We start from the raw sequence: 72,089 nt of genomic DNA on the forward strand, positions 1-72,089 counted from the left end.
CCCTGATTTGAGTTCATGCGTGTAACTTTTGATGTGGTGAGGAATTTAAAATAATTGCTGTGAACAAGATCAATGTAGTCTTTAACGAAGTTCAATTTTTTCTTTTTTAAATCCAGATTAATATCACCTATTGCAATAACATTTGGATATTCAGTAAGAGTATGATTAAGTTTAGGAATGAAATTATGTAATTTGTTTTTAGGTGCTCTATAAATATTCAGAATATGAGTTTTGTAATCCTCTATATAGATCTGACAGTATTCACACTTATCCAGGAGTTCAAATTCCTTATTAACAACGACTTCAAATTTTAAATACTTTTTAACATATAGGATCACACCACCACCTCTGGTTCTAGAGTTTCTACATTTATGTACAGCCACATAGTTATCAATGCTGTAGTATTTTATCTCAGATTGACGGAGCCAGGACTCAGTAATAGCAATTATATCTGGGTAATTGTAATTTCCAATATAACATTTCAAATTTTCAAATTTTTGACTCTTCCTTATAGATCTTATATTGAGATACAAGATGTTCAAAAAATTGTTTAGTTTTTTTGTGTATTTATTTTTTCAAAATCCTGTTCATTGAGAATTTTAATAGATTTACTTGTATCAGTTTCCCGTACAAAGACATGTCCATCCTTGAACCATGCAAATTTTATTGAATTCTGCTTCTTCATTTCACGAGCTCTCTTGAATAGAAGCTGATTCAACGTTGTCATATCTTCATTAATAAAGACCATTTTACTTTCCTGGAATCCAAGGTCCTTAGTGTTCAATGATATACCCTTCTTTGCCTGCATCAACTTCTTCTTCTTTTCAATGTCGATTAACTTCACCTTGATTTGTTTTGTTTGTTCTCTGCCTATCACAGAACAACTGAATTCATCCTTCGACACATCAAGTTCCAATTTCTTGGCAACATTGAGAACTACCATATCTAAATCCTTTTTTTCAGTTCTCGAAGTTAGTGGTATTCCTGTGATGACTATATTTGATTTTATTGCCTCTTGTTTGTTGTGTTCATTTTCCATTTTCAGTAGACTGATCTCTTTTTTCATATCATTTTTTTCTTTCTTAAGCAGTTTTAGTTCGGTTTTTAATTCAGCATTTTCTTTTTCCATTTTGTTTAGTTTCTTCAAAATCAAAGCGTTCTGGTGAAGAATTTGATCTAACTTAGTATCACAATTGTCAGTTAACGAGTTTTTGCTAGATTTTTTTGTTGTTTTTGGAGGTAACTCATCTTCCCCACTATCTGTAGAATCTCCAAGCTCAGAGGAAGTCCCATCACCTCCATCTTCGAGTTCCTCACAGTTATCACAAAGCCACGGTAATTTCTTGTCTATCACCGCTTTTAGATCCTAGTCATTCAATGAACAGCAAGTAGCAGTTCCATGGTACCACACTTTGCAGTTACCAGAGCATTGGATCCGCGCCACTGACTTCCTCAATGTTTGTTTACATCCATTACACTTCATAATATTTTTGTTTCTCGCCATCGTTTCTTTCTCAAGGAACACGAAGATTTTATTTAGCTGCAGCCAGATGTTCACTATCTGCAGATGACAAATATATTATCGGCCGGCGGCGACACGAAATCGAGAACCGAAAATCGATTTATTCGACCGTATCGGCACTTATTTCGGAAAATTTCCTTAACTGAATCACTACTAGGAACTTTAATTCAAATTAAGTTGGATAAAGATTCAAATATCTGAACTTCTACTATTTTTCCGTTTGTTTTGACAGAAGTAGGTTATGTTATGAAAAAGGGGCCTCTTAATCGACATTGAATCGAATTTTTTATAAGAGCAGAAGAGACTAAATGAGATCCTCAAGAATAATCTAATAACCAAAGGTAAAAGTGTATATCTTCAATTAATGGGTCACATGAAAGGAAGAGTCGAATGAAAATAGAAATTTTCATCCTAGTGTTTAATTCCGAGTACCTATTTCAATCCCATATTGTTGATTATGAACTATGTAACTTGTTTTCAATAGGAAATAATAAAGGTTCAATTCGAGACTCACAAAAGTAGAAACATCTAGATTGGACATTGGCTTATAGGTTAATGGCAGTAAAGCAGTACACAAATAATTCTACGTTATCTCTACATATCCTCCAGATGATATTCCAATTTTTTCTTAGTAACTATAGTGGCCACTTAAATGTCCATGTCTATTTTAAAATCATGAAAGCATCACTGTGAACAGGTATTTTTCAATACAGTTTAATCCACCTCCACAAACAAAAATTCCTGTGGATATGCATCCATATAAACGCACATTATTCACAAAAACAGCATAAAATCAACCCAAAATGCATAACCTATCGACAACAAACTTTGACATTTACCGATCATCTGTGTTGCTTACGCTAATAACGTAAATTCGTATCTTCCATACGACTAAAAATTATCTGAGCCAGATAGCGCAAGACGTTATTCCATTACCGCATAGCGTTCGCGTTATACGCTTCTTCCATATCTCTCTAATAGAGAGATAAGAAGCGTTAACATATTTATACTAACCTAACAAGTTGGAAGTTAGTTCTATGCATGCTACGCTTGCTCGTTAGAATGATGTCAGCTTCAGAGGTTAGAAACGAAATGAAGCTACGACAAACTTCCATGGATCTTGCTGACCAATTTTAAATTGATTAAAAAACTATACCATTTTATTACGAAATTTTGTTTTCAACTTGTTAAGAAAGGATCATAGAACACATTTCAACAGAAATAAATCTTAAGAAATTCGCTAAAATATCCAAAAACAGGCGAGAAGTACGCGGCATTTTTAGTCCCATAAGAAATGCATAGGGAATTCAGGGACCAGATCCACGGATGGATCTCGAATCGCGATTCAAATTTCCCGCCTAACCTCACTAATATGGTCTATGTATACCAGAGATATAGAATTCTATATCTCTGATGTATACATGGAACTCAGACCCTGCGTATCTGATTTTTTGTTTACTACGTTATTTTTTTCTTTGTTAATGTGTATCATTTCTAGAATAATTTTTTTATGGTAAACCCGCTGTTTAAACAAGTGGGCTTCGGGGTGGTCCGTAACTCGCCGGTACGTTGCCATATCGTACGATTATTCAGATAATTGAAGAAAGAGTAGAACTTCGATTTATGCCGCACCTCAGGTTTTAATGATTATTTTTTAAAGATAGAATTCTTTATATGGAATCGAATGGTATTAGACTCAATCTGTGGAAACTCATAGTTCGGCATGATTTTTTTGAACTCTGTTTGAAGTCTGTTATCTCAAACTCGACATTGTGCCATTATCCGATTTTTTTGCCGATTTTTTCCTGTATGCAGAACAAGATACAAAATTTATTTGTACAACTATCAATCTCAACAAACTTTTAATTTGAGAGGAACGATTTTTCGAAAATTTCATCACAATACGTGTATTATCCATTATATTAGAGAGATATGGAAGAAGCGTATAACGCGAACGTACGTTAATAACGTCATGCGGTAATGGAATAACGTCTTGCGCTATCTGGCTCAGATTTTAGTCGTATGGAAGATTGGCGAATCCAAAAATCTAGACGCTCTCTGCCGACGGAATTACGAAACTACTTTGTCAGTACTGCAAAGTCAAAACAAGTTTTGTTTCTTATGTTTTCCCGTATCTCACGTTGTCTAACAATTATAATTATTATTTGGAGAAGTTATATTGGGATTATTGTCTGGATTTCTGAATAGAAATATTGATTCCGAAAAAATATTGGAAAAGGTATTTATACCAGTGCTTTCAACTGGCAGGAGTTATGTTAAACGATTTTTTTTTGCGAAAGTTTTCTGCTAAATTCAATTGACGATTTAGAAATACAAATTTATAATTTTCATACTTCCAAATGAATGCTTTTTCTGATATGTAGAACTTGTTCCATGAGCCGAATCATATTTATGTCTCTTGAGATTTCAGTATGAGGAATACCTCTATATCATAACATGGAATTGAAATACTTTAAATAGAAACTTCACAAACTCAGTATAAGCTACCTCAACATTATTAGCTAGGTTTAATTCAAGAAGGAATCTGTGAAATAATAGGATTTTGTGTATAGGAACAGTGGATCACCAATATCATCGCTCGATTTTATTCCACAATTCATTCCTTTCAAATGAAGTAGGTATTTCCAAAGAATGTTGATCTTTCTTTACGAAACTAAATCAATCAATTCACTTCCGATATTTCCGATAAATATCTTGATTTACTAGAAAAACTCTGTTAGGCCGTACAAATCTCGAAAAGAGTACTGACAAACGTCAAAGTTTGTTTTCATTTCGCAGCGCCCTCAACGGTAATTGGATTCGCGAATACGAATTTACGTTATTAGCGTAAGCAACAGATGATCGGTAAATGTCAAAGTTTGTTGTTGATAGGTTATGCATTTTGGGTTGATTTTATGCTGTTTTTGTGAATAATGTGCGTTTATATGGATGCATATCTACAGGAATTTTTGTTTGTGGAGGTGGATTAAACTGTATTGAAAAATACCTGTTCACAGTGATGCTTTCATGATTTTGAAATAGTCATGGACCTTTAAGTGGCCACTATAGTTACTAAGAAAAAATTGGAATATCATCTGGAGGATATGTAGAGATAACGTAGAATTATTTGTGTACTGCTTTACTGCCATTAACCTATAAGCCAATGTCCAATCTAGATGTTCCTACTTTTATGAGTCTTAATAAAAAAATCTCGAATTGAACCCTATTATTTCCTATTGAAAACAAGTTACATAGTTCATAATCAACAATATGGGATTGAAATAGGTACTCAGAATTAAACACAAGAATGAAAATTTCTATTTTCATTCGACTCTTCCTTTCATGTGACCCATTAATTGAAGATATACACTTTTACCTTTGGTTATTAGATTATTCTTGAGGAACTCATTTAGTCTCTTCTGCTCTTATAAAAAATTCGATTCAATGTCGATTAAGAGGCCCCTTTTTCATAACATAACCTACTTCTGTCAAAACAAACGGAAAAATAGTAATGCGCAAGGCAAGAAAACAACGTAAATTACGATAACGTTCAACGTTATCCACCCGATATACGGCATGCGGTAACGTTAATACCGCCCGCTATTCTGAAAATGGAAATACGCATGCGTCGTAACGTTATTAGCGCTTGACGTTATTACCGCATGACGTTAAGGGTGCTTCCATATCTCTCTAATAGAGAGATATGTTTTTTCACTGTCCTAACCCAACCTAACAACCTAATCTAACCTCCAAATGATTCAATTGAATTTTTGGCCGAAATTGATCAATTATGCACATTTTCCCAATAAATTATCTCAAAACCCCAATTTGTTGAAAAAAACATTCGAATTAATTAAGAATTACAGTGAACAAACATTCAGCTGTCATAATTGAGTGCATTTAACGAACATTTCAAAAAATTATAGCTACTGAATTATAAGTTTCCGCAGATTTATTAGATTCCTCATGAACAAATTCTATCTATAAAAAAATAATCATCAAAATCTGATTCGAATATAAGGTCTCTGCACAATCTGGCAACAAAAAGCTCGAATGACGCTGTTACCGCACGCAGAATTTGACTACCGAATCTCACTTGTCTAAACAGCGAGTTTATACTTTGCTTCAAAGATTATAGATTCTCTATAATCTTTGCTTTGCTTGTCTATCTGTTACTTCTGCATCTTCAAAACGAAATCTATAATTCTCCTGCAATGCATGGATCGTTTCAATGACAACAACTTTAGATAAATCACCCAAATCTCTACATTCAGCAAGTCATGTTTGTGATTCTGATAAGATTTTACTGTGCTGATTGTAATGTTTTGTATCCTTGTAGAAGCCCTGAAGATGGATTAAAATAAATCCGAAAGCTCGGCAAAGAAAACAAGAGTATTATTGGTGAACCTAGGCCGATTCCCTTACAAACTAATCTCTAAAACTGCGACCATTATAGACCTGAATTTTATATATATATATATACAATTACTGAAGTCATTAGAGCCTTATAATAATATTAATTCAACGATAAGGGTCTATCGACTCTGGTTTGGGGAGTGAAGAAGCATTAAAATAATCCGAAAGCTTGGCGTAGAATAAAGAGTACCTCATTCACTCCCCAAACCAGAGTCGATAGACCCTTATCGTTGAATTTATATTTATATATATATATATATAGGAACATAAATTTGATATTTTCATTTGATCATTTATACTGTAAAAGTTTTCACAAGAAAGTACCTAATTCAGGCTGCATTCACATCACTTACACTTATCCTAATAAATAATAAAGATATAATATTAACTGAAATTTGTATATTTCATCATATGTTACATGTTTGTAGTGACCCAAGCAATTGTTTGAAATGACCTTCTGGTTTATCAGTGAATTGGGAAAATAATGGAAATAAGTTTCTTTCAATATCATATCTCAACTGAAGAATGCCTCCTTTCTCCAATTTTTTGTTCCAAATCAATTCTTCAAATAAGTAATTATCCAATTGTTGGGCCAATGATTTCCATATAATAGAGAAAATCTTATCTGCCAAAGACTTTTGCAACTGATGCAATCTTTTTGCTATAACTTCAAACATTGAACAGGCAGATGGCGTTAGTGATAAATTTTTAAAATCTTTATCGACTTTCATCTTGGACCAATCTTCTCTGATGTAATTTTGGCTTTTGCTTTCAATCTCCTCCATAACAAATTCAGACATTGTAGAAATTAAAAATCTTCTCATATCCCCATATAGCAATAATGTTTCAGTGAAAACACTTTGTGCCTCATTTTCTAAAGTAGAATCGTCAATATCTGGTAATAACACAGTTGGACTAATATTTTCTGATTTAGACTTGTAATAGTATAAATTCAGATGATGGAGAGTGTTTCCCCAATCCAGCAAGACATTTTCCATATAAAATAAAGTATTGGCAATCATGGGTACCTTAGATTCTATTACATTACCTTCTTCTGCTTTTGCAATTTGAATCAATCGAACTCTGAAATCATCTAATAACTCCAATTGTAGCTCTAAAAATTGAAGTCGATGACCAGGTTGTGGCAAGCTTTCATACCTATCTGTTATCCGTTTCAAAAGTGTCATAAATGCATCAGCACAAACCGTCACCTTCAAGTTATCTATATCAGAGTCTAGAGGTTCAAATGCTAGTTCAGAAGATGAAAGAATATTGTCCATTTTTTCCAAGGCAAATTTTCTTTCCATTGAAATCCACTTAATGAATACTTGTGCTTGAGTAAGTACACCTAATACTCCTGCTTGTATAACTGGATAATCATAAGAAATTCTTAACTCTTTATCAAAGCTCAAAGCTTCATCAACTGTGTGTGAGAATGTGAAATCATCATACTGTGCCTTCCCAATGTCTGCATGTAGTTTTTCAACAGCTAATTGAACCAACCCCACCATAAATTCAAGCTCAATGTCTAAATGGCAGTACCCCAATTTATCAACAACGGGCTGAATCCATTTATGCAAAAACTCCTTATGGTCTCTTATCCATGTTAAAATTTGTGTAAAATACCACTCTGGCTTATCCAAACGGTTAGTTTGACGTGGACCATAAAAATGATAAATAAAACGTTTTCTAAGTGGCTGTATCATCAGAAATGTTGGTGCACTCAAACAAGATGTACTCATAGATAATGCTATCGAATCGAAAGGATCATTAGATAATTCAATTTGAAGAAGATACTCAGTAAGAAGTTTCAGTCCATCTATTGCATTTTGAGGGGGTGTTTGAAGACTAAAATTTGCATTTACAAAAGGCCACTTGATTGATTTCAAAGTCTCCTCAAAACTTTCAGATAAACTACTCTTCAGAATGTCATGCCAGTACTTTTGGACGCCACAAATAATATTATTCAAATAGAAATTATCTAAATATTTCAAGTTCCAGTTAATTTCACATAAATTAGCAAATATAGTTACACACTTTTCATAGTCTTTACTTTTGTATTCTCTTTCTAATTCAACATTGAAATATTCCAGTTTTTGTATCACTCTTATATACTGTTTGGTAATTTGTAGAACATTCACTTTATGTAATAGATCCTCGTATTTTCTTCTAGTTCCATATATTCCATCCAAATCATTCTCAATTAGTTCAGTGACTTCTTTAAAATAATGGAACAATTGATTACATTTATCAAACATTTTCTCAGAAGAATATATTGTTTTACCAATAGGGCAGTCAATATTTCTGACATTCAATTTTGATAGTAAAGATTGCTTCTTCTGAATTAAAGAATGATAGATTAATTTACATTTTTTTGAATCCAGTAAGTCATTTCCGAAATTAAGTTGTAAATTTTCAAACGATTTTATTTTTATATTATTCATCATCTCTAGCTCTAGAATTGTTATATTATTTCATTGAACTCTATGGGAACCATAGAGTTCAATGTATTATTTTGGCATATAATCATAGACTCTATGCATATAATCCAAAGAGGAAAGTTAATCCACAGAACATACCCATCACCATTGAAATTATAACTTCTTCTTCTTCTTTGTTTCCCAAGCTGTCACGTTGGGAAACCTTGGGCTACAATTATGGAGAGTAGAGAGAAGGAAAACGATCGCTGCTTTGAGACCACAGATTTTTTGTCCCCTAAAATATGTACCAATAGAGTAGTTCATGCTTTTGCCAACAGGCGCGCTGGCCATCACGAGAGTGCGAAATTTTGATTCAAACAAATTGTAGTTAGCTGAGTGAACTGTTTCCCTGGTGACGGATGATAGGAATATTATTATTTTCGATTTTTGATAAGAGAACAACATAAATATGATCATGGTGAAATGTTGAAGCGTGCGCTAGTGTTAGAGTGTTTTGGCATTAGAAAGAAAAGGAGAAGAGATAAAATTTCCGAGAGCATTTTTGAGAGAAAATTGGAAAAAAAACCTTTTCTCAAGGATCGACTCCGAATCAATTTGTGTGTCAAGAGCACTTTTGCGATGAAGATATCAAAAAGATGATGGATTTATTATAAACGAAATCGAAATTGTCATCCCTCGTGAGAAGTTGACTCTTCTGAATAAGAATATCTAACTAATAAAACTACATGGTACAGAAGTAAATATTCTTGAAGAATTTTGTTGGCATAACATAATATATGGTTTCAATCGGTTCTCAGCTGAGTATTGGAAACAGAATCTACTCTAATATTTAAGTGATAAATTTGAGATTGCTACCTTTTGCTGTCTTGATGTGTACTACTCCTCACTACAGATTTATATAATTTTGAAGATAACGGTAAACCAACTAACAAAGCTGCTTTCAATAAACAATGATAAACAAAAGTAGGTACAATTTTTTTGATTAGTGATTTCTTTTGAAATTCATTGATTTCGACTTGTATTTTATTGCATATTATTCAGAGAACTCATATTTAATATAGATTCGAAGAAAGGTATTTGAAAAATCATCAGAAAAACCACGATGACACATAACCTAAAATAAAATGAAGGCTGTTCAAATTGACGCTTGCATCCCCACCCCTTATCGATACCCGCTGCAATCGCAGCGACACCTATCCTACGTTTCCCGTTTTCGGGGACACATTTTTAATACGTCGATCGTTCTCCTTCTCTCTACTCTCCATACTTACAATGGAAGCGGTAAAGGAAAGAGAAACGTGTTGCAGAGCAAAGATTATAGAGATAGATAGAGAGAGAGATTATAGAGAGATTCTCTATAATCTTTGGCCAAAGAGTATCAAGTTGTTACTCTTTGCTTTGGTCTAGAGAAAGTTAGAGCTAGAAGTGGCAAAAAGCTCGATAAAAGTGTTTAGTTTGCTGTTGTCCAACATCTCTATGTTTTTTTTTTGTTGACATTTACTGTGCACATTGAAATCTATGGGAAGCCATAGAGTTCAATGACTGTGCATCAGAGATATATCTCTGCTGTGCATCTACTCCATGTTTGTTTACGTTTACCCCAATATTTGAATGTTTATTATTATCGTATTTGTGTTCGATGTAATAGTGTTTCGTGCGTTTTAAGACTTGAGTATCAAGAATTTCGGTGTTGATATGCCAGGAAATTGTGTAATTTGTGGAAACTATGCCGAAAACGATAGATTCGGATTGGGGTAAACGTAAACAAAAACAAGTTGATGTTGGACACAGAGAGCCAAGGGCGGATTTAGGGGGGGGGGGCACGGGGGCACGTGCCCCCCCCAGACGGACGGATCTTTCTATACATAGTTGAACTCTTAAAAATAAACTTGAAGTTCATTTCTCACATTTACTGTTGATTTTTTGCTTGTCTGCCCGTTGTGCCCCCCCCAGAAAAAAATCCTGGATCCGCCCTTGCAGAGAGCTATCCTTCGTAGCTGCGCAATGCGGTATCTTCTCTTTCCTCTATCTACATTGAACTTTAGTTCAATGTCTATCTACGAGCGGGCGCCCTCAACGGTAATTGGATTCGCGAATATCGCAGCGCCGTTGAGGGCGCTGCGAAATGAAAACAAACTTTGACGTTTGTCAGTACTCTTTTCGAGATTTGTACGGCCTAACAGAGTTTTTCTAGAAAAGCAAGATATTTATCGGAGTTATCGGAAGTGAATTGATTGATTTAGTTTCATGAAGAAAGATCGACATTCTTTGGAAATATTTAATTTGAAAAGGATGAATTGTGGAATAGAATCGAGCGATGATATTGGTGATCCACTGTACCTAGACACAAAATCCTATTATTTCACAGATTCTTTCTTGAATTAAACCTAGCTAATAATGTTGAGGCAGCATATACTGATGAGTTTGTAAAGTTTCTATTTACAGTATTTCAATTCCATGTTATGATATAGGTATTCCTGATACTGAAATCTCAAGAGACATAAATACGATTAAGCTCATGGAACAAGTTTTACAGATGAGAAAAAGCATTCATTTGGAAGTATGAAAATTATGAAATTGTATTTCTAAATGGTCAATTGAATTTAGCAGAAATCTCTCGCAAAGAAAAATCGTTTAACCTAACTCCTGCCAGTTGAAAGCACTGGTATAAATACCTTTTCCAATATTTTTTCGGAATCAATATTTCTATTCAGAAACCCAGACAATAATCCCAATATAACTTCTCCAAATAATAATTATAATTGTTAGACAACGTGAGATACGGGAAAACATAAGAAACAAAACTTGTTTTGACTTTGCAGTACTGACAAAGTAGTTTCGTAATTCAGTCGGCAGAGGGCGTCTAGATTTTTGGATTCGCCGATATCTCCTTGCTACTACCAAAGATTATAGAGTTAGGTTAACCTAACCTAACCTAACCTAACCTAACCTAACCTAACTCTATAATCTTTGGCTACTACCAGAGACCAGAGTTGTCTCTGCTACTACTGTTATCTCTCTTTTCTACCACCCCCCACTCTCTCGTGGGTATTCCTCGATGCGGTGAACAGGAAAACCACGTGAAGGCCTGTCCATGTCAAAGAGTTATCTAACTCTTTGGTCCATGTATTATTAGGTCTATGATCATTATCAAATCAAAGTCGAGGCAAGCCGAAATAGGTGTTTTACGTATACCTAGTTTTATATGAAACTGTAAAATAAAAATGTTCCATTTCGTTCGAAAATCTGCTATCAGTAGCTCTGGCATTTTAAAAAGTAAAAATGAGTTGAATTTTGTCACTTACGAATATTTGATAATACTTTCATTTCAGGTAGTCTGACAGTAAGATGTATAACAGAACGAGAATGTTTTCAATCCCCTATAATTTCAATGAATATTATAAATTCCAATTTGTCCTTCACAAGCAATCATTACAGCTCATCAGATAGTACAGTTTCACCTGTGCTTTATTCTAAAAAAATTGTATTTAGGAATATATCATTTTCACCTATAGATTTAAGTAAAGAACCTTTGAAGCCATCTTCCAAAGTGGAAGTAACAGTAGAGAATTTAAAAAAGAAAAAGGACGATGAACAAAAAGCTTCTACTGCAATAATTCATGAGCCTGTAAAGGAAATAATGAAAAAAAAATCTTTGAAAGAAAAAATTGTTGCTGAACTAGTTCATTATTATCATGGTTTCCGATTACTTTTCATTGATATGAAGATATCATGTGGCTTATTATGGAGAGTGTTGAACGGATATAGCTTAAGTAGACGTGAATATCGTCTCTTAATCAGAACTACTGGAGACATGTTCCGTCTTCTGCCATTTTCAGTTTTTATAATTGTACCTTTTATGGAGTTTCTATTACCTGTTTTCATCAAATTTTTTCCTGGAATGCTACCTTCAACTTTTCAGACAGCATCAGATACAGATGATAAAAATAAAAAAAATTTAAAGGTGAAATTGGAAATGGCAAAATTTTTACAAGAAACATTAGATAATATGTCCTTACAACACAAGGATCATTATTCAGAAGAGGCAAAACAGTTTGCTGAATGGTTCCATCGTGTGAGAACATCAGGTGAAAGAGTATCTAATGAGGAAATAATGAAATATTCTAAACTATTTGAAGATGAAATTACTTTGGACTCTCTATCCCGGAGCCAATTGGTAGCTTTATGCAGAGTGCTAGAAGTACAAACACTTGGAACTAATAATTTATTACGTTTTCAATTAAGAATGAAACTTCGTTCTTTAGCAGCAGATGATAAAATGATACAGAAAGAAGGAATTGATGCTTTAACTTTAGCTGAAGTTCAACAGGCTTGTAGGTCTAGAGGTATGCGGGCATATGGTTTATCTGAAGAACGTTTAAGATCCCAATTATCTCAGTGGTTAGATTTAAGTTTAAATGAGAAAGTTCCACCTTCCCTACTTCTTCTATCAAGGGCACTAATGCTTCCTGAGACAATTCCAACAAGTGATCAATTGAAGGCAACTATTTCTACACTACCTGATGCTATTATAACACAAACCAAAGCTGCCATTGGAGAAAAGGAAGGTAAAATTGACAATAAAGTAGCATTTGAACTATTAAAAGAAGAGGAAAGAAGGATTAAAGAAGAGAGAAAGGAGAAGAAGGAGCAAGAAGACAAATTAAAAGAAAAAGTGGATAAAGAGACCTTAGTAGACACTGCTCCTATAATTTCTGTAGATTCAGAAAAATTAACACTAGAAAAATTGAATGAAAAGCCTAAAGATAGGGAACTAGAAACAAAAGATATAGAGATAATTGAAAATGCATTAGATAGTATTTCAAAAGAGAAAAAGTTTATTGTTGAAAAAGAGGAACTACAGGATCTCAAGGAAGAATTAGCTGATTATAAGGAAGATGTTGAGAATCTTGAGAAAGCTGTTTCTTCACAAGAGAAACCAGAGATAAAAGAAAGTAAAGCTGCTAAGAGATTATTCAATAGAGTTAATAAAATGATACATAAACTGGATACGAAGCTTGTGGAGCTCAATGAAAAGGAAGCACAACTCAAAAAAGATTTGGAAATAGAAGAGACAGAAAAAAAAAAGCAAGAAGTACTTAAAATTGAGGATATCATAACTGCAATCAAGCAGATAAGGGATGTCCCAGATCAGTCAAGATTGGATAAAATCACCAAGGTATTGAGGAAGATTGATGATGATCTTGATGGATCTGTTAAAGTGGAAGATGTTTTGAAGGTGAGATTATATTCCCACTTACTAGTGAAATTTATTACATAACTTTAAATTGCGTCAGATGCATAGACCTCGCAGAACATGATTAAAATCAATTAGTCTAAGTATAATCTAACTATGTAGTTTGAAGAACTTTATTGAAGATCTTGGAATTAAGTCTAATAGTTCACTCTTTACCAGTTAGCTGGTAAATCTACTCTATTTGTAGTAATTTCTATGTTGGGAATACATCTGTTTGGTAAATGCAACACATTGAATTGAGAAAAGACGAAAATTTAGTATAGCCAATACATGCAATTTTTATGTTTGGTTCCCTTTATAAAAATTCGATAAAATATCTTAGAAACAAAAAAAGCCTGGATTGATGCAGCCATGACACATCATTGGTCATTTTCAATCGTGAATGCCTAGTCGAAAGTTATTTTTTTTTTTTTTTTATTTTATGAAAATAGGAATACAAACGGGTGTTCCAACCCAAAAAAAGTATTCACAAATTACATGGGAAAAAAATCATACAATCAAAAATAGAAAATTTCAACCTGAAATAGTTTCAAAACAACACTGTACAAAATGATAAATTATTCTTTCGATAATTTATAAGAAAAGCACTCACGAAACAACATTCTATGATAGTTTTTTTTTTAGTAGTTTTTTGAATTGAAAAATGGACGTATTAAAGGGATCGGTATCGCTAAATTCCGTGTTAAACGTCGTCAAAAATCTACAAATTGGCGAATTTTGCGTTACGTTCAAACGACGGAAAGGGACAGCAAAAGTTTCCCTCGATCTTAATCTTTTCTCGGGAACTCTAAAGGACAACAGCTGTAGAATAGAGGGAACCAAAAAGATGCCGTTCAGAACTTTATATAAAAAACTCATATCATAAATTTTTCTGCGGTTTTCTAAACTAAGCATATTGAACCTAGCCTGAGCTTCAGTGTAATCATGATCTTTTATGAGCAGATTATTACGGTATGACAGATATTTGAGAAATTTATGTTGCACTCTTTCTAATCTTTTAATATGACATTCATAATGAGGGTTCCAAATCGAAGAGGCAAAGTTCAGTTTATTCAGAACGAAGGTGTTGTACAGCGTGAGTAAACTCTTATTAGTCCTGAACAATTTAGCTTGTCGGAGAGTGAATCCAAGCATTTTATTCGAAGATGAAATTATGTGATCGATATGTTGAATGAAAGTTAACTTGGTATCTAAGAACACTCCCAAATCACGAACACCTTCAACCCGTCGCAACTGAACTTGGTCTATTTTATACCCGAACTTCAAGACATTTGTATTCCTGGTAAATGAAATAATGGAACATTTACTCAAATTAAGGAAGAGAAAGTTCTCTCTGCAGTACTGAGAGAACCTATCCAAATCCTCTTGAAGTAGAACGAAGTCCTCAATGCTCTTTATCTTTAGAAATATTTTGAGGTCATCCGCATAAAACAAAAAATCAGCAGTACGGAAACAGGAGGAGATATTATTAATATAAATGATAAACAGTAAGGGTCCCAGGTGCGAACCCTGAGGCACTCCCGATGTGCTAGAAAAATATCTCGATTTCTGCCCTCCCACACATACAAACTGGGATCTCCGCAACACATATGATATTACCCACCTCAATAGACTGCCACATATTCCCACTTCTGCAAGTCTGCGAAAAAGTACACTATGATTAACCTTATCGAAAGCTTTTTTAAAATCCGTGTATATTACGTCTGTCTGATTTTGCGATTCGAATCCATCATGTAGGGCTTCAAGGAAACCCACCAAATTGGTCTCTAGATTCCTACCTTTAACAAATCCGTGCTGGTTTTCAATTATCAGGTGCCTTATATGGTGACCTAATGAGCGCTGAACGAGGGATTCAAATAATTTTGGAATAGCGGAGAGAATAGCAATAGGTCTATAGTTCTGAACGAGATCCTTCCGGCCCTCCTTATGAACTGGAACGATTTTAGAAAGTTTCCAGCGACGTGGGAAATCTCCACTCCGGAGCGATCGGTTGAAGAGAATAGTAAGTGGTAATGATAAAGATTTAGAACAATTTTTCAAAAATATAGGCGGAATCTCATCGGGACCAGGTCCCTTATTAGGATCTAATGCTTTTAAAGCTTCTTCCACGATCGCTCCAGATAGGGAAACATCGCTTAAGTAATTACTGCTGTAGATGCTCTCCACACAATGCAAGTCATCAATCGGGGATGAAGGTGGTTCGAAAACAGAACTAAAATAATCAGCAAAACGCTCAGAAATTTCTTTCGAGGATGTTGCTTCAGTAGCTCCATCACTCATAACTGATGGAAATTTACCATGACCTTTCTTACGAGATATATACTTGTAGAAACTATTAGGATTCTTTGGTAACTCCTGCTCTATATGGTCAAGATAGCTGTAGAAATCCCTAGAAATAAGTTTTTTTGAAAGTTTTCTGAGCTTTTTGAATCTATAATGATGATATATGTCATTGTAAATTTTATATTTCTTATGAATGCTACACTTCTGCCGAATGATACGTATTGTTTCCTCGGAATAAAAGTAAGGGAATTTTTTATTTATTTTGGTTTTGGGTATATATTCGGTGATCAATTTATCGAGCATCTCGTAGAGAACATCCACGCCATCGTTTACATCTAAATCTCCCAAGAGGGAGTTCCAATCTACCATCAAGAGTTCAGAATTGATCGCATCGTAGTCGCCCCTTTTGAAATTAAATTTGAATGAGCAGTTCGTTCTTAGGTAGCTACGAACCCTTATATTGAAAAAGAACTCTATTGCTGGATGATGGTCATCCTCACTAACCATAGGAGCGTCACTACGACAAACGCGATCAATCCAATTTTTATTACACAAAATTAGGTCGAGCATTCTACCATTCCTATTAAAAATATTATTGAACTGTTTCAAATGCGAAAAATTCAAAGTATCCACAAAATGGGCATATTTATTTTCTACTTGTGAAGCAACTAATACATCACACGATGTTTGTCTCTCCCACTTTAAGGAAGAGCAGTTAAAGTCACCACAGAGCAGTATTATGTCCTGGTCACGGAAATTCAAAATATTGTCTTCCAATTTACTTGCAAATGAGTTGTAAGCCGTCTCGTTACCAGGTGCTATGTACACACAACAAATGTAGATTCTTATTCTATTGAGATCTATTACCACCCAAAGGTCCTCTTGGTCACTACTAAACTCCGGGACAAATCTAGCATTCAAATAGTCACGCACTAGCAAAAGCACCCCACCTCCGTCTTTTTTCATGGTTTGAGTTAAGTCTCTATCTCGCCTGAAGACGTTAAAATTGTCATCAACTAACTCGTCATCGCATATATTTTTATTCAACCATGATTCAGTCACAGCGATTACGTCGAACGAACTAGATATTACACTCAGTTTGAAGTCATGTAATTTAGTACGCAATCCGCGCACATTTTGGTATAGAACGTGTAGAGCCATTTTATCGTTTTCTTTTATTTTTAATTTAATTTTATATACACGTTATATACATATACATATATGTATATTAAGACAACCTGCTTAAATCAGATTCATTTTGTATCTGTATAATTTTAGATGTTTCATTTTTTCTTATAAGAATGCTACCATTCTGAATCCACACAAACCTGTAACCCTTTTCTCTGGCAAATTTGCGAGCTGATTTGAAAATAATCTTATTTTTGGTAGTTAGATGTTCATTTACGTAGAATTTTTCCGCTAGGCCATCGATTTTGAAGCCGCTCCTTCCACCCAAATCGCCACGTTTCGCTTTAACAGCAGACATGAATTTATCCCTCATTGATTTGGAAACAAACTTCACCACGATATTCTTCGGCTTGTTTTCGATTTTTGTGGGCACACGAGTAATGGATGATAATTCTTGAGGCTCAACGACTATGCCGACACATTCTCCAATCTTTTTAACAACGTCATTTAAATTTTCGTTTTTCTTTTCAGGAATATCCATAATTTCGATGTTATTTAATCTAGCATTCTGTTCAATCATATCCAATCTGATCTGTAGATTGGAAACTTCTTTTTTGAGGAAATCATTCTCCATTTTGATTTGATTGACTAATTTCAAGGCCTCATTAATCTTGCCTAATTTGTTCTCGAAATCGCTTATTTTATTCGAGCAGAAGGTAACGGAGCTCCGAAGTTCTCTCACCTCGCCCCTCATAGCAGAAACCTCAGTTTTTACAGATGTCATCAATTTAATCGCGCTTACATCCGACGGCATCACAATCTCGTCCTCAGCGTCGCCAGCATCCCAACGTTCGGAAGACGCCGATAATCCATGCGGAGACTCGGACGAAACATGAATCACCGGCGAAGATGCGTCACCAGGTTCACGCTCGCCGCGACATCCAACACACTCCCATCTGCCCCCCGGCATATTGTTTATCAGCGATAATTGGTTTTTTGACAGATCTGAGCATCTGCCATTTGCATGTAAAAAACACCCGGCATTTATTGCACTGCATACCTGGAGATTTTCTGTTGAGAGATCTGGTACAATTTCCACAAGCGGGCATGATGATAAGTTCAGTCAGACAAAGCAATAGTATTCACCAAAATTCAAGCTACAAGATGGTATAAGTTTCTTTTCAAAAGCACAGTTATTCGTATGATAATTCAACAGAAACAACGAGAGCACAAATCAGCGACCGGCATCAACGAAGTTCCACGACGATTGTCTGCACTTTTATAGAGCTAGCTTTACGTCTTCTGAGAAGAATATCTGGTTATCAGTGTTTTTGTACAACAGTCATTTATCTACTGAATAAGTCATCGGAAGTGCCTGGAATCCCTTCTCGAGTTAGTTGAGTTATTGGATGTGTGGATAAATGATTCAAATTCATTGTGTATTTTATGACAGTGTGACATAACGTGCGGTGTGGGAACACCCGCGTACCCCTGAGAATTTCCGAACTCCTATTGCGCCTCCTTCCTATATCTTCTTACCTCTTATAACGTGAAGTTAGCCGAACCCCATATGGTTTCTTCGGATTACTAATGAAATTTTGAATATTACCGATTCCGTAATTGAACTCATATTCGAAATCCGTTGTTACATTCTACAGGCACTTTTCTATGAGGAATTTGAATATGATATTATTGAATTTTTTGATCCAGTCATTTTCGAGATAAGACAGGGATTTCTGATTTTTCAAATCCAAACTGTAATTGAAAGTTCTTTCGTCTTGCTGCATTTTTTTTGCTGATTTCAAAAATGTATCATAAACTTTCTGATTCTCTGTTGAATTATAAATAGGCTGGCTTACCATAGCAATCGTTGAATATGCTTTATCTTTTATGAACCTGAGCCTCTATGATTGGAATCACGGATTGCTGAATAAATATTTCGATGATTGTCATCGTTTGTTCTAATAATAAGAATGAATTCAGATGCATACCACCCGACGATATGAATATCGACAAGTGTAACGATCTGAATTGAACTAGCCAATTTGCCATCGTCAAGGCCCCAAATGGAGTACACCACTCCACCGAAGAAAAGCAGATGCTGACCATGGATTCGGCCTCATCAGAGCAACATAGCATTTTTCTACGGTGGAGAACCTTTGGAATTGATGGAACTTTATTCAATGTTGGTATGGTCTTCTGGGTATTATTTACCCAGAGCGCCACCCAACATGAAACGGTGTCCGATTCAATCCCCTCCAGATAGAAACCAAGACGAGGACAATAGCATATGTCCCATGTTTTCCCTAATTCAGTAGTTCAGTACGCCGTTCGCTTTGCGAACGTCAGACGCATGATGAATTGAGAAGTCTGGGAACGCGCCACAGATTACAGAGTAGAACGCGCTCAGATCACGGCAGAAATGATGCCAGCGGTACAGTAATGAAGAATCGAATGATAAGTATTTACCCTGTGTGATTTATGAAAGAATAACAGTATTTGATATTCAGGGTTTAATATTAAGATATAATAGTGATTGGCGACGTTTCGGGCAGTGCCCTTTTTCTAGCCTGTAAAAAACAATGTACACAATGTAAAAACAACAAGAACAAACAAACAATTTATGAGTATTATAAAATTTTAAAACTTAGTTAGATAGAGATCTAATTCTTTTATTACTTTTGAAATAATTTATTTATTTAATTTAGTTATTTCCCAACTTGTTTGTTGGATGTCATTGGGGTTATGATTTTAAATGATCCTGGAGTTGTCACGTCAATAATGATTTCTTCTTCTTGTTTGTTTTCGTTGGTCGGCTTATTTGAGACTGTTCAAAATAGTGGAGTAGATGTTGTGAAGGTATCTAATGTCTGATCTGTCATTAATGGATTTTTCATTTTGTATTATGTGAATCATTTCGAGAATTTCTCTAGATTTCTTATTTCTTTCTCGGTCCAATACTATAGTCTCGTCATAATTGAATGTATGTCCATTCTCGGTTTTGTGCTTGTAAAGTGCTGTTTGTGTTTTGAAGTACTTGTGTCCTTTCAGTCTGTCTTTCAGTTTTTGTTCTGTCTGTCCTATGTATACACCCTCACAATTATTGCAATTGATCTTATATACCACATGAGATGTTTTCTCTATCGGAAAAAATAGGAAACATCTTGAAACCCTACAGCAACGTAAAAATTGCGCACAAACCACACATTCAAATTAAACAACTATATAGCAAATTAAAATCACCAACACCATTAACAGAAACATCTCATGTGGTATATAAGTTCAATTGCAAAAATTGTGAGGGTGTATACATAGGACAGACGGAACAAAAACTGAAAGACAGACTGAAAGGACACAAGTACTCCAAAACACAAACAGCACTTCACAAGCACAAAACCAAGAATGGACATACATTCAATTATGACGAAACTATAGTATTGGACCGAGAAAGAAATAAGGAATCTAGAGAAATTCTCGAAATGATTCACATAAAACAAAATGAAAAATCCATTAATGACAGATCAAACATTAGATACCTTCACAACATCTACTCCACTATTTTGAACAGTCTCAAATAAGCCGACCAACGAAAACAAACAAGAAGGAGAAATCATTATTGATGTGACAACTCCGGGATTATTTAAAATCAGTGTTTAAAATCATAACCCCAATGACATCCAACAAACAAGTTGGGAAATAACTAAAAATAAATTATTTCAAAGATAATAAAAGAATTAGATCTCTATCTGAAAAAGTTTTAAAATTTTATAATACTCATAAATTGTTTGTTTGTTCTTGTAGTTTTCACATTGTGTACATTGTTTTTTACAGGCTCGAAAAAGAGCACTGCCCGAAACGTCGCCAATCACTATTATATTTTAATATTAAACCCTGAATATCAAATACTGTTATCCTTTCATAATGAAGAATGATCACGCCTAAACGGTGAGGCAATGAATACAATAATAAGAATAAATTCAGATGCATACCACCCGACGATATGAATATCGACAAGTGTTGCGATCTGAATTGAACTAGCCAATTTGCATCTGAATTTATTCTTATTATTGTATTCATTGCCTCACCGTTTAGGCAGTGTTCCAGAAAAAATATCACCCTGTAGATCTTCTATCAGATCGATTACATCCTAATAAAACACAGATATCGAAACGCAATAAAAACAGTAAAAGCTTACCCTGGTGCGGACGTATCATCTGATCATAATCCTCTTATTGCTAGGTTTCAGTTACAACTAAAAAAGATGCAAAACAAGCATAAAGTTGATAAACTAGACATAGAGAAACTAAAATCAGAGAAAAACTTAAACAACAAATCAACGCAAACTTAGAAAAAGCCACCACCAAATCTCAGCAAAATGAGGAAAGCGCAGAACAACAATGGCAGTTCCTTAAAACAGCACTTATAGAACCAAGTAAAAAAGAACTTATAACAAGCAAACATAAGAAAGAAGATTGGATGACAGACAGAATCTTGGAGTTAATGGATGAAAGAAGAAGATGCAAGTCAAATAACAACATTCGATACAAGCAGCTGCAAATCCAAATAAGGCGAAAAATAAGAGAAGCAAAAGAAACATACTTCTCTGATAAATGTAAGGAGATAGAAGATTTACAAAACAAGTATGACAACGTTAATCTAAACAAGAAGGTCAAAGAGCTCGCGGGAATGAATAAAAGAAATACTTCAAATATACTCCTCGACAAAGAAGGAAATATCATAATGGAAACTGAACAAAAACTAAAGCGATGGAAGGAATACATAGAGGAATTATTTTATGACCAGAGAATGGAAGAACATCAAGATGGAGATGTAGGACCTGAAATAACTAAGTGCGAGGTTGAACATGCACTTGAATCCATGAAAAATAAGAAATCTGCAGGCCCAGACGAGATACCAAGTGAGTTGCTTAAATTAATTAACGACAAAAACATAGATATTTTGGTGAGTTTATACAACACAATTTACAATACAGGAATTATACCAAAGGAAATGTTAACATCAACATTCATATGTCTATCGAAAAAAGTTAATGCCAGAGAATGCAGCGACTACCGAACCATAAGCTTAATGTCACATACATTAAAAATTCTCCTTAAAATTATACATACCAGAATACGTTCCAAACTAGAACTGGATATTAGTGAGAGTCAATTTGGCTTCCGAAATGGGGTTGGCACAAGAGAGGCATTGTTTTCTCTCAATGTGTTGACTCAGAGATGCCTGGATGTTAATCGCGACTTCTATATCTGCTTTATAGACTATAATAAAGCTTTTGATAAGGTAAAACACTACCAACTTATAGACCTTCTTAAGAACAAAAACCTGGACAAACAAGATGTAAGATTAATTTCAAATCTGTATTACAACCAACGGGCCACAGTAAAAAATGGGCAGGAAAGATCTGAGGAAATGGAAATAAAGAGAGGAGTCAGGCAAGGTTGCATACTATCGCCCTTGTTGTTTAATGCGTACTCGGAGCAAATTATACTAGAAGCCTTGGAAAGTGAGACAGCTGGTATAAAGGTGAATGGAGTCTTGATCAACAACATCAGATATGCTGACGATACCGTAATAATAGCTGACTGTCTGGAGGATTTAGAGAGAGTTATGAACAAGATATTAAGATGTAGCGGGAAGTACGGACTTTCTCTTAATGTCAAAAAAACCAAGTTCATGAAAATCAGCAAGAACAATGACCCAAACGAAATACTGCTGGTTGGAGGTCAGCAGGTCGAAAGAGTAAAAAGATACACTTACTTAGGAACACTTATAACAGAAAACAATGACTATACCGCAGAAATAAAAACTAGAAGAGAAAAAGCTCGTTCCAACTTTATAAGAATGAAAAAAGTCCTGTGTAGCAAGGATCTGACATTGCATCTCAAACTGCGATTGGCAAAATGCTACGTACACAGTGTGCTCTATTATGGGGTGGAAGCATGGACGCTAAATGCAGATGCAATGAGGCGTCTTAACTCTTTTGAGATGTGGACCTACCGAAGAATTCTGAGAGTTTCGTAGACGGATCGTATCACCAACATCGAGGTGCTAAGAAGAATCGGTAAAGAAAAAGAAGTTGAACGTACCATCAAGGAGAGAAAGTTACAATATTTGGGACACATAATGCGAGGCGAGAAGTACAATATCTTACAATATCTTTTTTTTCTTAAACTCACTTAAGGAATCTCCCCTTTTCGTTCGTACGTTCAATTTAGGAACACCCTGTATGAAAGAGAAAATTATTCGACTGTCGGTGATTCCTATCACAGAAGGTTGAGTTTACATAGACTTATGTGGAGTTCACGAGCCCTAATGCATTTTAAATGGTCGCTATGGTTACGCCAGCCTACTGAAAATTCAACAGTGAATCGAAAAGCAGGAAAAAGTATTGAATTTTTTTCCTTATGTTATATTCATGTGAATAGCGACATGTGATACATTTTTGAAATCAGCAAAAAAATTTCAGCAATATGAAAGAACTTTTAACTATGGTTAACATTTGAAAAATCAGATATCCCTGCCGTATCTCGAAAATGACTGGATCAAAAAAATTTTTAATATCATATTCGAATTCCTCATAAAAAGTGCCTGTAGAATGTAACAACGGATTTCGAATACGAGTTCGAATAAGCGAGTTATTCAGTTTCATTGAAAATGACAATTTCTCAATTTTCGTTCATAACTCAAAATCTATGAACTATGGACGTTAGGTTGGATCAGCAGCTGTCATTGACGTAACCTATCTATGTACCTAACTTCAGCCATCAGCTGACCCAGATTTGTACTTTTATATTTCAGTTAGACCTAAAACTGCAATAATATCAACTTCCAGTCATTCTTATTTTCACCGCCCAACAATTTTTCCCCATGCCAGTTATGTACAGTTAATTCAAAATGAGGATCTTTCAAAATTACTACATTGAGAGGTTAATGTTCAGTTTCGTAAACAATTGAATTGACTTAGTTTATGAAGGAAGATATAGAAACATCTTGAGTAAGTAAAGGGTTTATGCACATCTAGGTGGGAGTTTTCAGGTATCTATCTAAAAAAAAATCTGTCTAAGGAGAATTATTCAATGTTATGATATATTATGTATCCTGAAATCTAAAATGCATTGATGTTGAAAATCACAGCTCATGGAATATTTAAACTGTAATGTTCTAACATTCCGAATTGATTCAAGATTAAGACTATTGTCTTAATGGAACCATAGTTTTTTTAATACATACAACGTATGTATAATCACCTATATATAAGGGGGATGGACTCATTTAATACCAAGGATTATAGATCATGTTTTATAATATTATAATCCCTGTAATGTACTCAGAAAACAATTTTGTTTCATTCTGACAGCTCTAGAATGTACTCGGAAAAAATTTTGTTGCATTCTGACAGCATTAGAACGCCACCTCCAACAATCAAATGAACCGATTTTTTTTTCTATTCAGAATTTTTTAAGGATTCCTTCTCCCGAAAATAAATCTGTTCAAAATGACCGACCGAGGAAGTTGATGGCTAAAGTACATAGAGGGACGAGTAAAATATTTTAACATGATGTTTTGTTCATAATAGAGCTTCGAGGATCAAAATGAACCATTCCGTCTAAAATTAGACGCATATTCCTCATTTTTTAAGTTCTGTACAGCCGGCCAAGAAAATTGGTGGATAGAGGAATCTTTTGAGTATCCCTTCTCCACAAGATAAGTCAGTTCGAAATAGCCGGCCAAAGAAATTGATGGCTAAAGTACATAGAGGTATAGCTAAAATATCCTTACATAATTTTTTTGTTCATACTACAGCGCCGAGGATCAAGATGAACTATTTAGTCTACGATAAAGCGCATATTCCTCATTTTTCAAGTTCAGTATGGCCAACCAAGAAAATTGATGGATAGAGGAATTTATCAGTATGTACTCAGAAAAAAATTTTGTTTCATTCTGACAGTATTAGAACGCCACCTCTAACGATCAAATGAACCGATTTTTTTTCTATTCAGAATTTTTTAAGGATTCCTTCTCCAGAAAACAAATCTGTACAAAATGACCGGCCGAGGAAATTGATGGCTAAAGTACATAGAGGGATGAGTAAAATATCCCTAACATAATTTTTCTTTCATACTACAACTCCAAAGATCAAAATGAACTATTCAGTCTAAGATGAAGCGCATATTCCTCATTTTTCAAGTTCAAAAGCCCGATCAAGAAAATTGGTGGATAGAGAAATATTTTAAGAATTCCTTCCCCATAAGATAAGTCAATTCAAAATAGCAGGCCAAAGAAATTGATGGCTAAAGTACATAAAGACTAAAATATCTTAACATAATTTCTTGTTTATAATAGAGCTTCGAGGATCAAATAGCTATTCCGTCTAAGATTAGGCGCATATTCCTCATTTTTCAATTCAATTTTCATTCAGTTCAAAATGGCCGACCAAGAAAATTGTTGGAAAAAAGAATGTATCAAAATGTACTCATAAAAAATTTTGTTTCATTCTGAGAGCCCTAGAACCCCATCTCCAACGATTAAAGTGAACCGATATTTTTTATTCCATTCAGAATGTTTTAAGGATTCCTTTTCTAGAAGATAAGTCAGTTCGAAATGACCGGCCGAGGAAAGTGATGGTAAAGTACATACCCAGGTGACCAGTAACATATCTGTTATGTTTTCTCGGGAGATCGAATAGGGAACTTTGTTATGTGTTATTTTTCTGTAACCATTACGTATCTGATACGATATTTAGGATGTACCTGTGCTGTATTTAAATTATATCCACATTTTGTAAATTTCATGTACCCGCTCCAAGATATCCACGTAACATATTTGTAACATTGTTCTTTATTTGCCATGTATCATTTTGAGATCATCGACAGAGCATGACACCATAAGCGTTTTAACTACCGTCGAGGGCGCTGTAAAACGTAAACAAATATGGAGGATTGTGAGAAATACTATTGATACTGCTGTCGTTTCAATATTTATTTATTATCATTTAGACGTTTTGTCAGTTGAATAGTGGATTACTGAAAGTGAAGTGCAGATATTGAAAGTTTGATAAGTTATTTGTGTGTCATAGTGATTTTCCAGTGAAATGGTGAATTACTGAAAAGAAAGTGCTATGGATATCGAACTGTAGGTCAATAAATCATTTCTCGTATTTTCATAGCAGTCCTATAAAACATAATAGGCTATGGTTGTATTATATCCAGCATATAAAAATTATATTTGAATAAATAATGTCCTGTTTGATGTAAATTTCGATATAGGTTATTTTCTCACGTGTTGCATGTACCTCATATGTAGAAATAAATGAATAAATCATATACCTATATTGAAAATTTTTTCTTCAGAAAGATATGAAATATGCATATAGTATTCTTATCATTTTCATAACGCATAACATGGACAAAATTCTTCTAAAAACTTTTTGACCTAAGCCAAAAGATTAATGAGCTGTTGATTACTCTTTTTATGGAATGCAGGAAAGTGCAAAGACCAGAAAGACATGTCCTAATCTTTCTTGGAAAACAATAATCATGAACCCAGCAGTTTGCATGATGTAATTTATTCTTTCTAGTTCTATTAGTGTGCACTAATTTTGTAATCTGAAATGTATGAAAATATATTGTTTTTGAACATTAGTTCATTCGTTCACATACCTCACCGAACTGATGTGAGATGTTTTTGAATTTTATTTTTAAAAATGATTGATAAACACACTATTTGAAAAATCAAAATTCGAGTTCATTATTATTGCAATAGTTTATATTAATTTCCATAATTTTTCATCTTTTTATTGAAAGCGTTTTTAATAACAAATGAAACATAATAAACATAACACATGTAGGTAATATATATAGATCTCCCATGAAACAAATATTTGCATGATCCATGTTTGAACTATTTATGCTCCTTTCAGAAAGGAGATGTGTTCCTTGTTTGAGGCGGACATAGGAGCATAGCTACTACATAAGCGTTCTGTATTTGTACTCTTAGTGTGATATATCGGTTATAAAACAAGGAGCGCGGGATACATTTCTGCTTCATAACTGTTATGAGATATGGTCACCTGGGTAGAGGGTTGACCCAAATATACTAACATAATTTTTTGTTCATACTAGAGCTCCGAGGAACAAAATGAACTATTCAGTCCACGATGTAGCGCCTATTCCTCATTTTTCAAGTTCAAAATGGCCGGCCAAGAAAATTGGTGGATAAAGGAATGTATCAGAATGAACTCAGAAAAACCACATCCAATGATGAAAATGAACCGATATTCTTTTTACGATGGAGCGCATGTTCCTCGTTTTTCTTCTAAAATTTAAAATGGTCATCCAAGAAAATTGATGGAATGGATGCATTGGGAAATGAATTTTCTTGGCCATTTTAAATTTTCAAAGAAAAAACAGGAACATACTCTCGATCGTAGACGGAATACCAGTTCGTTATCGTTTTATCCTTGAAGTTGGAGCTCCAGGGCTATAAGAAAGAAATAGAAATTTTTCTGAGTAAATCTGATACATTTCTCTATCAATTTTATTGGCCAGCCGTTTTACACATTCGAAAAAATATGAGAAACATGCTCTCGATCGTCTACAGTATAGTGGTGGTTCATTTTAATCGTTAGAGCTTGGGCTCTAGGGCTTTCCGAATGAAAAAAATCATGTTAGGATATTTATTTATTTCTCTATTAAGTCTATCTATCAATTTCTCTGACGGTATATTTTGAATAGATATTTCTCCTGGCGTAGAAATCCATAAAATATTCTGAATAGAAAAAAAACGTATGAAATTATAGATTATAAACCCTAATTTATAATCCTTGGTAAGAAATCACTCCATCCCTCCTTGGATATAACTCATTATTTATTAGCTTCGGCATTCTATTCTAAATAAGGGAAAAAATTAACAGACTGCAGCATTGATATAAGACATGCGGTATTAACCGTGGTGGAATAGTCGTTCTTGAAACTGGCCGGGGGTAAACATCACTACAGTGTATAAATCGGGTTGATTTGATTGATTGATTTTATTTTAGCTTATGACTTTTTATTATTGATTTGTTTGTAAAAGATGGATCCCCCGAAAACATAGATGTCTGGGCTTACTAGTCTATAAGTTAATTTGATATCGGGAAGGTCCGAAAAAATAGTAGGAAATGTTCCTCTCCACTCAGAGAAACATTATCATTCATTAGATGAATGTAAACTTCTTGGTAGGGTGTTTGGAATTAGTGGTTGGAGTATGCTGCTTGGGTGGTCTGGCATGGTGATTTCGGCTTCTATACTTAATGACATCTTCAACATATGGGATGTTAAGGTCTTTATGTGCAGATTCCGGCTGGAAACATACCACGGTGCTTTGACTATAATTCGTTGTATTTTTGATTGGCTTTTTTGAATCATAGCAGTATAAGATTTGTTTGCGCAACCCAAGAGTTCTATTCCATATATCCTATTATATTGGTTTAATTATGGTCTTGTGCAATAATATTTTGTTTTCAAGTGATAACTTTGATTGTCTGCCAGTCGGTCATTGGATTTTTTCATTTTAATATCAGTTTGATTCCTTTAATATAAATAATAAATAAATTACATGAAATATATATCGCCAAGGATGCCTCAATGGCGGACGATAGCTGTCGTTATGGCTGTGCGACACATGAAACTATACAGCACATCACCGGGGGATGTCAGAAGTTCGCGGGCACGGAGTACAAAAATAGACATGATGCTGTTGCCAAGATTCTTCACCAAGAATTGGCACTAAAACACCAACTTCTAAGTTCGAAAAAGGTTCCTTATTACAATTACCATCCGGATGCTGTGTTGGAAAATGAACATCACAAGCTCAACTGGGATCGCACGGTTCTGACAGACCGGAAAATAACCCACAATAGACCAGACCTCATATTGCTCAATAAGAAAGAGGACAGAGCACTATTCATCGATGTGTCGATTCCAAATAATAACAATCTTCTAGATAGGCACACTGAAAAAATTTCAAAATACAGGGATCTCGAGGAATAAACCAGAAGACAGTGGAAGCTGAAAGATATCAAGACCATCCCTATTGTCATTTCATCTACAGGCTTGATACCGAAGAAACTACTGAGAACTTGAGGAAACTTCAATTGGACGAAAATATCTATAGAGTGATGCAGAAGGCGGTACTGCTCGGAACGGCGAGAACTGAACGCAAGTACATGGGGAATGCAGAGGAACACCGTCTGCGCCGACAGGAAGTGCGGGTGGAGCAGGAATCCAACCTACAGCAGGGAGGCGAGGAGCGACCCGGACCCGACCACCACCACGAGCCCGAAAACCTGGAAAGGGCTCCAACAGAGCTAAATCCTGTTGATATCTGAGATATCTGGGATAAGTTAATTTTTCTCTGGAGAGGAGTGTGAAAGCCGCAAGGCTAAAGTCATAATTTATTTGCATTTCAAAAGTTATTAGAAATAATTAATTAGAAATGAGGTCAAATCAGATAGATAAAGTAAGCTATTTAAAGTTCCTACAACCTATAAAAAATTCATCTAGTGAATAAGGTTCGATGCTAACTAGGAAGGGGTATACTTTCTTCTTATAGTCATTGAGTTCTTTAATAGTTCTCAGACTTTTTGGAAGTGAGTTATATAACTTCATACACATATATTTACTATTATTCTGAGCTAGACTGAGGGAATGTTTAGGATACAAGAAGGGTGCCCTACGTCTAGTGTTGTTAACATTTAAAAATTCTTCAAAGAATTCAGGATATTTTCTGATAAATAACATACCTCTATGTATGTATAGCCCGACTACAGTCAACAAGTTATCCCTTCTGAACACTCCCCTACAAGTTTCACGGTATTTCATTTTGTTGATGACCCTAATGGCCAACTTCTGTATCCTGAGGACCTTAAACAACTGATTACTGTTGCCCCAAGTCACCATACCGTATGTGGAATCCCGTAGTGTTCAAGCTTCTGTATCAGTTGTTTGTGGTTGACAGAATCTAAGGCCTTCGAAAGGTCCAAGAAGAGCCCTACAGGTCTTCCTCCACATTATCCACGGCATCGACGAGTTTACTTGTTAGCGCTGGAAGACTTCAGTCTCTGTATTTCTATTCTTCCTGAAACCATGCTGGTGATTGGTGAATATTCCAAATTTTCTGAAAAAGGACAGCAATCTGTTAGATAATATTTTCTCAAAGAGTTTCGCAAAAGTTGTTAAAATGCTGATGGGGCGATAGTTCTTCATTGCAGTAAAGGTCCTTTCTTATAGCAGGGTCTGATAATTGCCAGCTTGAGGTTGGTACTTGGTAGTACAGATCCAACTCTCCGATTGCAGATTGGTCCAAAAAAGTGGATCTCCTGGCCTGCTAGTTAATAAATAAATTCAATGAGACAAATCCCTAATGTTATAGGTTAAGTTACACCCATTAATATACTGTTTTTCATCTTCATAATAATGTTTCAGGTTATTGAGATTATTGGAAAAGAAAATGTTAATCTCTCAGATAAACAAGTGGATGAATTGATTGAACTCATAGACAAAGAAGAAATATTGGAAGTTGAAGACAAAATTGAGAAAGCTCTTCAAAAAGATAAGGAAGCACAGTTGGAAAAAAACAAGGAGTCCCCAGGACATTCTTCAACAGATAGTGATATCAAAAATAAAGATGAGTTGCAAAAACGTGATGAGCAATCAAAATCACATAGATCAAAATGATGATTCATAGTAATCAAAGAAAGTAGTTTGTGTCTAATTTTTTCAAATCTTTAGTGGTTGAAAGTATTTTAATGAAATTATTTTTATGATATGTATAAAATTGGAGAACTAGTGAGATAAATGGGAATGTTCAAAGAATACTTTTTTCACTCCTCATATAGTATTTTTATTATATTACATGGATACCTTGTAAATAATAATCCCATATTCGAAATTTTGTATGTGAAAGTCTCAACTTATGAATTGAGTCGATTTCTAATGCATAATTTTCTGAGGAAAATATTAGTAATATTAATTTGTAAGTTTGGAACTGCTGACCTTGTGATATGCTTTTACAGGTTAATCAATTGGTTCTTACCTAGTTACTAAACTAGTAAATATGGATAACTTGTATATTTGATGTACATTATTATTATGTTGCTTATTTATAGTATTCAAAGTTTCATTTGCTTTTTTGAGAAGTTTCTTATTTTAATTTGAATACCCATTCCTTTCTGGTTATATTTTTGTGAGATATTTATAAGTGTAATATATTGTGAAGAATAAAATAAAACTTTGAATTTTGATTGTTAAAAATTTTTGGTGTACTTTTTCAACTCAACTACAGAGAGAGAGAGAGAGAGAGAGAGAGAGAGAGAGAGGGGGAGAGAGAGAGAGAGAGGGAGAGAGAGAAAATAACTTCATTAAATATGTATTCGAAGGGCTTACAATCCAGGTTTTCCTGCCCTGTAATATAGGGTTTTTCAACAAGAACTTTGTTTCTCACTATGGCCCCACTGGAACTACATGAAAGTTTTGACATTTGGTTTTTGACATATCTATAGTAGAAACTTGGGCAATTGTTACAATGAATTCCATTTCACTCAAAAATCGTTTCAAAATAATACAAATTCACTATTAAAATGGTGGATCTGTAAAAGTTTTATAGATCGGTCAACATAATCGAGAGATGTTAACAACTAAATTTTGGCCTATTGTTAAAGATATGGATACCACAAATATGTGGCAAAAATTATAGAGTTAGGAAGATGAGAAACGCTCCTATATCTCTAGCAAAGATTATAGAGTAGGAAGATGGGAAACGACCCTATATCTCTAGTACTAAAATCCGACTACACTTTGGACCTGTGTTTCACATACTGAGAAATTAGATGGCGCTGAAATCGTACTGTCAAACTATTAAATTACAGTTTTGTCTTTTAATTGAAGGGCGCGAAATTCGATGTTTCGACAAAACAAAACCAGCGCTTTGTTTTTTGAACAGGATGTTTTTTTTATGTAAAAATTGGGTAATCATGATTTTCGTCATGTGGATGTGGGCGGATTTTCGACATCCCAACTGCGCCCGCTCGAATCCAATTACCGTTGAGGGCGCTGCGAAATGTAAACAAACTTTGACGTTTGTCAGTACTCTTTTCGAGATTTGTACGGCCTAACAGAGATTTTCTAGTAAATCAAGATATTTATCGGAATTATCGGAAGTGAATTGATTGATTTAGCTTCGTGAAGAAAGATCAACATTCTTTGGAGATACTTCATTTGAAAGGGATGAATTGTGGAATGAAATCGATCGATGACATTGGTGATCCACTGTACCTAGACACAAGTTCCTATTATTTCACAGATTCTTTCTTGAAGTAAACCTAGGTAATAATGTTGAGGTAGCATATACTGAGTTTGTGGAGTAGGTAGAAACTATACATCCTGATAACTAAAGCGTTTATGTGGAAGTTTTAAAGTTTCTATTTAAAATATTTAAATTCCATTTTTGATATAGGTGTTCCTCATACTGAAAGCTCAAAAGACATAAATTGAATTTATCAGAAAACCCTCGCCGAGAAAAATCGTTTGACCTAAAACCTAAAACCTGCCAGTTGAAAGCGCTGGTATAAATACCTTTCCAATATTTTTTCGTAATCAATATTTCTATTCAGAACCCCAGACAATAATCCCAATATAACATCTCCAAATAATAATATTAATACTTTGTTGGACAACGTGAGATAAAAGAAAACATAAGAAATTAAACTTGTTTTGACTTTGCAGTACTGACAAAATAGTTTCGTAATTCAGTCGGCAGAGGGCGTCTAGATTTTTGGATTCGCCTCTCTCGGGCATAGACTTATAATATGTTATAATATGTTATTTATAAGTCTATGCTCTCGGGGCATTTTGTTGTCAGATTGTGCAAAAGCCATAGAGATTGTCTCTGGCAAAAGCCATATCCTCGGATTCGGACTAATAATGTTATTGCCAATTGGAGAAATTTATCACATTATACTCGTAGGTATGTGGGCTTCTCCGCATTAATTTTTTTACGAAATCCTTTTGAAAATGTATAAAATAGTGTTAAGGAATGACAGCTCTATTCAGATGAGAGGAAGTTAGAAAATGGATACCTATTAACACATAAACATTTGCATAAATTAATTCAATACTTTCCTACGACCACAGAACACAAATAATGTGGTTGAGCCATAGAGAAAGGGAAAGAGTCTTGTCTCTGGGTTGAGCCATAGACCACTCTGTAATCTGTGGCCATAGACCTATTAAACACATGGACATGGAGTCCACGAGTGCGGTAGAGACAACTCTCTATGGAGTGCGGCCAACACATTGAACTAAAGAGAACTTTCTTTAGTTCAATGGGCCAACATAAGCGAAGAGAGAGATGGAGCTAGTATGGGCAAGAAAACGCCTTAGCGCTAAGCGCATACGATTTATTTCGTTTTTTTTATATTTAGGGAAAATTAGAAATGAAATTTGCTTGGAAATATTTCGATAATTGATTATGAACTTTTAATCTTTTAATTTAGGTATTAATTTCCGAGCTATATACCTATATTGGCTTGCGTTAGCGGTTAGAGATGAGCAAGTACCTGTATAATTGAATTAAAAAAATATTGAACGAATATGAGTATCATTTAGATTGCGTTTTATAATCCAATTAAAACTGCTTTCGGCAACTGTTCCTCGGAAAATACAACAGATAAGTTCATGGAAAGTTTGTGAATAAATTGATTCGAATAAAAACAGTTACGCACTTTTTTAGCTAACATAATATTCTGATTTCTTGTTGGTTCAATATCTGAAAAAATATTTTAAGTGTGTAATATCACTTTCGACTAAAAATAAGTTTCCCCTGATGATATTTCTTTTACATCGCTTCACATTTCAAGATTGGATGAAAATAATAAAACAATCATAATTATTAGCAACTCAATTTATTCTTCTTATTCATCAATATTGATCAAAAGGTTGAAAAATAGACATTACAATCGGCATATTATAATGTAATTTTCAACTAAGGATAATTTTCAGAAAGCATATTTATATTTTGTCCCAATGGAAAAGCTCGTATTTTGGGCATTCATTCCTTCTTCTAAACTCAAGTGCTTCTTGAGTATTATTACAATATTTGCTCCTTATCGTTTCAACTTTTTTTTGAAATCACCCTTTTCCTATTATGATATAAATCAGAGCAAATTCAAATTACTTTGTTGGAGCGGAGGCTAGGATTAGTCGATAAGTTACCTTAACAGAATTTGAGCATCCATTAGCTAGGTCAGACCAACTCAGTTTTGAAGCAAATTCATACTTGCTTGTTCAAAGCAGGTGAGTTAATTGGAATTTAAATGAATATGTAAATATGGTTAGGAGCTGATAGCAAATGAAGATTTATCAACCGTTTATCCAAAAGGTATGGAACGATCAATCAACTATTCGCTAGGAGCTTGAAAATGAATGCCATTAAGTATTTCTACAAACATCATTGTAGTATTACGGGTTGACTAATGTATCAGCCTCTCTCAATGAATTCAGAAAAAGTTCTCAGCATTTTAACCTTCTTTTTCACATTTCTGTATTTGATGTGAATGCTATTTATATATGATTTCTTTTGATACTTGCAGGATACCTGTGTTATATCTGTAATCAGTAAAGGATTTGATATCCATTTAGGTATAAGATATTGGTTTTGTTCACTGCAATATTGTTCGAGATGATTTTTTTTACAATCAAATGCACCATGAAATTGAAAACCAATGACACAGTTTCTTCTTTTCAACATCAACTATCCGTGAAAATGGGTTTTTCAATCTTTTTCTGGAGAATGATGATTTAAGTCCTTTCTTTTCACAGCCATAATCTAGTTATTCCTCATGACCTCGTTGTTCGGAAATCTAGATGAGAAAAGAATTGACAAACATTTATTGATTTGAAATGAATAATTCAACTATGATATAATAAATCGATTAATACTGTTAAATCTGGCAACGTCTCTCCTATCGGCAAATTTGCGAACCATAAGGTTTCTGGGGGTTTGGCAAGTACTAAGATGTCTAAGACACTGGTGTGTGCACTTGTCACTTCTTGCAAGCATCAACATTTCAGAAAATCGGGGATATGGGATCAGTTTCGTGGCGACGCCACCATGTCATTCGCTTAGTTTTATCCTTGTTCTGCCAAAGCTAGTCCAATGATACTCTCTCGTTTTATTTTGTTTTGCGTTGATATCGAACATAGATCAACGAATATAAAATATTAACTGGCCCGTTTTGTCAGCTGTTGCGAAAACAAATCTGTCAATATTTCAACACTATCGAATAAGGGTTCGAAGGAGTATTTACTACTCTTCTTCAAGATAATTTCCGTTTCACAAATTGAATTCATGAGGGGGTAATTCAATATGATTTTAATAAAACACAGTTGATTGGTCAAATATCCAATATATTCAGTTGACGGAAAGGGAATGTCCACTATATCTACTCATGTAGAATATTTGAAGAACAGACTAGAATAGATTTATGTATTTCTGTTTCTCAATACATGCCCCCAATTCACATTACGTATTTCCAATACAGTTTCTTTGAAATATTGCTGAAGTTGCCATAAAACTTAGCTATATCCGTCCCGAATGTTCTTTCATCTGATTTGGTTCTGCCTCAAATTCTAACAACACCGAATTCTTAGCTGTAGTTCTTGATTGTCACATTGAATAAATGAATGTTCTACACCCCTTTCTCGAAACTAATACATTTTCAGACACCAATAATCGCTTATAAATACAACATATTCGTAAGTCGTAGGAAAGTATTCAAATTATTTTCAAATATCAATGGACAATGCTCTGTCAAATTCTAAACAGCGCTACCTACAGTGGTAAAAACGAAACTGATCTCATATCCCCACGAAATTAAAAACAAAATCGAATCAGTGAATACACCAGAGTTTTAGACTTCTTAGCAAGTACCGAGTTTTGAGAAGAGATGGAAAAGAGTGGGGATAAAAAGATAAAATGAGCGGAGACGGAGGAAAAGGCCCTCTTTCATTGTTGGTAAAGTCATGAGTAGGTACCGAGTAATGATATAGTTTTTTGTGAAAGCATCGTATCGAAAGTGTATGTATATTCGATCGGTGCGACTGTTTGTGAATAAACTTTTGTACCCAGTCAGAGTGTTTTAGTTTTTATCGAACCTGTCCCAATATACCGTAGATAGAGAATTCATTTTCACTTTTAACAAATACATTCGAAGGTACTTTACCAGTTAAATTTCACTTTATCTGCCTTTTCAACTCATTATATACGCGCCTTAAAGCCGCGTACACATCTGAGCAATACAGCCGAATGTGCATTCATTCAGATGTGGACGGACAAAACACACCGCACCGAACATATGCTCATGTTGCGCGGAGCCGATCCACAATTTGTCAGTCTATAGCCGCGTACACATCTGAGCAAAACAGCCGAATGAGCATTCAAAAAAATGTGCTGTTAAGGCTACGGTCTCAACTTCTTTGTAGATATAATTGTTAAGACCATCTAGTACGCCGTCGTCTCTTCTTCTTTAGCAACTCGTACAGAATTATGAAAGAGGCACTAGCACAACCCAAGTTTTCCATCCTTAGAACATATAATGATTCCTTTTTTCTAAGTTTCCATCGTTTACGTTCGTGAGCACTCCGAACACATACTCATGCTGTTCTTGCGTCGGAAAGAAAAATTGTCCGGTGCGGCGTGCTCATTCGGCTATTTTGCTCAGATGTATACGCGCCTTAATATGTCTATGGGTTGAGCAGTCGCTATTTTATGTTTTTTTTTTGTTCAAATTTATCTAAAAGCATGTAAGAGAAAATATTCTACTGTATCAGAATTCATCTTCCGATGAAGAAAGAGAAAAGAAAGAACAACATAAATATGACCATGGTGAAATGTTGGAGCGTGCGCTAGTGTGAGAGTGTTTCGGCATCGGAAAGAAAAGGAGAAGAGATATGAATTTCTGAGTGCATTTTTGAGAGAAAATTGAAAAAAACCTTACCTCAAGAATCGACTCGGAATCAATTTGTCTGTTGTAATGTTCTCTACTTTTCGAAAGAAAACTCCTATCTATTTTTTATCAAACTTTATTCCGCCCGTCACAATCGACGCTAAATTAATATATTCCATAGATTAAGGTGGTGTAGATAGGAAACTCTCACAATATTTTGAAACATTGTTCACCGCGACCTCTGGTGGACTGGGGTGAAGCTTGAGTAGATCTGGTTTTGAAAAAAAGCTGTGTGTTGTCAAACAAAAAGAACGAGTATAATTTCTGTGTTTTCAGCCTATTCTCCATACATTGCAGGAAATTCGAAAAAACTACTTGACAATTTATTCGTATCATAATTATATAAACACCAATGTACTGGTATTTAGTTCAGATAGTTTAGTATTTTTTTTATGATACGAATAGATTACCACAGTAGTATTCTTTCATTCGGATAATTTTCAAAGTAAGAAACCGATAATTGCAAAGGAAAAAATAAGGATTATATGGCTTTATTTATTGTATTTGATTGCATGGATCGACAAGCAATAAAATATATTTTATAAAAGGTTTATTTTTTCGTTAATACCAGGAGTCCAGTCTTAAATTTGAACCATTTTAGTAGGTATATGGAAGTTTTTCATGATAAGCTTTTTCACAGTCGCCACAATCGTAACTTTCACGTAGAATTACGCCTTCTCCAGCAAGGGAATGAATTTCTTTTTCTAATCGAATATCCGGAAATATAGTTTGATATTTTACTTTTCAACAGTGTACCTGCTAGTATGTGATACTGTTGTACATACAGACACCCTTTTGATATTTACTTGTTCCGATACTTATTAATCAATAGTTGAAAATATTAAAATTGAGTCATTTCATAAGTGACTAAAATTGGTAGTATCGTTCGTTACAACTTCATTGTTTCGAATGTTAACAAGTCCATTTGAAAATGCATAATTCAATACAGCTAAAAATGTTCTTCATTACCTGAAGGGGATGAAAAAAACTTGACAAATATATGGGAATAATAACTCACTGCCTAAACTAGGATATATAAAATGTTTTCAAATATTCGAATTCAAAAAGATTGATCTTCAAAAGTTCAAATGACAGAACACACTTCTCCCCTTGTCCTGTGAATGAAGCATTGAACTAAAGAAAGAGTTTCAGTAGTAGTAGTAGTAGTTCAATGGAATGAAGTTGAAGGAAATCTCCTTTTTTCCAGCGTCATCTATTAACTGTATATTGAAAGAAACACCTATTAATTCACCCCAGGTTAAGAGAGGGCGCAAAAAAACGGTTTCGTCTCGTAGTATGGAAGTTTCCAATCTACATTACTCTAATCTATGATATATTCTATGGAGAGTAGAGAGAAGGAGAACGATCGCTGCTTTGAGACCACAGATTTTTTGTCCCCTAAAATATGTACCACTAGGGTAATTCATGCTTTTGCCAACAGGCGCGCTGGCCATCACGAGAGTGCGAAATTTTGTTTACACAAATCAAATTGTAGTTGGCTCGTTGGCTGAGTGAACTGTTTCCCTGCTGACAGATGATAGGAATATTATTATTGTCGATTTTTGATAAGAGAACAACATATGACCATGGTGAAATGTTGAAGCGTGCGCTAGTATAAGAGTGTTTTGGCATCGGAAAGAAAAGGAGAAGAGATAAAATTTCCGAGAACATTTTTGAGAGAAAATTGGAAAAAACCTTATCTCAAGAATCAACTCCCAATCAATTTGTGTGTCAAGAGCACTTTTGCGATGAAGATATCAAAAAGATGATGGATTTATTATAAACGAAATCGAAATTGTCATCCCTCGTGAGAAGTTGACTCTTCTGAATAAGAATATTTAACCAATAAAACTACATGGTTCAGAAGTAAATATTCTTGAAGAATTTTATTGGCATAACATAATATATGGTTTATATCGGTTCTCAGCTGAGTATTGGCAAAAGAATCTACTCTAATACCTAAGTGATAAATCTGAGACTGCTACCTTTTGTTGTCTTGATGTGTACTACTCCTCACTACGGATTTATATAATTTTGAAGATTAGTAAACCAACTAACATAGCTGCTTTCAATAAACAATGATAAACAAAAAAGTAGGTACAATTTTTTTGATCAGTGATTTCTTTTAAATTTCATTGATTTCGACTTGCATTTTATTGCATATAATTCAGAGAACTCATATTCAATATAGATTTGAAGAAAGGTATTTGAAAAATCATCAGAAAAACCACGATGACACATAACCTTAAATAAAATGAAGGCTGTTCATTTCAAATTGTCGCTTGAATCCCCACCCCTTATCGATACCCGCTGTAATCGCAGCGACACCCATCCTACGTTTCCCGTTTTCGGGGACACATTTTTAGTACGTCGATCGTTCTCCTTCTCTCTACTCTCCATAATATATTCTCATCTCCATGGAAAATAGAACAATCACCATAATATACATGCATTAGTGCTCTGTGATACTAGCTCAATAATATTCTTTGTCTAACATAGGCAGGTCCACTACAAACCCTTTTTTACGTTCAAATTAAAAAAAAACAAATGAACTGAATGAACAAAGCAGAAAATGACAAATCATAATCTTTCTGCCAAACTGCTTGTTGGGGGTAATGTATCCTCTCTTATCTTCTCAGTTGGACGATGATCATACCATTCCACTTGATTTTTATGACGTTGAATTGAACGCGTAGGTGTATTAACCGAGACCAATGGACCATCGACTGATGTAACTGTTCCTGTATCCCCTTCAAACTTGCAATCGGATTTAAGATGACTGAAAGGTCTTTTCACCAAAACTTCGTCTCCAACTTCAAATGTTTTGTCAGGAACTGAGTCATACATCAGGAGATAATTGTTTAACTCCCGCTTGTAGTTTTTATCTTTCAGCATAGCAATTTTGATAATCTTGTTAATACTGCGATTTTGCCTTTCTACCTCTCCATTGGCTTGAGCCTAATAAGGTGGAGTGGTGTAATGAATGATACCTAACTCTTTACAGGAATTTGAAAACTCTTCAGAATTGAAAGGAGGACCATTGTCGGATGTTATTGAATAACAATAGCCAAACCTCGCAAAAACTTCTTGCAGGAATGCCGTCGTAGCTTCAGTTGTGGTCTTCTTCATGACCTTGCACTCGATGAATTTGCTGAAGTAATCTACTACAACTCATAAGTGTTTGTTTGATGGCAATGATTTAAAATCAATGGCTAAGTCCTGCCAAGGTCCATCAGGGAGAGTACGACGAGACATTTCTTGCAAAGTGATTGACTTACCAACCTTTCGACACTCGTCGCAGGTGCGAACAAATGTATCTGCTTCCCTATCAATCCCAGGCCACCACACCTTGCTTCTGAGGCGTTCCTTCATCTTTATAATACCTGGATGACCTTCATGTGCATTCTCTAATACCTGTCTCCGTAGTAATGCTGGAATGACAATGCGAGAACCCCGTAGAAGAATGTTGTTGACATTGCATAATTCTTCGACTAATGCAGAATATGGCTTCTCAGTGACTCGTCGATTTGAACGAGGGCTTTCACAAACAGACTTTAAAATTTCATCTGCTCCTAATGCAGTACGAATCTCTTTCAAGGTAATAGCTCTTGGAACTAAACTGTGTACAACCATTACTAAATTCTTCTCGTACATATCATTTTCTGTTACGATATTTGTAGGTGGAACTGAGCGTGACAATGGATCCGCAATATTGTTCTTGCCTGGTACATGTATAATTCTGTCAGGGCCGTAGCGAAGAGCTTTTCCGAGGGGGGGGGGGGGAATTCGAATTTTTGCGCCCCTCTTTAAAAAAAATTCACAGGATATCGAAAAAAACAAGAATATGGAAAAGGTGTATTATGATACGTAATACAAATATGTACCTACAGTTTTTTAAAGAGTTAATTATAAATGAACATGAGTATAAATGAAAATACCTCACAAATATTTTAAGTAACAAGTGTAATAATAAATCTGTGATTAATTAAACTAATCTACGAAACAAGAAAATATTCTCATAAATATTGCTATTCAGATCACACTTTAATTCTTCGTTCTTTTAATAGGCTCCAAGAAGTCACTATTGACTCAAGAGAAAGAGTTGCTGCGATTTTTTTTCGCATTTCAGTAGAAGCAAATCGTCCACGCTGATCAGACATTGTTGTTCTGAGAACATTTTTTACTAACTTAAGTTGACTAAACGTTCTCTCGTTAGTACTGGTACCATAACCAGCGGTTACGACAAATCTTAAATCTAATCTTAAATGTAATCGGCCAGTTTTAACATTTTATATTTCGTTGCCAATACACCAGCTACTTCAGTTAATGATTTACATGATTCGCAATCAGAAAATAAAATCATGAGTTCGGTAAGTAATGCTTGTGGGTCTGGCCTATCTAGCTTTGGCGGAATCATATTGATCAATGCTTCTAAGTACTCCAGTTTCAAATTTTGTGATTTCAGCGGAAAATGGAAAACTTTATATATTGGATCTAACGTTTCTATTACTGATATCACGTTCAATGATAAATTATTAATGAGCGTGTCTAATACTTGTTTGAACTCTTTTCTATAAAATGTATATAAACCTAAAATTGTCTCATTTTCATTTCTGCTATCGAATTTTTGGGGTCCTAATCGACGCCGATGAAATTTTTTAAAGTCTTCTTCAACATTGTTGTCGAATTTTTCAGCAAACTGCTTTGCGCTGGCGATCAAATCATCGATAGATGAGCTATTTTCATTCATTGTTTTCAAAATTTGAATGTGTAATTCTAATATATTATTGCAATCGATCACATTTATTTCGGGAGTCTCGATAGATTCAATTAAATTTTTTAGTTTGAACATCACATTTTTCATTAAATAAAGGGTTACAATGAAGTCAAAATTCAAAATTTTCTTTCTCAATCCTGAATTTGTTCTAGAGGTGCTGTCAAAGTCAGTATTTTCGGCAATTTCTTGGAGGAGTTGAACTATCTATTCGTAGGAAATATTGACGGCCTTTATGCTTTCGGCTCTAGCAACCCAGCGTGTTCTAGACAAATTTCTGAGTTTCAAAGAGTTCTCAATTTTATGTTATGTTTATTTTATTCATGTATCCATCACATTTGCGGCTTTTTCCGTCTCAATTTTCCTTTTCTGCGCCCTTTTTCTGAATTCCGCTCCAGACAGTTTGAGCTTTTTTTGGCAGGGATCCATAATACGATAAAATGCTTTTAAATGGTTACACTCATGTGTTCACACCGCTGACCGCTCTGACAACGAGACTTTACAATGCCGCCACTGTAGTTCCCATGAATCGACTAGATGGCGGGGCACGCAGTTTGTTATGATTTCGCGCCTGCGCGGTCTATTTGGCGCCCTCGAATATGCTCCGGGGGGGGACGCTCCCCCCCCCCCCATAGCGACGGCCCTGAATTCTGTATTTGTAACCTTGAATTCACAAAAGCCACCGTTCTAGTCTTGCACACGGTTTTGACCTCGAACCAAAAATGGTTTGTAACGGTTTATGATCCGTAACCAGGTCGAATTCACGACCAACTAAATACATTTTTAACCTTTCCACTGCAAATACCAGAGCTAAAGCTTCTTTCTCCGTTTGGGAGTACCGTCCTTCAATTGGAGAAAGAGAACGGCTGACATAACATATCACTCGATATTGATCATTCTTTCTTTGTAGCAGCACTGCGCCAAGACCTACTGGATTTGCATCCGCCATAACAATTGTTGGCAATTCAGGATCGAACAAACTGAGATAAGTATCTTCAGAAAGCAAAGATTGTACGTGAATGAAAGTTTGATCCGCTTCTGCTGTCCACTTGAACGGATTATGACGAGCTACTTTCTGAAGTACATCAAATTCTGTGGAGAAGTGAGGAATAAAACGGCCCAGGTAGGACACCATCCCTATGAAACTTCGCAGTTCTTCTGCTGTTCGTGGTGCACGGAATTCCTTAATTGCACGTACCTTGTGAAGCATTGGACGAATAGAATTATTGCTGATGATGTGTCTAAGGAAAGTTACTTCATTTCTTCGAAACTGGCATTGACAATTGAAGACACCTTTCAGGCCTGATAAGATATTCTCTAAAATGCGTTGAAACATCTCGGGAGCACATTTTAAACCAAACATTAGTTGCTTATAACGAAACAGCCCCAAATGTGTACCAAAAGTTGTAATTTCTCTTGATTCGGGTGCTAACTCGATCTGATGATACGCTTGCTTAAGATCAACCTTACTGAAGACAGTAGCATCCTTCAACAACGGTGCAACATCATCGATCACTGAAATTGGATGTTTTTCATGTAGTACAGCTTCATTTGCACGACGCATGTCAACGCAAAGACGAATTTCATTTGGTCCTTTTGGAACCGGAACAATGGGAGAAACCCAAGGAGATGCACCTTCGACGCGCTCAATGATATCCAATCGAAGCAACTCATTAATTTGCTCTTCTAGACGGGTGCGTAATGCGAAAGGTATCCTTCGAAAGGGCTGGATGACTGGAGTAACGGATTTGTCGATTGGAATCTGGAGCTGAAACTCCTTCAATTTGGATAAGGGCTCTTTTATTGGTGTCGAAACTACTCGAACGTAAAGGGCCTTGGTTGCATTCAGACCAACTCGAAGAACTCCGAGGGCCTTAGCATCGACACGGCCAAGAAGTGTTTGGATATGTTCTTTGACAACGATTATTTCTGCTGTCTGGATATTTTCACCAATCTGCAGTTCTATATGGACCGTTTGAAGCATCGAAGAATCGAAGAAATTGACATCTGGGATTGGGACGTAACTCAAGAATCGAACACCCTTACGATACAGCATGTTCCATGTTTTTTTTTGACATCATTGTCCACTTTGTTCCAGAGTCAATGAAGGTTTCAGTAGGAACTCCACCGAAGTGACAAGTTACCAATTCGTCATTTGGCTCAGTAAGATTTCGTACGCAAAAAACGTTTTCATCACAAACTACTTTGACGGAGGATGAAGATGGCTGTGACTCCTTTGCTTTCGACTCATTATGCTGGGAACGAGACTTGCAAACTTTTGCGAAGTGACCTTTCTTCTTGCACTTGTTCCAGATTACACTTCGAGCCGGGCATTGAGGATCCCGTGACCGATGTCCCTCATTTCCACAACAAAAACAAGTAAACCTTGCCGACGAACCGAAAGACTGCGAATTATCAGACTCCGTCTTACCCCTCGTCTTTTGTGAATTTGTATGAGGAGTGCGGCAAACTGAGGAAGAATTTTGAGATGGAGAGACAGAATGTCCTGTTATAGAATTGGACTGCTGAGTAACACTTTCCAAGGTTTTGGCTAGCTTTTCGACTTGATCTAGGGTCATATCCTCCTTTTCTAGTAAACGGTTACGAAGTTCCATAGAAAGGCAACCTTCAATAATATGCATATGAATGGCTTCATCGAGAGCCGAGGAATCTCGGAACGAACAATTCTTTGCTTGCTTACGAACCCGTGTCAGGAAGGTAGTAATGGACTCGCCATTTTCTTGACGAATATGGTTCAATATGTGGCGTTTATACCATTTGGTACTCTTTGGTTTAATCTTGGCTTCAAGACATTCCACTATGTAAGAATATGCATCATAGTTTTCTGGATATTCAGTCACTGTTGGCAACGAAAAAAATAAATCCTGAATTTCTGGACCACCTAGCAACAGTAATTTTGCTTGTTTTACTTTGGCATCAGTAATTTTCTCGACGTGAAGTAGAACTCCAGAGTTTGCCTCCAACGACCCAGTAATTTACAGAAGTTGCATTTCGCACGGAAAATGGAGAAAACGGAGACTTATAACTCTCCATGGCTTGAAAACTCTTTTGCGTTCTCAGTACAATCTATTGGAAGAAACTGCCACCTTTCCACAATTTAACACCACGTTTTTTCCACCTCGTCGCCATTTGTAATGTTCTCTACTCTTCGAAGGAAAACTCCTATCTATTTTTTGTCAAACTTTATTCCGTCCGTCACAATCGACGCTAAATTAATATATTCTCATCTCCATGGAAAATAGAACAATCACCATAATATACATGCATTAGTGCTCTGTGATACTAGCTCAATAATATTCTTTGTCTAACATAGGAAGGTCCACTACATCTGTCAAGAGCACTTTTGCGATTAAGATATCAAAAAAGATGATGGATTCATTATAAACGAAATCAAAATTGTCATCTCTCGTAAGGAGTGGACTTTTCTGAATAAGAATATCTAACCAATAAAACTACATGTTTCAGATGTGGATATTCTTGAAGAATAAAAAAAGAATGGCATAACATAATATGTGGTTCATAACGGTTTTCAGCTGAGTATTGAAAACGGAATCTACTCTAATAAGTAATAAATCTGAGATTGCTACCTTTTGTTGTCTTGATATGTTTTACTCCTCACTGAGAATGTATATAATTTTGAAGATTACATTGAACCAACTAATATATCTTGTTTTTAATAAACAATGATAAACATATTATGTAGGTAATTAATAAATAATAATAAAATAATCATTTTTTTGATCAGTGATTTCTTTTGAATTTCATTGATTTCGTCATTTATTATGAATGAATGAGGCCGATTACTTAGTCTCCTTTAATAGTGTGAATTTTATTTCATTGCATAGAAATCAGAAAATTCAATTTATTATAAATTTGAAGAAACGCATTTGAGAAATCATCAGAAAAACCTACGATTATACATAACCCAAAATAAAATGAAGGTTGTTCATTTCAAATTGATGCTTAAATCCCATTGAACTCTAAAAGAACTGGAATGGCCTCTTAGTCTTAGCCTAGTAGATACCGGTATACCGGTACCGGAATACGACGAAAAGTGTGTCCAACTGAAACGGAAGATGTAGAGCAACCCATCTCTTTCGGGGTGCGTTCCACTAGGCGCTCACGCCGTTCACAACGATCACGACCACGACCGCCCGAATTACCGTTCCACTAGTGCCCGGCTTCAAAAGCGTATAGGCTAGTGGAACGGTACGTGAGCGACGGTGAACTCGTTTTTGAAAATTCAAATAGCAAAATGAATGCAGAAATCAGTTTTGTATAATTTGATTCTCTTGAGACTGATGAAGAACCAAACTCTCGCCAAGTTCGTCTTTGATTTAAGCGGTTTAGCTTTCACAACATTGGTACAGTGGGAATCAGAATTTATTTACAAATCTTGTGTTCTTGTTCGTGAGAAAGCAATAGTGTTCAAAGATCTTTGGTAGTGTTGAAGATGGACTCCGATATTTTACAAAATTCACAAGTTGTAGCGGAATTTGATGATAATTCATCCATTTTAAATTTAGCGCCACGCGTTCACAAACGACCACTTCAACCAACGGGCAGAGATGGGTCGTTATGATCGAAAACGATGACGCCATCGATTCGAAGCGGACGATCGTGATCCCTTAAGCTGCATTCACAATCAATTCGCGGGCCGAAGTGCACTTCGGCACGAAATTTACCATTCGCAATAATCTTGGAACCAAATACTCAAATGAATCAAACATGTAACTGATCAAAACATAAGCATCAGCATCATCTATAGCCGGCACGAAATTCCTTGCCGAAGTGATAGTTTGCGACTTGCAAGAAATTTTGTCTTGAATTTCATTGTGAATGGTAACGGAGAACGCCATCTGCTAAGCTTCCGTGCCGAAGTGCACTTCGGCCTGTGAATTGATTGTGAATGTAGCTTTAGGTCGTTGTGAGCGCCTAGTGGTTCGGCAACCAATCGAATAACCGTATCAGACGCAGCAGTCGTCTTTATCGATAAACGTAGCGATCGCAGCGACTCCTACGTTTTTGGAGACACATTTTTAGTACGGCGATCGTTCTCCTTCTCTCTACTCTCCATACAATGTGCGGGAATGAAAGAATGAACTATTCGAACTGATGTTTGATACTGATTGGAAAAATTCACTTCTTTCTCTATTCCCAAATTGTTCAAATCTTTCAACGAGTCGGTTCGTACTAAAAATAATTAATCATTAGTTTGTCATTATAATCGAAATTTCTAAAAATTTTGCACTTTTTTTAGTGATTTATGATGTTAATCATAATTTCTTGAATTTCGGGAACGAAATTTTTGATAATCAACCTTGCAGCCTTGCAGTAATTTGAATATAAATATTAATTATAATCTTGAGGCAAGAATATAAGAAATGATCTTCTGAAAAGCCTCGGATAAAGCTTTGGAATCATATGAAAAGCAGTGTCAGCAAAGACAGAGTTGTCTCTGGAGCAGAGACAGCCGTCTCTGGTGTCAGTGCGAGAGATTTTAAATATTCCAAATAGTTCAATATATAAAAGGAATCATATCAAAAAGTAAAGAACAAAATTGCTGAAATATTTTTATTTAACATAATTGGGACAAAAATGTTACATTTGCTTAACAATTATTAAATAAAATTAATTTAGTCATTTTCTGACGAATAGTAGAGGATCTCCATGAAGTTCATCATTCATTAATTTTGATTGATGGAACATTCTACACTAGCCCTAGTGCACTCTTCATGGTCGAAATAAATCCTAAAGCGAATGTCTTTCGATAGTGAAAAAGAATGTTGGTATCATCAATTTCCAATGATTCTAAATATTCTATAGTTTGACTGAAAATTTCCTCAACATACCTCAGGAAAAAAGATCTAATTGGAGCTTTAAACCCTCTCCGGAACAGATTTCTAGAATTAAGAATGTCAAACACTCTATCAATTTTTCTAATGAATTCAACGGTAGCGGCACTATCTTCGAATTGTAAGTTCTTACATTTGTTATCAAGAAATTCCATAGCATCTGCTACCCCATTACTCATTGTTTGAGTAGCTAATCTGACATTCATAATTCTATTTTTATAATTGATAATGATATGCTGAGATGAGAGGGAATTAGCCAACCTTAAGCCGGCCACAGACTTCGTTCTTTTCCATCCATTTTTATCGCCGCGATTTGAACCGACGATTCTTATCGCCATCCTGTTTTGCACACACACTTCGGTAAATCCTCTCAGTTATTTTTCAGTCGTTTTCGGATCTGTACGTCAAGAAGTGGAAATATATTTCAGCAGTAGCGGCCGCGGTTACTGTGTCGGATAAAAATTAAAAAAATCCTGTAAATTGCCTGTACAAATCGATGAAATCCGTAATAAATTGTTTGTTAGCTGTCTTCTGATCAATCGTTGTTGAAATAACTAAATAAAATGATACAAAAACAGTACGGCAATATGGTCTAGACGCGATATGCTCTCCGCTAATGAAAAATAATCGCCGATTGTGAACGAAATCCCCACACACTGTCGGTTTGGAACGACAACCGATAGACCGTCGTTCCAAAAATCAGGCTCGGACAGATATTTTAACCAACGATTCGGAACGATGGTTTTCTACCACACACATCAGTTTTTGGCGCTTTTGGAACGCGGTTCGAATCGCGGCGATTCGAACGGATGGAAAAGAACGAAGTCTGTGAGCGGCATTAGACCTTCCTCCATTTGAACTTTTTCTAATTCCTTGACAAACTGCCAAGAAATGTTTCCTGTGGGGGACTGCAAATTTTTTTCTGCAAATGTATTTCTACGGATACCAATTTTTCTTTCCTGTAGCTTTGGTCCAAAGTTGTAAAGTAAAAGGTTTTCGGAGAGGGAACCTAAAAAAATGAAAAACATAAGGCATAATTCCTAATTATTTACTGCTTCTCTCCTTTTGTGGATTCTCACTTCTGTAAAACTGTTCAGGATGGATTGGTTTATGTGATACCAACACTTCACAGAAAAAATATTATATTATATTTATGTCCCCTGCATTATGGCATCCGTTTCCAACACAATACTGGACCATTGTTGTTATGAAATTCTTCTTATTTAAAATGTTTTTTGTTACTGCAAAAACCACTTTTGTCACTCTGGGAAACATATAGACTTAAAAAACACTCATCAAAAAACTATATTTAAGCTTTGAAAAAGCACAAGAAATTCTGTTCAACAGCTAACTTGACTTGATATATAGACATTTTTCGAGTTTCTTAGGAATGTAAATCGGAAGTATATGGCTTCTAAACAATTTTTCACCATGATTTTTACTAAAATACTGACAAAAAGACATTAAACAATGTGATTTAAAATTTATCTACGAAAATGACATTTAAATTTAGGTTATAATAGTGTAAACAAAAACACGCTAGAGAGAGAAAGGTTGCTCTACTTCTTCCCTCTCTCTCGGTCACAATGGGGTATTTTCCTAAATTACAAAATATATATCAACGAAATCCTCATATCTCAAATATATGGAAAAGTATTTTTTTTTCTATTTTAACAGTTGTATTTTGCCTGTTTTTAATTACGGAAATTCACATCGCGGAGGCATTCTCCCAGAAACATTCTACGTCACTTTTACAATCCGGCATCGTTGGAACACTCATCAATGTTTCTCATCAAATTTTCTGATCTCCATATATTATCGCGTCTATGGTTGTGTATAGACCATATTAGTGAGGTTAGGCGGGAAATTTGAATCGCGATCCATCCGTGGATCTGGTCCCTGAATTCCCTATGCATTTCTTATGGGACTAAAAATGCCGCGTACTTCTCGCCTGTTTTTGGATATTTTAGCGAATTTCTTAAGATTTATTTCTGTTGGAATGTGTTCTATGATCCTTTCTTAACAAGTTGAAAACAAAATTTCGTAATAAAATGGTATATTTTTTTAATAATGGATCAATATAAAATTGGTCAGCAAGATCCATGGAAGTTTGTCGTAGCTTCATTTTGTTTCTAACCTCTGAAGCTGACATCATTCTAACGCGCAAGCGCAGCATGTCATTTTCTTTGTTACGGTTCATGATTGACGTATAGCAGAAATGATCTACGACATACGGATATATTCCGTATAATAATGTGTTCAATTTTGATTTTAGGACATATAAAAGTATTTTGTGATGTAAAATATACCTGGAAACAACCTCTAATAATTGCGGCACCCAATTTTGCATGTCTTTATATTAACATTTACTTCTAGCTAGCGATATTCCATCTTAAAGTCGATTCCTATGTAAAAAAATTTGAATATGGATCTCCCGCCAATTGAGTGATTCTAACCTCACTAATATGGTCTATTGCCATCAATGACTCTCATCCATTGAACTCTATGGGAACCATAGAGTTTAATGCTCTCATCAATGTTTTCTGATCTCCATAGATTGATAATATATTATTGAGTCTATGGTTGTTTATTGTCAGTTAATATTCGATCTTCCTTGGGCTGTTATTGTTGATGAAAGAAGGAATTGCTGATATATTTTATAGGTTCCTAAAGTCATCAATATGAAAAAGTTTACAGGTGGTAAATTTTCACTGCTTGCGTGAACGTTTAAAACAATGTCAGAAACTGTCATCGGTTTCAGGAAGATATAATTCTGTATCTTGGAACATAAATACATAAATGCATTTATGTTCCAAGTTCTATATAATATCCTCTTGATCAGTTCCGATGTTGTCGAATTCACAAAAATTACTAGACTCTAGTAAAGGCATTCTACGTCACAAGCTCTCACAAATTTTTTTTTCAAATGCTATATTTTTTTTCCTACTGAATTTTGAGTGGAACCTTTTATGTGGTGACTAACCAATGGAAAATGGTTTCCAAAAATAATTTTTAATTCTTTTTTTGAGTTTTAGGAAAATACCCCATTTTCGACGAATTTTGCTACCTACGAAGCCATTCCAGTTCCCATAGAGTTCAATGGTCAAAACCGAATTAACCTAATTCTTTTGATTGACAACCTGTTGACGTTTCAAAAATCATAATATTAATATTCACATTTCATTATTTAACTGAAAAATTACTTCCCTACTACATAACGAGGCGGATTATTTAGGAGATTCTAGTGCAGATTCAAGGAGATGTAACTTATGAACGACCGAATGTTGAATATTATTTTCATCTACTCTTATACTCGTGATTAGGTAGGTTGAGCTATTTTTGATCTCTGAATTTCTTATCATTCCAATTCTACATCAATCACTTTGTTATTATGTTATTTACTAAGCTTTCTCTATCTTCATTCTCTTTTTTTTTTGTTTCAGATATGTTTTCAATTTCGAGATGTACAAGACCAAGAAAATTTATCACAATGAAAGAGCCGGCCATTGAACTCTATGGGAACCCATAGAGTTCAATGGAGCCGGCCCAATAATTGAAATAGCTCATTATGTGAATAAATTCAATATAACTAAGCTTTTATAGGGACAGATTCTTGCTAAGGTTTTTATCGTGGTTGTTTTGTATCATACATATATGTGTATGTTACTTAATTTCCATTTCCTCTGCTTATACTGAGATTTTATATGGGAAACAGGTTTTACGATCAACAATTCTATTTCTTCTCAAATACCATATTGTTTGATATATTTCATCCTCAATATGTATTTGCATTTGGCTGACTGATATATAAATGTGCTCCTCTGGAAAATACTGTTTATAGAATTTTTATGAAAAATAAATAAATTGCTGAAATTCTAACTTTCTCCTACCTTGATGTTATTTTTTATATGATGTAAATTTACAGCTTCTATCATGAATTCCAAATATGATTTCAATATTAATGGTAGAAGCTGTAAATTTACAATGAAGGTGAAAACAACGAAAAGTATGTATATAGGTATAGTACGCCTGTAAATTCAAAATTCCCGCCATTCAATATCTACTTCCACAACCAAATATGGCGGCATATAAATGACATTTGGTGTTGCCACAGATTACTTAGGAGTTTTCACTTCTTGTATATTAGTGTTCTGTGTATAATACTATAATGGCTGTGGTCCGTATATACACTATGCGTATGGTCCGTATATACACATTTGGTAACCGAAAGTTACCAGAGCGGTTACTCTGGTGACTGATATTGAACCAAATTGTCAGGAATTCGACATATACGGACCGCCCACTTACTAACCAGAAGTAACCAAAGTGTATATACGGACCACAGCCTTTGGTTTCTTCTGGTTAGTAAGTGGGCGGTCCGTATATGTCGAATTCCTGACAATTCGGTTCAATATCTGTCACCAGAGTAACCGCTCTGGTAACTTTCGGTTACCAAATAGAGAGATATGGAAGCATCCTTAACGTCATGCGGTAATAACGTCAAGCGCTAATAACGTTACGACGCATGCGTATTTCCATTTTCAGAATAGCGGGCGGTATTAACGTTACCGCATGCCGTAATTTACGGGTGGATAACGTTGAACGTTATCGTAATTTACGTTGTTTTCTTGCCTTGCGCATTACTATTTTTCTGTTTGTTTTGACAGAAGTAGGTTATGTTATGAAAAAGGGGCCTCTTAACCCTCTAATGCCCAAGTTTTTTTTCCTTTTTCATAATTATTTCCGTATAGTTTCAAATTAGCTTATGTAATCTACATCTTTTTTTCGCAAATAGTTAACTGATTTACATTAACACCTGTTCTCATAAAATGAACCTATACTGAAGGCGGACATGGGCAGAATAATTTTGTATGCACTTATATGCAACCAGTCTCAAGGCGGACTTGGGTATTAGAGGGTTAATCGACATTGAATCGAATTTTTTATAAGAACAGAAGAGACTGAGTTCCTCAAGAATAATCTAATAACCAAAGGTAAAAGTGTATATCTTCAATTAATGGGTCACATGAAAGGAAGAGTCGAATGAAAATAGAAATTTTCATCCTAGTGTTTAATTCTGAGTACCTATTTCAATCCCATATTGTTGATTATGAACTATGTAACTTGTTTTCAATAGGAAATAAAAGGATTCAATTCGAGATTTTTTTATTAAGACTCATAAAAGTAGAAACATCTAGATTGGATATATGGCTTATAGGTTAATGGCAGCAAAGCAGTACACAAATAATTCTACGTTATCTCTACATATCCTCCAGATGATATTCCAATTTTTTCTTAGTAACTATAGTGGCCACTTAAAGGTTCATCATATTTTAAAATCATGAAAGCATCACTGTGAACAGGTATTTTTCAATACAGTTTAATCCACCCCCACAAACAAAAATTCCTGTAGATATACATCCATATAAACGCACGTTATTCACAAAAACAGCATAAAATCAACCCAAAATGCATAACCTAATAACCTATCGACAACAAACTTTGACATTTACCGATCATCTGTTGCTTACGCTTATGGAGGCTACCCTCCATACTTACGCTAATAACGTAAATTCGTATCTTCCATACGACTAAAATCTGAGCCAGATAGCGCAAGACGTTATTCCATTACCGCATGACGTTATTAACGTACGTTCGGGTTATACGCTTCTTCCATATCTCTCTAATGTGTATATACGGACCATACGCTATATAACATATAATAGAGAGATATGGAAGAAGCGTATAACGCCGACGTACGCTAATAACGTTATGCGGTAATGGAATAACGTCTTGCGCTATCTGGCTCAGGGCCTTTTCCGATATTAGAGAGTTGAAGTGCAGCCATGAACGTAAACGTTAACGTTATAATTGACATCTACGCATGCTCATTCGTCCGTTTTTAACGTTAACGTTAGCGTCAGCTTTACGGCCTACGTAAACTAGCGGTGTCCCACGTATACCTTAAACATCGACGTACGTTAACCGAACGTTAAACGAGTAGCACCGATGACTTGCGAATGGCCGAATTTTGATTGTTCAATGCAATTCTCGATAACCTCAAACTGTCATTGTTTACATTTCCTGTGTATTTTCTCATAATGAACGAAAATTATAGGAAATCAGCAGTGATTTGAAAGTTATCAAAAGGATTAAGTTAAATTACTATGTTATCAGATTACATTCAGTACATAAGGAAATGGCTGAAACTACACTGCAATTCTCATTCTCTTAACACATGAATATTTCATTGATAATAAAATACTTTCAAGTTGAAAATTCTCTTTATTATGCATATAATCATTAGAACATCAATATTTCAAATATTATTCCAGCTGTCGAGGCTCAATATTATAGATATTAGATAAAAGAGAGTTCCAGCAAAATAAAATCAAAATCCAAATTGATAGGTTATGTTTAACGTCTGACGTTTCATGATGGCAGCACTTCAACTCAAATTTCATTACAACACGTAAACGTTATATTTGACATTATTTGTCACGTTAACGTTTACGTTCAGGCTAACGTTCTGTGCGCACTTCAACTCTCTATTGCTGGTTTTACTGGCCAGCAATCGAATAACAATAGAACTCGAACGACTGGGCCAATAGGCATCGTCTCTGAAATACTGACAGTACTGTTCAGGAATATCGGAACAGACGGTTAGGAGGAGTTCCCTACATGTTGGCCAACCTAGAAAAAGGTCTAAGAGGTCTACCAACGGGGAATGATTGCTTCCTAACGAAACCTACTCCATTCTTTCCGCAATGATCAAATATAATCATGAAATTCTACCGTGCTTTCTAGAGTTTACTGTTAAAGAGAAAAAAAGATTTTCATAATCTCGATTGCTCATTGGTTGAGACTTATGTTGGTATCACTACTTCTTGTGACAATTGACTTGTTTCGTTGGCAAATGTCAAGAAGGAAAAAGCATTGAATTCTATGGAACTCTATGGTTCCCATAGAGTTCAATGGGAAAAAGTAATCTGTTAGATTATGGGCAAAGTTTTGGTTATGTGCACAATCTTTGCTTGAACGCATTCTTGTTTTCTTGTATTTTGTAAGCTATACAGCACATTGACAATATAAATATTAATAAACAATTTAATTCAGATGCATAATTATTCTTATTAATTTTAATATTATATATATATTTATCAGTAAAAATGACATTTGCCAATGAAATATGTCAATTGTCACAAGAAGTAGTAATACCAACATAAATTTCAACCAATCAGCAATCGAGGTTATGAAAATATTTTTTTCTCTTTAACAGTAAACTCTAGAAAGCTCGGTAGAATTTCAAAAATATAATTGATCATTGCGGAAAGAATGAAGTAGGTTTCATTAGAAAGCAATCATTCCCTGTTGGTAGACCTTTTAGACCTTTTTCTAGGTTGGCCAACATGTAGGGAACTCCTTCGAATCCAAAAATCTAGACGCCCTCTGCTGACTGAATTACGAAACTACTTTGTCAGTACGGCAAAGTCAAAACAAGTTTAGTTCCTTATGTTTTTTCTTATCTCACGTTGTCCAACAAAGTATTATAATTATTTTTGGGAGAAGTTATATTGAGATTATTGTCTGGGTTTCTGAATAGAAATATTGATTCCGAAAAAATATTGGAAAAGGTATTTATACCAATGCTTTCAACATGCAGGAGTTAGGTTAAACGATTTTTCTTTGCGAGAGTTTTCTTCTGAATTCAATTGACGATTTATGATGAAATACAATTTCATAATTCTCATACTTCCAAATAAATGCTTTTTCTCCTCTGTAGAACTTGTTCCATGAACTGAATTATATTTATGTCTCTTCAGATTTCATTATGAGGAATACCTATATCATAACATGGAATTGAAATACTTTAAATAGAAACTTCACAAACTCAGTATATGCTGCCTCAACATTATTAGCTAGTTTCGATTCAAGAAAGAATCTGTGAAATATAGGATTTTGTGTCTAGGTACAGTGGATCACCAATATCATCGCTCGATTTTATTCCACATTTCATCCTTTTCAAATGAAATATTTCAAAAGAATGTTGATCTTTTTTTACGAAACTAAATCAATCAATTCACTTTCGATAAATATCTTGATTTTCTAGAAAAACTCTAGTTAGGCCGTACAAATCTTGAAAAGAGTACTGACAACGGTAATTGGATTCGCGAATAATATAACATACAGTAGAACTATTGGAATTATTATGTATTTCGTGTTAGTATTCGATGTTCGGAATATATATTGATGTATGTCAAGAACAATTGATGTAGTTGTCAATAATAAAGAAACGTTAAACGTGCTAAGTTTTTCCCGAGTGATAAATACCAATCTTTATCACTATTGTTCAACGAATTTGTACAATTGGTTATGGGCCCAGAGTTCGTATAAGTAGACACTGAAGACATCGTTGAAAAATGAGTGACAAAATAGACGTTGGTAGCATTACGAAATTCACCGGACAAAACTATCACCAATGGATGTTCCAGCTGAAATGTGCCCTGAAGGCAAAAGGCCTTTATGGTCTTGTAGATGGAACAATGGAAAAACCAGCTGCGACCCAGGCTGCAGGATTAGATAGTTGGTACAGAAAGGATGCACAAGCTATGTTTCTTATTACATCAGCCATGGACTTCGAGCAGATTACTTTTATAGAAAATTGCGAAACCTCGAAGGCAATGAAAGAGAAACTTGACTCAATATATTGTCAAAAGTCAGAAGTTAATAAACTCATGGCACATGAAAAGTTTCACCAATATCGGATGGATCCCAATGACTCTGTGGCAAAGCATGTAGCCAAAATCGAAAATTTTGCACAGCAAATCAAAGATTGTGGTGATTCTGTCAGTGAAACTGCCATAGTAACAAAAATCTTAAACACATTGCCACCGAAATATAGAAATGTAAGGCAAGCCTGGCTGTCAATGGATGAGAGAAAGCAAACAGTGAAGAACCTGACTGCCAGACTCCAAGATGAAGAACAAAGTTTGACAATGTTAGAAGAAGAACAGGAAGCTCTCGCCACAATGACTTTGAACACAAAGAAGAAAGGTACGCCAAATGCAGCTAAGAAGAAAAGATTCCCATTCAAATGCTTTTCTTGCCATAAACGTGGTCATATGTCAAAGGACTGTTACGCTTCAAAGCAATCAAATCAAACAAAATATAGTGAATCGAATAGAAGAAATGAAACAGCACTAAATATTGAAATAGAGGAGCTCAATATCACACAGTGTAATGATATCTGGATCCTAGATAGTGGTGCTTCAGCACATATGTCCTATAGAAGAGATTACTTCTCTGAGTTCGAAGAACTTGAAAGCCCTTCTCATGTATACCTAGGAAATAGTACAAGCCTAGAAGTGAAAGGAAAAGGCACAGTAAAAATTCAGAAGTTAATAGATGGACATTGGTTTGATTCTTACATACAAGATGTACTCTTCATCCCAGACCTGAGAAAAAATCTTATATCTGAAGGAGTTCTGACGAGTAGGAACATGAAGATAATCAAGGAGGGTACTTATGCCAAAATATATCTAGAAGGAGACCTTGTAGCTAGTGCTTTGCAGCAGAAAACAAATAATCTATACAAGATGCTTATTCGTACAGTTTGCAACAACACTGAAGCAACTGTAACAGAACAAGTCAGAGAATCTATGGAAATTTGGCACAAAAGGCTTGGTCACATAAACAAGCAGTACTTGAAAGATATGGTCCAAAGAAATCTTGTAAAAGGAGTAACAATGAGTAATATTGACAATTTCCAATGTGAAGCCTGTATACTAGGCAAGCAGCATAGAAAAAGTTTTTCCAAGTCAACAAGAGTCAACAAAAGTGCTCCCGGAAAACTTGTCTATAGTGATATATGTGGACCTATTGTAACATCATCGGTATCAGGTGCTCGTTATATGTTATTGTTCAAAGATAGCTGTACAGGATACCGAGTAGCTTACTTCATAAAGCACAAAAGTGATACTTTTGAATGTTTTGTTAGATACAATAACGTTGTCAAAACAAAGTTCGGACACTCAGTGAATGCTCTTCATGTTGACAATGGTTCTGAATACACAAACAAAGAACTGGAAATGTACATGATGAAAGAGGGTATTGAATTAGAAACTACCGCACCATATACACCAGAACAAAATGGAAGATGTGAAAGAGAGAATAGAACGATTATGGAAAGTGTGCGAACCATGCTTATCAGTGCAAACGCACCACACTATCTGTGGGCAGAAGCAGCAAATACTGCTATATACATTTTGAATCGAACACCATCCAAGCAGTGCGAAACCACACCTTATGAACAATGGACAGGCGAAAAACCATATTTAGGTCATGTCAAAACCTTCGGATGTGTTGCATATGTACATACTCCTAATCAGAAGAGAACAAAGCTTCAACCTAAAAGTCAAAGAATGGTTTTTGTAGGATATGATAAGAATTCCACAAATTACCGTTTATAGAATCCCCAGAATCGCAAGATCACAATATCTTGTAATGTGATGTTTCAGGAAGAGAAAAATGGATTTATGAATAAACAAGAAGAGATACCTGTATTAATTGAGTTCACAGATGATAACTTTGAAAATCCAATATCAGACATTCAGCCAGAGGATAATTTTCAACCATACGCAGAAATCGAACCTAATGAAGATAATGGAAGACCAAGGAGACACGTCAAGTTTCCGGAAAAATTAAGAGATTTTGAAGTTGAGCTGAACCTGGTGGAACTAGAAGTTCCAAATACCTATGAAGAAGCAATACATTGCGAAAACGCTGATAAGTGGATAAAAGCAATACAAGAAGAAATACGTGCTCTGGAACAAAATAAAGTATGGATCATACAAAAACTTCCTGAAGGACGAAAAGCGATTGGATCAAAATTGGAACTAAAATATGACAATCAAGGTGAAATAGAAAGATATAAAGCAAGACTGTGTGCAAAAGGCTTTGCTCAAAAGGAAGGACGTGATTATCATGAAATATTTTCTCCTACAACACGGTTTGATTCAATTAGAGTAATTCTGTCGGTTGCTGCCCACGAAGGATACAAAATCAAGCAGTTTGATGTTAAAACAGCTTTTTTGTATGGAGAACTCTCAGAAGAAGTTTATATGGAAATTCCTGAAGGTTTTCCCAAGTATGGCAATGAAGTTTGTAAACTGGTAAAATCATTATATGGATTAAAACAAGCACCCAGATGCTGGAACCATAAATTTGACAGTGTACTAAAAAAATTCTATTTTGAGCAATGCCAAGCAGATAAATGTATCTATCGAGGATATGTACAGGAACACAAAGTTCTGCTCATTATTTATGTCGACGATGGTCTGTTGATATCGCCATCTGACAAAGCACTGGATATTTTCCTTAGAGAATTAGGTGAATGCTTTGAAATTAAGGTAGGCGATATCAATTATTATGTTGGACTTGAAATTATAGAGAACAAGGAGAGAAACTCTATATTTCTGCATCAAACGAGATATATAAAGAAAATTGTGAATAAGTTTGGAATGAATCAGTGTAACCCCTCAGAAACACCAGCTGACCCAAATACTGATCTTATGAGAATTGAAACAGACATTAACTTTGAAGGTCCCTATAGAGAATGTGTGGGATCATTAATGTTTGCTGCAATCGTTTCAAGGCCAGATATTGCATATTCAGTGGGAGTCGCAAGCCGATTCCTGAATAATCCTACAGTAGCTCAGTGGAATGCTGTCAAGAGGATTATCAGATATCTGAAAAATACTGCCACTTATGGAATAGAATATTTGAGACAACCAGAGTACAATCTGAATGGTTTCTGTGACGCTGACTACGCATCAGACAAAGAAACAAGAAGGTCCACTACCGGATACGTGTTCAAGGCTTCAGGAGGTCCAATTACGTGGTCCAGCAAAAGGCAATCAGGTGTTACCTTATCAACAACAGAAGCAGAATATGTAGCTGCATGCCAAGCAACCAAAGAAGCTGTATGGTTACGTCAGTTGCTGAATGATATTGGTGTATCATTGAAGGGTGCAACTCCTCTACATATAGACAACCAAGGTGCTATCAAGCTCATTCACAACCCTGAATTTCACAGCCGTACGAAACATGTGGATGTTCAATTCCATTTTGTTCGGGAAAAATACTATTGTGGTGAAATATCTCCTAAATACGTCCCAACAAAAGAACAAGAGGCTGATTTTTTTACAAAAGCTCTACCAAAAGAAGCTTTTCAAAGACTCAGATATTTGTTGGGCATGAAAACTTAAAGTGATTGAGACTCACAATGAGTGTGTTTTTAGTGTTCTTGCTGATATTTACAACACTCAATAAGTGGGAGTATTGGAATTATTATGTATTTCGTGTTAGTATTCGATGTTCGGAATATATATTGATGTATGTCAAGAACAATTGATGTAGTTGTCAATAATAAAGAAACGTTAAACGTGCTAAGTTTTTCCCGAGTGATAAATACCAATCTTTATCACTATTGTTCAACGAATTTGTACAATTAGAACCTCGATTATCCGTGCGCGTTTCATCCGGGCGGCATTCTGACAAGGAGATTATAACAAAGAGTATCTCTTTGATTATAATTTGTAGAATTTACGAAGCCCAAAAACAAACAAAAATTAGGGATTTTTTCAAGTGATTTTTCAATGTGACATTGTTCAATCATAGACTTATAATACATGTTATTTTGAGTCTATGTGTTCAATGTACGTATGGGTTGCGTTCACAAACTTACTCCGAGAGTAGAGTATGAGTATGGCCATGCTCAGAGAGCATACTCTGAGAAACTTAAAGTACGTTTGTGAACGCTTCGAGTAATCAAAGCTTACTCAGAGCTTGCTCAGATCAAGTTTGTGAACGCAACCTTAGACATTATGTATAAATATTAAAATTGTTATTTTTTGTTGCATGTATCTAGTATTACGTTTTTTTTCTTTGTTTGACACATGGCTTGGTCTAAATAAATGATTGAATAATTAAAACAAGGTCTTTGGATTATCCGTGTTTTCGATTATCCGGCGAAGGCTTGGTCCCGACTGGCACGGATAATCGGGGTTCTACTGTAATGATTATATCAGAGAGTAACAACTTGTTGTTACTCTTTGATTATATATTTCAACGTCAATCGTCAAAGATTATAAGACGTTTTCGGAAACTTACTCGGGTTCATTCGATCCCTAACCTTTGCGTTCGTTTACCTAACCCGAACATCTAACCCGTGTTCGGAAAGTACGGAGCTGCTACCTCGATCACTGACTCGGGTTGATTTTCCGTAACCCTGCACAAAAGCAGGGTCGTTCGAATCGCTAGAGTCACCGCATGCGCACTGCAGTTTAGTTTTGTATCTGAAAAACGCGGAAATAAGCTTTCTACTCTTATACTCAATATTTATGGAAATAGAAGAGAATTCGGCTCAATGTGAAATGTGTGGTTTCATTAGCTAATTCCACTATAGCTGCAATTTTCCTCTTGCTCCTAATTTTGATAAATAGATATTGATATTGATCACTTGAAGGTCACACTACAAATTATAAGATATGGCAAACGCCAATAAATTCAAGCAAAGCATCAGAAAATCCAATTATTAATTGGGAACAGGAAACCAGAAAAACTTACTGGGAATAAAATCATTATATATTTGGTTATTTATTTATTTATTCCTGAAAATTACAACACTCAAGCTAGCAGCCCCTCCCAATTTCGGTAAAATCTTGGTTATTGTTTTCTCTGCAAGATTGCAAGAAGATTCTTACGACTTTTTCTTATAAACTCTGTTTATGCATCAATAAAATGTGTAAAGTTTATAATAAATTTGAATGACGTTTTGGTTATGTTATTCTTACGACTGACACTAAGACCATAGAAATACCAAACGAGAAGAAGTCCGACTCCCGTACTAAATTTATTGACACTGTTTGTAATCTATGATTTCTAGGCACTACAACAGCGCTGCTCCAAAATCGCACCGACGGAAATCGGAACTACTGCTCTGCGGCATCGGTCGTAGGTGGCAGGCCAAAACCTATTCATTCGATTTGAAATTTTGAACCCCAGTAGACTTTGCGTCGTCTTACTTGTAATTCACAAATGAAACTATTTCATTCATTTGCAACAAAACTAAAGATACTACATTAGGTACCGATAAATTGAGGACAAATTTGTTGATTGAAAAATGAATCGTGATTGTAAAAGTATTCAAGTACAAATTATTGGAAAATAAAATAAGAGCAGTTTAGGAAGGAGCGGAATTTTTATTGACCCTTAAACCATATCTCTAAGGAGTTATTCTGCAGAAAATGATATTGGTTAGGAATATAAAGACATAACTATTACATTAAACCAGAAATGAAATATAGGTATTCTTGTAATTGCTCCTGTTGACTGGATATTCGAAGTCTTCTCTTCGGTAAACTCTCTGTTTCTTCTGGTAAACCATTTTCGAGAAAAATTTGTTGAATGAATGTTGAGTTTTCAAATACTGAAAATACATCCATAAATAAGTAGGTACTCAGTTGCAAAATTGTACTTCATCTCAAATTAGTAGGATTTTCATAAGAATAACGCTTGGTTTTGTATGAACTTTGGGTATTCAACTCGGTCGTATTCAAACTCAATGGTATTATTTTTTGAATGAATATGATACAGAATCATATTTTCCAACTTTTTCGACATCCCAAAAAGCACTCCTTGTGGCCAAGCGGCCTGTTATGAGGTTTAAAGAATAGCCACAATTGAGTTGGAGTGATTTTGAAGACAGCGGTCTCATCGAACCGCTGGCCTTAAACCAAGTCAACTTTAAACGTGTTAAAATACAATTTTTCTTTGAAGAACTTATATTTTCTCAAGCCATCGGTGAGCAGACAAATTCCAAGCTTCATGATTACACAAACATAATTATCAAAAAACCAATCACTTACCAGTAAAGCAAGAAAGGAACTAGAAGAACGTATATGATTCCCACTAGTCAAACAAATTATTGAAGAAATAAGAACATTTCTTGGAAAAAATTCGCCAAAATAAATCTGTCATCAGAACAGTATTTCATAGATTGAAAATCTATGTAGGATTTCTATCAAAGATATTATTTTTGATTTCTATAGTAACACGACTCGACTCTAGCGCCCCAAAGTAATCGCACCGACTGAAGGGCGAACTAAAGCGGTTGCATTTCTGCCTATATAAGTTGGAAGGGGTTGCTAAGACTGACCAAATCCTAACCTGATATGTTCGTGAACTTAGAACCGGGTCAGTGATCCGAGAAGATCCGTCACGTGACCTCAATGGATCGAGTTAGTAACCCTGAGTAAGTTTCCGAAAACGCCTATAGAGTTAGGTTGACTACTTTGTGTTCTGTTTCTGTAATTGATTTAATATTCCGTGGTTGAAAACTTTTAAATCAACGGGACGAATCATTCTTCTCATATTTTCATACTAGAAAAGTAGTTATGTCTAAAATTGAAATGGGTGTAATTAATTAACTGCCATAACAACTTCGTCTTCGATATAAGTGGATACAGGAAGATCGAACAGAATGTTGCCGGTGCAATCTAACCTATCTGTAACGTTCACGTATAAAGATCTCCTGTTTAGGAAATTATACCATGCCATCCTATGTAGTGTTTTCTCGCAAATACTTATCTTGCATGTTTGCTTGATAATTGTCAATGGAGATCCTTTCAATCCATTATCATGGATCAGGACTTCATTTGATACTGTAACATCGTTCACCGCTTGGCTCTATGTAATACCACATATGGCTATTATTTTTGCTCAGTGCCTAATATGTGCCAAAGACTATGTGTTACGTCCTTCATTCAGTTTCAATCGATTCTACAAGTTTGTTTCAGTCTTCTCACTTCATAATTTTGTGTTGGTCTTGTTACATAGTCTTGTTGGAATCGTGCAAGTATGGTTAGTGTTGTCATTAGTTGGGGGAGAATTTAAAAAAGTTACGAGATTGAATGATAAGAAAGTGACTTGTTTAGTGGAGGAAACACTGTTTCTGGAACTTGGTGGACTATGGATAGGATTGTACTACTTTATTAAAGTTTACATTTCTGATAAACATCTGAGCTTTCCAATCATTCAACAACAAAAATTGACTCACTTCAAATCAAGTTTACTTCCTCTCTTGAAAAGTAGTTTTGAACAGGCAATTTGGCCCTGTATGTTTTTTATATTATTCTATAATTTATGTGGTAGTAATATTAAACATAATTTAGCATATATGTTTGACTTACAACTTACCGAAAACTTCTACTTCAAATTTTATCTGTTCAACTTTTTTTTCTCTGCATTATATTTTTTCAATATGAATTTGATCAAGTTATTTTTCAGCTTATTTCTAACTGAACCAGTAGAATTTCCTTTGGTAAAGCTGAATGACAGTATTCTCACTTTACAAGAATCTATTAAACTTGAAAAACTTCCCATTGTTCAAAACTTAGCTTGCTTAGATTTATATAGGCTTTCATTGTGGTCACCTAATAGACGGCAACTATTCTTCACTTTATCTCAACCTGGTGAACACCCACACAATTGGAATTCTCTGATAGAAAATATCCTAGAACTGTATAATTCATATATTAACATCTTGAATAAGTCTTCTGAAAGTATTGATGAAAAAACATTTGCAAATAATCTGCCCTCAGCTCTCTGCCAAACTCCAGCACCTAATAAATTTAGAAATTTACGAAGTATGACTTCACCTTATTCACCAGCAGATAATTCTCATTTGCTGGATGTGAACCCACAACAACAAAATGAAGCAGCAGTTGAACAATCAGTAGAAAGTGTGCTGACGAGAGTGCACAATAAATTTTCAAATATTTTGGAAACTTCTAAAACCTTTTTTGGTATCAACTATCTTTTTGGGGAGATACCCCAAGCAAACATTCAAATGTGTTTATCTGATGTACATTTAATTATATGGAGCTCTCAAGGACTTGCTGAATTAATATGCGCTTCAATCAGAGAAGATCAATATGGTGTGGTACAGAAGGATTTATCCAATATTATTTCAACCTTAGTACGTTTAAGTCAGGTTTTAGATAAATTGAATAAAGTTCCAGCGTTAACTAGGAGAATGGGTACCAATGATTATTCAAATTATAATACAAAAAATGCCATTTCTTCATCTATAAGAAGAAGTTTATTTTCAATATGCTATACTTTCAAGACTTACTTATGTGAAATTCCTTTGACTAAAGAAATATCTTCTTATTTGAATTCCAATATAATTGTTAAAACCTGATTAAAAATTGATTTTAATTCATTTGAACCATAAGACTACATTGTTTTAGATTAAAGATCCATTTTTGTTATGTTTAATATTTTGGCACTATAATTTGTGAAATACATTATTTGAAATCATTTGAATAATACTGTTTTATAAAATAAATTTTTTTGATTGAAATCATATTATTTTATGGTAGTTTCCCTCATTTTTCTCTAATTTCATGCTGAATAATTCACTATGAAGTAGTTCTACTTTGAGAGTTCATGTCTGATGATATTAAACCTATTTTGAAAATTTTACATTCCTCCAGAAAATTATGCTCTTCTGCGAAACGACAGATACTCAACAAAAATAAGTCACTTTTCGATAGTAGGAATCGTATTTTTTAAGCAATGAGATACTCTTTTTTTTCTGCTAATCTCGTAAGCACTAATAGCTATTTCTCGAGAATTTCATATGGAACAAAATATAGATTTGAGCTAGTGTGAGCACATCAGTACCCTGTGTGAACAATAAAATATTCCCATTATACAGGCTGTCCAAAACTAGTGAATCAAACGATACAGTAGACCATATACTATTGAATGACACCAATATTAGTTCAGCGAAAATGTACCGTTTCCAAAATAATCAGAATTTTATGGAAAAACCTAGACTGACCAGATTATCCCCAGTTCAATGACGGACGGACCTGGGGAATGTGTATACATATATATTTATATATACAGGGCGTGTCTTTGAATCGTAAAAAATGTCAATAGTAGATTATTGCGGTTAAAAGAAACAGTTTTTTCTTGTACCATTTTTTCCGATTCAGCCCTGATTAAAAGATATAGCCATTTTAGGTTGTGGCGGCGTAGTTGTACCCATGGTAGAAGAATACTTCATCTCACCATGGTGGTACCAAGGGTGGCCAAACGATGGCATCACTGCGCACTACTCTGTAATCTGTGACTGCGCACGACGGTTGCGATCACAGGGTAGCATATACGTCTATTGCGGTGCAACATACGCCAAACCATGGCGCCACCGGCGACGCACAACTCTATACCCTCGACGTAACCGGCGTTTATAGCAGGCACGAACTACGCTGCTTCGGCGATTGTCGTAGGTAGCTGCTAGGGTCCGACCCTAGCAGTGGGGCGAAACAATCACCCCAAGAGCACGACATTCCTCAGATAGCGCGAACTCACCCCAGCACACACCGCCAAAAGGTTTTCATAATGAGCTGTGCCACCCCCGTAAAAGCTTAAATGATCTGTGACACTACACATCTGGGGATCTTTCAAAAAGAGTTGCATTCGGTCAAAGTACCGAGGATACTTCATTCAATTTTATTTTAGCAGTCGGTTGGCCATGGAAATTTGACACATTTCACTCTGTATAGTACAAAAATGTGAGGTTATGACGCTTGTCAAAACATTTTTGGGTTTTAAATCAATGCTATGTTGCGCGTTCTACGTAAAAGTTTCTGTTTTTACGTATTTTATTACAATGTCGAATCTCTTCGGAAAATATGTGACGAACATAATTGAAGTTTATACAAACTGTTTGAAGGCATGCCAAATCCAGTTATTTGCATGGAAAATACAAGAGATCAGTATCATATTGTAACCAGTCCGGCCCTTGCGGTCGGACCTTTCGAGAACCAGAGCGATCGAGAAATTCCAGAATAACCGCGAAGGTACCTGAATGTTTCCGGCGCCTATATAAGCCCAGCGGAGGAGCAGGTAGGCAAGTTACAGTGCAAGCGACTAGTGGAAATAATAGTAGGTTTACACATGCAATGATTTACTGGCGCCGGTGACTTCTGCATGGCGCGCCTGTAACTTTAAAATGCATATGTAAACACTTACTGGCGTGCAAACGTTATCCAGGCATGCATGGATTAAAAATTTTGGTCGCTTCCAAAATTTCATGCGCCAGTATCTTTTCTTGCGCCAGTGAAATTACAACTTGCAAATGTAAACACATTCCGTGCACGCCAATGAATATTGTTTACGCAGCGGCAAATCACTTTTACGGTTAGGGGCACAGTTCAATAGTTTACTTTGGTTCTTTTGTGAGTTTTGTGTTTAAACGATGAACAAAAAAGAGGAGAAATGGAAATCAAAGGAGTCACCAGTGGCTAAATACCTTAGAGTGATTTGAAGTTTAAGCCTAGCACACAAAGCATCTCTCATATGGGTGCCTTTTTCCTCAATTAGTGGTGTGACACGTTGTAAAAGAAAATTAAATCCTTCTTCAGCCATTCTTAAATAATTAGGAAAGCTTTGGGGGTCTTCCATTGAAAGTTCTTTCAAAAGAGAATTTGAAGCACCCATCATTGGTCTCTGAGAAATCCAATTGCGCACCCATAAGCGACCTTTTCTTTTATGTCGTTTCTTCCGTTCTAAATCTTCAATCATACTATCAATTATCGATTTTGCAATTTTTCGACAATTTTATACAAGCTCCTTTCGTGACATGATGTAGGTACCTACTATAACGAGAGTATCGATACTAGCAACTGGCGTGCAAAACACTGGAAACCGTGTAAACGCTTACTGGCGTGAAAGTTGAACTGGCGTTAAGACTGGCGCCGGTAAATCCATGCATGTGTAAACTTACTATAAACAACAGTGAAAATAAATAGTAGTGTAATAATTAGTTTGTGAGTTATTTGTGTATTAAGTGAAAATAAATAATTTTAATAAGTTGGACGTTTCAATCAAGCGAAGAAAACGTTACATTGGTGTCAAGTGTGCGGTTCAACATAGCTCAAATTAAATAAATAATTTCGGTTATTTGTTCATGCCAGTGACCACAAGATTACAGAACGCGATGGAGACTCAAGCGGTAATGGACTTTTTGAGAAAATTAAATGAGAAAATGGACGAGAATTCTTGTAAGTTGAAAGAAAATTGTCGAAAATTGAATGAGAAAATGGACGAGAACTCTTGTAAGTTGAACGAACAAATGGTCCAAATGGAAGAAAATTCTCGAAAATTGAATGAGAAAATGGACCAGATTAAGGAAAATTGTAATGATGTGGTGAGTCAACTTACAGATAAATTGGATAAGAAACTGGAAACCATAAATGAAAAATTTGAAAAAGTAGACGAGAAGTTTGATATAGTGAACGAAAAATTTGACGAAGTTTATGAAAGAGTTGATGAAAAGTTTGACAAAGTTCATGTAAGCGTTGACGAAAAGTTTGACAAAGTTTATGACGACGTTAATGGAAAATTGGAAGAAATGGCAGGAATAATTGAACATCATTCCAAATTGATAGATTCCTTGAAAAGAATGTCAAACAGAACAGATATTTTGGCTTCAACACCCTACAGCACAGCGAAAGCGGAAAATGACGGCGAAGGTAGTAGAATGAAGATCAAGCCTCCAACTTCTGATGGAAAAATAGCCTGGTCGACATATAAAAAACAGTTTGAAGCTGCTGCCCTGGCGAACAACTGGAACGACAACGAAAAAGCCACGGCATTGATAATAGCTCTACGAGGAGAGGCACTCAACATTCTGCAGACGATCCCGGAGAGTCAACAAACCTGTTACGAAGTTCTTACATCGAAACTTCAGATGAGATATGGTGATGCTCATTTACAACAAGTATACCATGCACAAATAAAGAACCGAGTGCAGAAAACAGGGGAAAATCTCCAGGAGTTTGAAGCTGATGTGGCGAGATTAGTCAGGCTGGCTTATCCATCTGCTCCAGATAGCTTCCTGGAACAGCTATCAATCCAGACATTCGTGGATGGGATAAAGGATAGTGAAATACAACAAGCCCTGAGACTAGCACGCCCTAAAACCGTAGATGATGCCTTAGCCCAGGCTTTGGAAATCGAAGCAGCGAAGCAAGCGTCGCATAGGGGACACTTTCGTGTAAGACAAGAGCAAGAAACAGATCGATCTGTTGAGGAGATTGTCAGAGAAAAAGTCCGCAGAATATTGCTTGCTAGGAAAAAGGATGCTGTGTGCTGGAACTGCAACAAAAGGAGGCATTTCAAGCAAAATCGTCCAGAATTTGAAAGGGCTACAGCTGGGAAAATAAAAGGAGTCGCTGTGGTAGACAATGGCTAGACTAAAACCATTGAGTGTCTCCAGAAGAAGAAGAGCCATTGTTCGCGCCTGGAAGAAAAGATCGATTTAAGGCGGACCACCGTAATCGAAGACGACTGGCTACCTGAAGAAATTCAAAGAGCACAAGAGGAAGATAACGACTTGAAAATAATCCTGAGTTGGAAGAAGAGCGGTAGACGACCTACTTGGGAAGAAGTATCCAGACTGAGCCAGAATGTAAAGTCGTATTGGGCACAATGGGAAACGCTGAAGATTGATGGAGGTCTTCTGAAACGTTGTTGGGAAAATGAAGATGGAACTGAGTAGAGACTTCAGTTGATTGTGCCGAAGAGCAGACGTGTGACAGACATTCTGACCAGACTACATAACGGAACTTCAGGTGGACATTTCGGGATAATCAAGACATTGGAAAAAGTCAGGCAGCGATTCTATTGGCCAAATTGTAAGAGGGACGTTAAAGATTGGTGTAGAAGATGCAAGGTTTGCGCTGCTGCTAACGGACCTTATGGTAGAGGAAAAGCACCAATGAAGCAATATAACGTCGGATCTCCCATGGAACGAGTAGCTATCGACATCGCTTTCCCGAAACAGACCATGGAAACAAGTACATTTTGGTAGCGATGGACTATTTCACGAAATGGGTGGAAGCCTACGGTATTCCTAATCAAGAGGCAAGTACGGTAGCTGATAAATTGGTCAGAGAATTCTTCTGCAGATTTGGAATACCTCTGGAGCTGCATTGTGATCAAGGCCGAAATTTTGAATCGAAGCTATTCCAAGAAGTATGCAGCAAATTGGGAATTCACAAAACAAGGACTACACCTCTTCATCCACAATCAGACGGCATGGTCGAACGAATGAATCGGACCATGGGAAAACATCTAGCCAAAGTAGTTTCTGATCATCAGCGGGATTGGGATGAATATTTACATCTATTCACCATGGCATATAGATCTACAGTTCAAGAATCTACCAAGGAAACTCCATCCAGTATAATGTTCGGCCGAGAAATAAGGCTGCCTTGCGACTTAGAGTTTGGATGTAAGCCTGGAGAAGACGTAGCTGGGGAGGACTACGTTAGTAAACTAAGGAACAAGCTGGATTACATTCATGACAAGGTACGCAATCAAATGCAGCAAGCAAGTGACCGAATGAAAATGCGCTACGACATCAAGGCTATTGAAGGTGGATTCACCGCTGGAGATCTGGTGTGGCTACATAATCCACAAAGGAAGAAAGGTTTTTCACCAAAGCTGCAGAGACAGTGGGGAGGACCGTATGAAATAATCAAGAGGATAAATGATGTTGTTTACCGAATAAGGAAGCTCCCCAGAGGAAAACCAAAGGCTGTCCATTTCAACCGATTAGCCCCGTACGCGCAGGACGAAGAAGAAGTACGTCTTGTGGAAGCCCCGATGCAAGGTAGCAGCGATTACCAGAAGTTTATGGATTGTTATGGTGAGACACGCGTTGCACGGTTCGGCGTTACACAGGAAGTACATCAAGATCTCTTTACCGTGTCTGAGGAATACTCTCTCGCTCATTGCGTAGCGGAGGACCTTCGTATGAGCAAAGGAATAGCAAGAGTATTCAGAAATAAATTTGGACGTCAGGAACAACTATTGCGACAGCAGCCAAAAATCGGAAAAGTTTTGAAATTGAAGGCTGAAGGTCGGTTCATTTATTACCTAGTCACAAAGCAACATTCGTATCAGAAGCCAACCTATTAGAATCTATGGACGGCACTGCATAGCTTGAAGGAAGACCTTCAACGCTTTGGGGTTAGGAAATTAGCTGTTCCCAAGCTCGGTTGTGGATTGGACCAGCTAAATTGGCGAGTTGTGCGAAGCATGCTGGAGGTGGTATTTCAGGGGACTGGTATACGGATCCTGGTGTGCAGTTTCAACCCAAAGCAGGCCAGGGAGCCTGGAAAAACTGTGGAGTGCTACTTCCATCAGAATGGCTACTGTAGGAATGGTGATGAGTGCAAGTTTCGCCACGGTCCTCGGAGGAATTCACTAAATCTGTTCTGGGACAGAACAGGCTTAAGGAGGGGACAGTGTAACCAGTCCGGCCCTTGCGGTCGGACCTTTCGAGAACCAGAGCGATCGAGAAATTCCAGAATAACCGCGAAGGTACCTGAATGTTTCCGGCGCCTATACAAGCCCAGCGGAGGAGCAGGTAGGCAAGTATAAGTATAGTTACAGTGCAAGCGACTAGTGGAAATAAACAACAGTGAAAATAAATAGTAGTGTAATAGTTAGTTTGTGAGTTATTTGTGTATTAAGTGTAAATAAATAATTTTAATAAGTTGGACGTTTTAATCAAGCGAAGAAAACGTTACAATATCATAATATGCACTAGCTTGGGGAGAGTTAATGTTCGTTATCTTCTTTGGCTTACATCATTTGTAGATTTCAAAAATATTAACCCGAAGATGAAATGGTTGGGAATGGGTATCTCTCGAAGGAATTAACAGATAATTACAAGAATGTTAAATTCTTCAACAAAAATCATCTTGCATCAATATAAGTAAAAGGAATTAAAGGAAGTTTCAAGTCAAGATGAACTTCACCGTTGAACAAAAATTTCTCATGAATAAACAAGCAACAGGGCAACTTGCGCGTATTTGTGACTATTCATTTCAATACATTGATGTAATTAATAATAATAATTTTATTATTTATTTATTAGTACCTTAAGACATTCACATTGTATAGGACAAGTCAAATGAAAAATAGAAAAATCCATTTTAGGGAACTTATTCTCCGATGATATTTATCGAAAATCCTGTAGTAAACTTTTCGCATAAATTCACTCAAACAAAAAATTCTCAAATGCCACCACTTTTTTGGGTCTCCCAATAGAAGGAAATTCTTTGTCATCCTCTTCATTCACAATCTTTCTGAATGTGGAAATATTCAGCTGAAATATAAGTCTTTCAGATTCAGATGAAACATTATATAAATTCTCTTACATTGAATATGTTCGCTACCGTCTGA

At 35.6% G+C, this 72,089-nt stretch overlaps 3 protein-coding genes across 3 annotated transcripts; 2 read left to right on the forward strand and 1 right to left on the reverse strand.

Annotated features, from left to right (window-relative positions):
- Positions 1 to 6,322: 6,322 nt before the first annotated feature.
- Positions 6,323 to 8,407, reverse strand: LOC123315588 (RAD50-interacting protein 1-like). The gene is made up of 2 exons (XM_044901342.1): positions 8,223 to 8,407; positions 6,323 to 8,156 (listed from the first exon to the last, which is right to left on the reverse strand). The coding sequence occupies exons 1-2, from the start codon at positions 8,383 to 8,385 to the stop codon at positions 6,346 to 6,348; spliced, it is 1,974 nt and encodes a 657-aa protein (XP_044757277.1). The 5' UTR covers positions 8,386 to 8,407; the 3' UTR covers positions 6,323 to 6,345.
- Positions 8,408 to 11,495: 3,088 nt separating this feature from the next.
- On the forward strand, positions 11,496 to 31,349 carry LOC123315036 (mitochondrial proton/calcium exchanger protein). The gene is made up of 3 exons (XM_044900573.1): positions 11,496 to 11,655; positions 11,712 to 13,618; positions 30,532 to 31,349. The coding sequence occupies exons 1-3, from the start codon at positions 11,604 to 11,606 to the stop codon at positions 30,781 to 30,783; spliced, it is 2,211 nt and encodes a 736-aa protein (XP_044756508.1). The 5' UTR covers positions 11,496 to 11,603; the 3' UTR covers positions 30,784 to 31,349.
- A 31,782-nt stretch (positions 31,350 to 63,131) lies between these two features.
- Positions 63,132 to 64,221, forward strand: LOC123315037 (nucleoporin NDC1-like). Its single transcript, XM_044900574.1, has 2 exons — positions 63,132 to 63,907; positions 64,107 to 64,221. Exons 1-2 carry the CDS (start codon positions 63,301 to 63,303, stop codon positions 64,115 to 64,117), a joined length of 618 nt encoding a protein of 205 aa, XP_044756509.1. The 5' UTR covers positions 63,132 to 63,300; the 3' UTR covers positions 64,118 to 64,221.
- Positions 64,222 to 72,089: the final 7,868 nt, after the last annotated feature.

This window comes from Coccinella septempunctata, chromosome 6, assembly GCF_907165205.1.
Source record: "Coccinella septempunctata chromosome 6, icCocSept1.1, whole genome shotgun sequence".
In the NCBI taxonomy this organism is placed as follows: domain Eukaryota; kingdom Metazoa; phylum Arthropoda; class Insecta; order Coleoptera; family Coccinellidae; genus Coccinella; species Coccinella septempunctata.

Coding starts and splice junctions, on each gene's coding strand:
- LOC123315036 (XM_044900573.1), top strand. CDS start 11,604: ATGTTCCATTTCGTTCGAAAATCTGCTATCAGTAGCTCTGGCATTTTA. Junction 11,656..11,711: donor TAGCTCTGGCATTTTAAAAA/GTAAAAATGAGT, acceptor CTTTCATTTCAG/GTAGTCTGACAGTAAGATGT. Junction 13,619..30,531: donor AAGTGGAAGATGTTTTGAAG/GTGAGATTATAT, acceptor ATAATGTTTCAG/GTTATTGAGATTATTGGAAA.
- LOC123315037 (XM_044900574.1), top strand. CDS start 63,301: ATGTTGCCGGTGCAATCTAACCTATCTGTAACGTTCACGTATAAAGAT.
- LOC123315588 (XM_044901342.1), bottom strand. CDS start 8,385: ATGATGAATAATATAAAAATAAAATCGTTTGAAAATTTACAACTTAAT. Junction 8,157..8,222: donor AAATATTGACTGCCCTATTG/GTAAAACAATAT, acceptor ATTATTTTAAAG/AAGTCACTGAACTAATTGAG.